This window comes from Colias philodice, chromosome 1, assembly GCF_061535455.1.
Source record: "Colias philodice isolate Cphi_HAF_F1 chromosome 1, ilColPhil1 Martin Lab GWU primary, whole genome shotgun sequence".
Lineage (NCBI taxonomy): Eukaryota > Metazoa > Arthropoda > Insecta > Lepidoptera > Pieridae > Colias > Colias philodice.
This window is the reverse complement of record NC_143086.1, coordinates 4,276,268-4,348,356: the sequence shown is the minus strand read 5'-3', so window position 1 is coordinate 4,348,356 and position 72,089 is coordinate 4,276,268. Positions and strand designations below refer to the sequence as shown.

General features: G+C 33.6%; 1 long non-coding RNA gene across 1 annotated transcript; it reads right to left on the bottom strand.

The window, feature by feature from the left end:
- Positions 1-59,266: 59,266 nt before the first annotated feature.
- On the bottom strand, positions 59,267-59,908 carry LOC149491095 (uncharacterized). The gene is made up of 2 exons (XR_016317110.1): positions 59,832-59,908; positions 59,267-59,705 (listed from the first exon to the last, which is right to left on the bottom strand). It is a non-coding gene; the product is annotated as an uncharacterized LOC149491095 (long non-coding RNA).
- Between the last annotated feature and the right edge of the window lie 12,181 nt (positions 59,909-72,089).

The following is a 72,089-nucleotide window of genomic DNA, read 5'->3' as shown; positions in this document are numbered from 1 at the left end:
ACCTAATAAGTTACATATATGGACAGATTTTTTAAATTTAAACTAAAACAAGTCCTTTTTAACTCCACGATTATATCTGATTCGAGAAGTGCTTTTGCATTATCTCAAACGGTTATATTTGTCTATGTCTCAAACAATTAACTTGAAAAACAGTCAAAGGAACAGTTTGTAAGCTATAAAGTTCATGTCAAATACAATTTAGTATCCTTTTTGTATAGGAATATTTATTCTAAGAATTAATGAAAATACTGTATAACACGATAAAGCCCTACAAGTACCAACTATAGCATAGTATCTCTCTCTAAACAGTATCAAAAAGTTTGATCTTAGCTTTCGTATCTTTAACAGAATTTGCGATAATTATATCTTCTATTATAGGCATTTGTACAAGGGTAAAGGTATTGGGCTATATATATCTGAGTTGTTCTGACGGGTCAGTTCCCTCGGTTGGTTATGCTTTCCTGTTTTATAGATCGAAATAAGTCCCACTTGACTTATATACAATTCAACAAACATCATGTTTTGAAGAATTAGCAGCGATATTAATAAAGAATGAAATCTGAAAGGGGTAAAGGGATATTATTGTTAGATTGAAATAAACTCAAACATTTATTTATTCAATTAGACTTCTTCTACAAGCACTTTTGAATCGACATTTTATAGCAAAAAGTTCAAACGATGAAAAACTTGGAATACAATTCCGTGGTTAACACACTATATAAAACATTCTTTATCAATTATATGTGTCATTATAATATTGTTTCATCCGCACTATGACGTCAACCGGAATAAATTTACAAGTGTTATAGTCAACTCCATTTCAAGGGTACTTAAAAATGTGTCTTAAATCTGTCTTGCCTTATTCAATTCCCGTTCACGTAGTTTACATAAGTTTTAGTTGGTAAGGAAAAATAAACTATACCACCCACGGCGATCAACTTTGATTGCTGTGTAAATTTGGTCCAATTCGTAAAAGTTTGGGAAGTTTTATTATGGGGATTAATAAATGCTAGGAAAAGTTGGTGCAAAATTGTCTTTCAATCGATGGCCTGGGAATTACCATGACCTTAAGCAGTTATATTTCCAGAGTGGGAAAGTGATGGCGCTAGATGACCTATGATATTGTGCTGTCTTAGTTCGACACTGGAAATAATACTGCTTTAAGACATAATGGTACGATGGTTGTTGGTTGAAACTTTTGTGTCCTTGTGAGTGGACGTTTTATGGAGCTATGTCTATTTTGTCAAACAATGGGGCACGCTATGAATATTCAAAAAATATAAACTTGTCGAGCGTATAATTTGCAAATGATTGGTTCCTTGTGGGGCAATCACATACAATTTGGCAATCGCATGTAAATATATATACTGTTCTAAATACTATTTACTCAAACTCAAACTCAAACATTTATTTATTCCATTAGATTTCTTCTAGAAGCACTTTTGAAACGTCATAGGTACATATTTTTAACATTTACCACCGATTCGGAAAGCAGTATTTAATTATAAGATTGTAATTTTCTAATAGTTCCAACAGTTTGTTTATTCTACATAGTTACAAAGTAGTTCGTTTTGTTTATTACAATAATATTTCTATTACTTTACCTCTTGCATTTGTGGTTTATGCTGCAACAAAGTGACTAAGGATTGTTAAGCGATAAAAATGTACAATTCAGAATTCTTCAGTACAATTTCTTTCGCCGTAATTGCATCTCAACTTCCCTATTTTAAAACATTTGTTGAAGTATTCTCATCATCAAGTTATTCGTTTAAGTCTAACACTATAAACGACAACTATTTTTCTATTCTTTTTTATTCATTTTTACACTTGTTAATGCAGTGTTTCAAACAAATAGATAGCAGATAAATTGAGATTATTTATTTCCCATCTTAATAATTAGAATAGAAATTTTTGTACTAATTGTAAGACGGCTCTTTCAAAAAGTTGTTACTGATTTTTCAATAATAACAATAATTATTTTAATAAATCATTTAAATTGACTCTACCCTCTATAAGATTTCAACCAAACCTATGGCGCGGGACAGACACAAGCGGCGCAGCGCGCATCGGGTGCACTGCCGGCGCGCATCGGGTGCGCTATTGGCTATTTCCAAAGTTTTTTCATAGAAAAGCGGCGCAACCGTGGCACAACCGTGGCGTGCCGTCTCGACGCCTTTCAAAATTCTTTCATACAAGATGTAGAAGAAGGACGTGGTGCAAAACAGATTGAAGAGGTGCGCTTATGGCACGCCCGCGCCCGCGTCGCTTGTGTTTGACCCGCGCCTAGTATCATTGATGCGGATTGACTTACTTTCTATATTAAGCCTAATTAATTATTATTGTATGAACGCAAGGATCTTATATCACTTACGTAATTAAAATAAAGTAATGTTACGGTAAATAATGAGTCTATAGAGCTTTTACACTCGACTCGCTTCCTGCCCGTAACCTTGATAGGTCATTGACCTTTACCACCTGTTCAAGCGCTTTAGAAATCTCAAGGTCCCTTGAGCTTAAATTGTGTCGGTATGATTTTAATTAAATTTTATTTTAAATTTACTTCTGCATGGTTCTTTGAACGTCTGATGACGTTTATACCTTACTTCTAAGTTGTTTATTTTCCAAGGATACAAAGCGATCATTATATAAAGTAAAATTTTGAACGTCAATTTTATAGACTGTAATGAACGGAGACTAGGAAGATTTTATTTATCGTGTTAAGAGCCCTTTGTACTGAAAGTTTAGGCATTTTAGGCACTGAGATGGCTCGCGCCCGCGTTGCGCAGGAGCCGGCGCGGCATGAACTCCGGTGACCTATGAAGGCGGGTGATTATGCCACAGTATAAATAAATCAGTAGTTCGATTTTATTTGCTATCGTAGGAATGTTGTTGATATATAAATTTACTACTTATCCTATACCATTAAACGAGCAATATTTGCATATTTATACAGGGTGTCCCAAAAAGTAGTGATATACTGAAGCTGGGAGGTAGAGGACTTAGAGGGCTATCCGAATCACCCCCATGTGTGTTATGCGATTTTTCGTATTTTCGGAGTTATTACATTTTTTTTCAATTTTTCATCTATCGCCGAGTACGATGAGATTTTTATTTATGGTGACGTGAATTATTGCGCTAGATGCTTGTTTTTTTTTGTGTGCTAAGCTGAAAGATAGGCCAATTCAGTATGGTAACATTTACTATCGTTAGATCTTCGAATGGAATAAAAAAAAGAATTAAATGCTATGAAAGATAAAATTACCCAGTATGTTCATAACTTCAAGGGCCCATAAAAAAATAAAATCACATAAAAAAGGTTTTCCATTTGGCTTTTAAAAACTTGCTCTATCGATCAGGTAGCTACCCTAAAAATTTCATTTTATTATTCTGAAGGCTTCAATCGAAAAATTGAAATCTAAATGTGGTAAGTGCAAAATTTTTATTAACATGATGATTATTAAAACCAATAAATAGGTGTTTAAAAATGAATTTTTTTTAAATAGCCCCGCTGTTGCTCAATGCAAGTGCGACATCACCGTAAAAAGTTGTCTTTTTAATGTCTGAATGCTCTTTTATCATTTTTAATGGTTTCTTCTGCTACTATGAATTTCCGGGTTATTTCGTCCAAATTGTGGCAGTCTCTCGTCTTTGTAGTATCCCCACGGAAAAAATTCAATAGGGTTTATGTCCGGAGACCGTGGAGGCCAGGCTAAAGGGCAAAAATACCCTGAAAGATGGATTGGTCGTTGCAGCCTGCGCATGCGCCGGTGACGCCTGCTTTAAAGCCTGGCCTCCACGGTCCCTCGAATAAACCCCATTGATTTTTTTTCAATGAGGATACTAAAAAGACCTCGGCTACTTGAGAGAATGCCCCAATTTGGACAAAATAACCCGGAAATTCATAGTAGCAGAAGAAACCATTAAAAATGATAAAAAAGCATTCAGACAATTAAAAGACAACTTTTTACGGTGATGTCGCACTTGCACTGAGCAACAGCGGGGCTATTTAAAAAAATTCTGGTAATTAAACACCTATTTATTGGTTTTAATGATCATCATGTTAATAAAAATTTTGCACTTACCACATTTAGATTTCAATTTTTCGATTGAAGCCTTCAGAATAATAAAATGAAATTTTTATGGTGGCTACCTGATCGATAGAGCAAGTTTTTAAAAGCCAAATGGAAAACCTTTTTTATGTGATTTTATTTTTTTATGGGCCCTTGAAGTTATGAACATACTGGGTAATTTTATCTTTCTTGGCATTTAATTCTTTTTTTTATTCCATTCGAAGATCTAACGATAGTAAATGTTACCATACTGAATTGGCCTATCTTTCAGCTTAGCACACAAAAAAAAACAAGCATCTAGCGCAATAATTCACGTCACCATAAATAAAAATCTCATCGTACTCGGCGATAGATGAAAAATTGAAAAAAATGTAATAACTCCAAAAATACGAAAAATCGCATAACACACATGGGGGTGATTCGGATAGCCCTCTTGGTCCTCTACCTCCCAGCTTCCGTTCATCACTACTTTTTGGGACACCCTGTATATTTGTTTGTATATATACAGTGTGGAAATTTTCGATGTGCCCTGAATGGAAAGTACTTGAAATACTAGGGATAGCAAATTTTTCTGAAAAGAAACATTCCTTTTTCAAATTTTATTTTATTATTCAAATCGATAGAAACAATATAAAAGATAATTTATTGTTAATTTCTCGTAAAAATTTTTTGGTCTATTTTATACATACATTTAAAGTTTAAAATGAAACTCTCGTTCTGGATACATTAATTTATTTTCTTCTGAAAATATTGGTAATAATAATTTAAAGTAAAACAAATAAAAAAGGCAAAATAATAATTGAATATAAGTATGTAATAAGTAAGTTAGTGTATTCTAAATTTTTGAAAATCTTTGAATGCAGTTCTATTTCTTTTTAAAAATAAAGGAAATTTGCTATCTCCAGTATTTCTAGTACTTTCACCCAGGGCCCATCGAAAATTTCCACACTGTATTTACAAACAAATATATTAATATGCAAATATTGTTCGTTTAATAGTATAGAATAAGAAGTTAATTTATATTTACAACAATAATCCTAGGATAACTAACAAAATCAAACTACTGATTTATTTATACCGTGACATGCTCGCCGTTTTACTCGCCGCTCGGTTCTAATACGCGAACGGCGACTGCAACGTGGTCGGGAGCAAAACTAGCACAGGTCCTCCCTCGATAACGTCCGGCTGGACTCTGGCTGCACTGACGTGGTGCGCGCGAGTCGCATTTTACGTATTATATTTTATATAGAAAAAAATAAGGGCTAAATTAAAAATCTATCCAAAAACTTCCCTGTAAAACCTGATTAGTAAATGAAATGTCAAATTTTCATAAACATAGCGTTCCCCTAATTCTCATAAAACTGATTATGCTTTTAAAATCGATGTTACTTCTGATTTTTTTTTGATCGAGTCAAATGTTTAATATTGTGTTTTTATCCAAAAAAGTCACTAGATCAAACGTTTATCTGTGCTATATATTTTTTAGGATTTTAAATATGATGATTTCTATCCAAAAACCATGATTTAGAAACATACATTTCGGAGCAGGGCCCCTTAATGTATCATTTTTTATGCGTATTGTTTTTTTATTGGAAAGAAAAGTGTTAAATATTGAGTTGTACTGTGTACATTGAAAACATAACTCTAATCGACACGGTCTGTTAAATAACATTTTTTCCCCTTATCAAAATATATTATAAAATATCATATTATTTAAACTCTAATTCTGGCTTTAATGTAGGTAGTGTAAATTTTAAGTTTTACTACCTTTGGGTATAAAACGGTATTTACTTTAATATTTATGTTTAGATGTATATTTCATATGCTTTACGATTTCATCAGAAAATGTGAAATGTGAAATTTGCTGGATTTCCCTGTATATTCAGTAACAAAAATCAGGAATCATTTAGAAAAATATTTTTTCCTCCGTAATCTACTTTTATTTTCTCTTGATTCTTTGCCTGCATAAATGTGGATTGGTTTGTTTTAATTTCCTATAGATATTGAAATATTAACAACTTCAAAAAAAAAGAGACCAGTCAGTTTTAAATAAATTTTGATCCTCTTTATATAACTTGAGATACTATAAAAATTCCTATAATACCTACGAGGAATAAGAAGCAGAATTTTCCTTGATAATTGATGCTTTTAGCGAAGTTATCTTAACAAAATTTTGCCAGTTCATATCCCAATGTTTAAAGGTATCAAAAGAAAAACTTCCAGCTTATTTTAGATGTTCTAAACTTTTCGTATCAATTATCAAAGCAGACTCGATTGTTTAAAAAGCAAAAGTTTTATATTATGTTCAGGATAATTTTACGGTATTAATACGATAGGTAGAATCATATTAGATTTTATATTCTGTATTTTTGTGATTTAGTTATTATTTTTATAAATATATGATAATAAATTGGTTACCCCTTAAATAAAAGAAATCATTTTATCTTATTTAGTAATACAAAAACAAGTATTGGTAGCTATATTTGTTAAAGGTTATTTAAATAAAAAAGTCAATAGGTATAGCGGACACTAGAGTGTGCAAAAATTAACTTCAATCACTTCAATGTACATTGATTACATCGCAATTGTTTCAATCAGTGAAGGACAATTTATATTGAAATGTAACCAATCAACACTTGACCTGCGTTATATGTCTTTACTGTCCTATATCTTCAAAGAAAACTTAAGTCCCTGTAGTGGGAACAAAGGTGCTGATGACAATTCATACTTTTTCAAGTTTTCACTACACTACCTTTCCACCTGCATCTTCGCCTACTTTGTCATGTCAATAAATTAGATACTAAAACCTTCCTCGAGAATCACTCTATCTATTCAAATTAATTGCATCAAAATCTGTTGCGTAGTTTTAAAGATTTAAGCATACGTAGGGACGGAGAGACAGCGACAGTGACTTTGTTTTATACTATGTAGTGATATATTTTAAATTCTTATTACAGTTATAAGTCGCGATAAATTACAACTTGTGTCGATCCGGACTTTACTCGTTAATCAAGGTTATATGAGTAGTGTCTTTGGAATCCTGAGGCAAATGCATTGTTTTGCAATTTTAATATTAGCAATGACTTAATTGATCGTGTTATTACATATACCTTATGTTGCCGTTTATTTATATGATATTATATGCTTAAAATAATAATTACTACATTCCTTACTTTACGCATACCTTATGTAGGTATGTGTAAAGTAAGGAATGTAGGTTAAAAGGTTCTCTAAAGGTTCAGTACACGTGGTTCTTCAAAGCTATTAATAATATTGGCAGATTTATCATCTGACTCCCGTTTAAATCTTTTCAATGTACTTAATTATCGTGTCTATAATTACGTTTGCTAGATATTCGTTGATTTTAGATTTTTTCTTAAGATGGAAGGATATTTTGCGTTGTGATTATAATATTAAAAAAATTGATAACAACTTTTTGTCTCTTTTAAATTTTTTTGACAAGTCGTTATAATATCTGTGAATAATGTATCTGTAATTGCATTAAAAGTAAAATATAACGTACGGAATATAAGAGCAAAGCAAGTAACTACGTATATGTATGTTATAATGTAGGCACACTACGTGCTTACGCTGCAGCAGTGCTTAGCGTCACAAACACGCGTCAAATGAGACTCAGAAGAGACGTATTTTCATTTTAAACTTTGTGTAACTTATATTGTTTAGAAACTAAATATTCAAATATACACATTTAATACACATATTTAAAAGTTCTTTGTTAACTATGTAGATATCTGATTAAGTATAATGTTTACAAAAGATGAATTTTAATATAACAAAGAGTAATATTACCATAATATTTATAGTAAAATACTCGTAAATTCTAAGAGGATTTCCTACATAAATGTGTGAATTTAATACGATTTCTGGCTTTGATCGCCGAAAATGCTGGGAAGAATATAAAAGTATTGTCATAATATTTCTGCTGTCATAAATAGCTTACCCGATGCCCGGTACCTTGTACCGTAGCGTAATATAAATTTTCTCCAAATTTATTTTTTGAGGAATCTTTCGATTGCTATTCAGAAGATTATAAGTCGGATAAATTAACATCATACAAAATTATATAAGTATAGTAAGTTATAAATTCAATAACTAAACACAAACAACTTTTTAGCTATATTATATATTTGTATATTGACTAATTATGATAAAATATTATATATTTTTTTATTTAAAGTTATCAGTTATGTACCTTAATTTTATAATGTTATCTGGATTTTCCCAAACTTATATTGGTTTAATTTCTATTCGTTGCAATTCGAACGAAAAATAACTATAAATTTTACGTTATGGCAGGATTGCTTTTAAAAACTTCAAGCGCTATTTTATGAATAATATAAAATGAAACTCTAAATGATGCCGAGAATGTTCATTTCAACCTTAATTTAAAAGGGAAAAGCACGTCACAAAAGCTTTGTTTAACTAAGAACAAACGGCAGTAACAACTAGTTTTAATGCGATATGAAACACGACTATTAATTTAACAAGGAAATGTGCACTTGCGAAGAGCATTTATGTTGTATTTTATTTATATGAAGTATAGTGGTGTTATAATTTACATTCGAATTAGTTCATAAGTGTGGCTTATTTCTTAAACTAGGTTTCCGTCCGCGGCTTCGCCCGCGCAGTCAATGAAAAACCTGCATAGTTCCCGTTCCCGTGGGATTTCCGGAATTGCGTCATTTTGACCTAATTTAATCTAATGTAAATTAACAATTTTTAATATATTTTCCATGTTTACCCAGTATTTATTACATAAAGCCTACGTCTTATCAAAACGTGAAAGAGCTATTACTTCTTAACCCAATATAAAAAAAGTCAAATTAAATGAATGCTCAAGCGTCTAAAAATGTCGCCGCCTCCAAACGAGTAGCTTCATAGACCAGTCTAATGTCACGAGCATGTCAACTGAATTTGAATGGTCAGGTTGAAGGCCAAGCGAAGTCGGAAACTGAACAGTAAGCGACGCATACGTAATATTATGCAAATGGGATATACGCTCCTATTGACTTCTTAATAATTAGGCAGCTGTAGGAAGTATTTTGTGGTTAGCTATAGTGACCAATTTAGCGTGGGGTATTTTATAATAAATGTAGTGTAGTTAGTTTAATGCTGACTTATGGGTTTTGTGATTGTAATTGAAAGCTTTGCTATCTATCAATGGTCAAGGAATAGTATTAGTGAGAAATAAGAATGTATTTTGTCTACAGAAGTTATATCTTCTTATATATAAAAATGAATCGCAAAATGTGTTGGTAAGCGCATAACTCGAGAACGGCTGAACCGATTTCGATAATTCTTTTTTTATTATATTCCTTGAAGTACGAGGATGGTTTTTACGTAGAGAAAACGTAAATATGTACCACGAGCGAAGCCGGGGCGGACCGCTAGTTTTATATAAATTTGTAAAAGCTCTTTTTCTGGATTTTAATTAATTGTTTGTATAGTACCGAGTTTTATTATAAATAAACTTTCTCAATAGACTAAACAATACTAAAGATGTTCTAGTATAATTAATTCGAAGAATCCAAGTCTGACCATTACTTTTGTATTTTTTCCACTCCTAGAATGTAAGAGCTTTTTCGAAAGAAAAACTTTAATGAATTATTGAAGTATATTATTATTATTACACTGCTAAGATAAGAGCGCGTATACATTTGAAGACCTTATCAAGTGACGAAATGTCCTCTATACAGTACATCGCCCTCAGAGCTTTACGATAAGATTCGTTTTAGGACGAAAATAATATGGAGCTTTTAGTCCCTTGCGGGTTTTATTAGGAACATTTTCAGTACGCATTTAACGTAACACGCAATGTATAGCCCAGTAATATAAGATTCTAACAACCTTTATCGTGAAACATAAACTTTTGGTGAGAATTAAAGTATTCTGTAAATAATACTGTGTGAATTCGTCAAGCATCAACACTTGTATATTTTTTTAGAATAAAAAGAAATTTGTTGAGGTTGAAGTGAAAGCTCTACGCTTTTGAACCAATAATAATTCTCTTGGTAAAAATAATTTATTATAATTTATAATATACTGTAATATTGTAGAAGAAATTAAATTTGAAAACCAAACTAGCGAATTTAAAATTAAAATCACATTTACTTTATATAATTAATCCGAGAAGATTAACAATAATCCCATAATATTTCTACAAAACACCTGAAATCGGATTTTTCAAAGCCACGCATAATCTCTCTACGTGTAGTATAATCTATAGAATCTTAATATAAAATTCCACGCATCAGCCCTAATTAATTTTTACGTTGTCTGACAACAGAGATCCTCCATTATTCAAGTATCAAAGACACTTTTGAAACAAATTAGACGTCGAGAAATTGTTTTAAATTTGTTGGCAAATAAAAGTTCGGAATCGGTTAACCTAAAAGTAATTAATGTTCGGAAACCAAGACTAAGAAGCTACGAGTAACTTCTCAATCAATGATTGGAGTAGGGCTGCTGTTTACTTAAAAACTTAATTAAAATGAATCTTATCCATTTTCTGCTTGTTAACATTGATTTAGTAGGGTTGGTTGTATTTGATACTTGTCCTATTTTAATAATATAAATAAAGTAACTATAAAGAGAAGAGATTGAATATTTCTTTTAAAATTTTAGTAACGAGTTATAACTAGATAAGTAACATAATTTTCTTTAAATGGCAAGTTTTTAAAGTAGAAAATTTAGACAGCTTTGTAAAGGAAATCTTTTCAAAGTCTCTTCGGTCGTGCAAACATCAGTGAATTCTATTACCGAATCCAAACTTATTCATATTATTAATAGGATAGTGGCAACCCTGTATCTTAATCAGACCTGTAGTCTCTTCAAACAAAGCCGTGAACAGTCTTAAATTTATTAAACAGTACTGTCATTACTTTGAACACAGTACGAGTACTCAGCAAGCGTGTTTATTACGCGTCATACTGTATGTTACATATATTGCATTACTGTCATATCTATACTATAATATTATAAAGCTGAAGAGTTTGTTTGTTTGTTTGTTTGTTTGTTTGAACGCGCTAATCTCGGGAACTACTGGTCCGATTTGAAAAATTCTTTCGGTGTTAGATAGCCCATTTATCGAGGAAGGTTATAGCTGGCTATATATCATCACGCTACGACCAACAGGGGTGGAGCCACGGGGGTGAAACCGCGCGGAGCAGCTAGTGTGTAATAAGAACGTATTCGAAATACGCTTTAGAATTTCGCGAAGTTTCAATTGTAACGTTTATGATGCTTGCTTCTAATGTGAAAAACAGTCTTGTATAAAATAGTAGAACGTAGTTACGTATTTTTGTTTTTGAATGAAATGTACCTATTATTACGTCTTCGAAATTTTTTTAACGTTTCATAGAATGTATTAGTAAATTTAAGGCAACAATGCCATTCTAATCAACACAATATTATTCATGAAATTGAGATTAAATTTCTTTTCGAAGCCGAAGCCTCTACATACAGGAAAACAAATTAGTTAGATCCATTCTTGTTACGACTATAAAACAACCACAGGATGGATCATTTTCTATGTCATTAACTTTAATTATCTTGGCTTAATGGTTATGACTTTCCTCTTACAAGTTTCATATAAAGTGGTGTCATTTTTCACTGCCTTATAAAAGTTCAAGAGCTTTTACAAAGACAGTTGTAGAAAAGGAAGACGTTCGAAGAGCAATAGAGCTTCATTAATCGTTTTCATTAGTCTATCGACAGTTTCTTTCCTCATGTTTCGATAAGTTTTCGCTGTGTGTAATGGGAGATAATTGGTTCATTATTTGTCGGCTTGTTAATCTCACCGTAGCGTATCCTATTAGTAGCAAGAAACAAAAATGTATACAGTTAAAAAAAAACTATAAACACGTTTAAACTCATGAAATTATTGTGTTGTAACCTTTTTTTGATAAGTGAGGAATGTTTGAATTAAATCTGCCGTTTAAAGTGGGTCAAAATCGAGTCTAAAGAGTTGGTTACATACAAATATGTCGGCTTCATACAAACATACAGATGAAGCTAATAAACGCTTGTTAATAAATACATTTCTACACATGCAAAATAAGAAATATTGTGTGGAAAATATTGTTCAGAAAAGCGTACAATACGAAATTTGTGGACCGAACATTTTATTTGGCTAGAATAAGTTTGAAATATTCAAAGCTCTTTAAAATTCGCTTTGAGTTCGCTAGCTCTAGTTCTACCCGAAATTTTGTGGGTCATTTGTAACAGGATGGCGCGGGCGATTCTACAGGGGTCTTAGTACGCAATGACAAAAAGAAAAATGATGGTCAGAACGCTGATACCGGATACCTTAAGATACTGTAATATAAAATATTACAGTATCTTAAGATAAAATATTATAGTATCTTCACCGTGTGTGACGCGCTTAATGCATATTTTATTCATTTGAGGTGTATGTCTGAAACAATTTTTGCTCTCTGATTTTTTGCATTTTGTATCATTTTACGTACTTGCAAACTATTCACAATATGTTATGTTATAATTAATGCAAGTCATGAAACATGCTTGCTAAAAAATTTTCAACGCAATGTATGTAGTGAACCTGTATCTAAAATAAAATTATAAAAATATAAACAAATTTCGATTTCGAAAAATATAAACTTATTAGACGGTAAATTATCTTAACAAATCGGCTAGTTATTTTTTTATCTCTACTTACTTATTCTTGCTTTATTGAATAAAGCTGCATATCCACTACAGAGTACTAACACGAAATACAAAGAACATCCAAAAAAGTTAATAAGTTTGCGCTATCACGGCCGTCGTCTCGAGCTAAGGGGCTTAGTGACAAATACACTGGGCGGTGTTAACAGATACTTTTAACCAACTTATAAAAGAGAAAATTCTATTTTATGCCATGTTTTGATGATGATCTTTTTGATGGTGTTAATTCTATTTTAGTAAAATTTTAGTTTGAATGGAAGTTTAGTTTCTCTTCTTTCTTCATTGCCCTGTTTTTTTTCATCACAAGAACCTTTCTTGAGCCTTAAAAAACGTTTAAAAAAAGCCGAGTTTTACGCTAAGCAACATATTTGCCGATTCATTTTTAGTAATAATCCATACGTAGCTTCGTCTGCACCACTATATAAGTCATTATATTAAAAAGAATTTCTTTGTTACAGGACGCATTGCAGCGCCGGACATTTTCAACCGTTACAATCATGAGCAAATATGTTTAAGCGCGGGAAAAACTCACGTTACGTTCGTTTTTTTTTAAAAACGCACGCAAGCACGTGGAAGCGCGTGCCCATGAAGTTATTCGCGAAGTGGGCTAAGAAGAAAAATAAGGACGATTATGATCCAGTCAGTGAAGATGAGCTGGACCTGACGGAGCCGCTACACCCTGACAAAGCGTTTGAGTTTGGGATCACCTTTCATGCAAAGGTAAGACTACGTTCTATTATATTATGATGTTAGGAACGGTTTTTGGTCTTTCCATGGCATCACTTTCTGCAGGTAAGGTTTTTTAAAAGTTAGGTGTAGTCCACTTATAAGTCACAAGTAGCTAGAAGACTAAAAATAAAAGATATTTCTACAGTTATAATTAAATGTTAGTATAATACGAATCTCTTGAACTACCGAAGGCTATTTATTTTTTAATTTTTTATCTTTGTTAGCTATTTATTAAGTATTGGAAGATAACACCTTCCTAAGTTTTGGTGAGGGATCTGTGGAATAAATAATCTTTTCTTATTATTTATTTATTTGTACAAGTTACCTTACAGCTAAACATAGTAAATAGAACAATAATATGATAGATTCTAAAGTACTTAATAATTAGTAGTTCAAAACGAGTGTTCTCGCAATACGATAAAGCGCAAAATACGAAGCAAAATAAAATACTTTGAACTTCCGAATGTATTATTAATCAATCAAAACTTTAGTCGAACCAGAGAATTGTTATTTCCTCGTTTCAATAAATTCTCAATTTACTACCCACTCCTGACTTTTCCTCTTATACCACACAATAAATTATATTGAAACTCTTTATAATTGAACTCAAAGCAAAATATAATAAGGGTAAAAAAGGCTTCTCAAAACACACAGAGGGATGACAAACAACGGTTTTATAGATATATAACATACTTTCAGTTACGGCGTAGTTCTAAAATTCAACTTATAAATCCTTTTAAACATATTTAACTTTTATAGTATTATGCAATTATATGGTTAATTCAAAATAACTGAACATTGTTCAAATGATTTATTTTCTTGTCCTTATCTTATTTAACCCTGAATATAGATGAGTTTTGTCCATTCCCTCTAGGGACAATCTACTCTGAGGAAACAGGATATCTTAAATTCGATAAATTTATAATCAAATTCGGAGATGGCGCGGGCGCCGTAATTTTATAACCTGTTTATTTTATCCTCAACTGCGAACAAAAACATTGCTATAATAAATGTATCTTAGTAAAATTTCCTTCATGTTTAGGCCAAGGAAAGCAAAAATTCTTTTCCATGGTTGATAATATCAAATATCGTCATATGAAAACTTTACGGCTCATTTTAAAGGTTTTGCATTTATAATATTCCGAATGGGATTAGATAATGTTTTTTGTGTGATTGTAATCACATTTTATGTTTTTCAATTGTTATTTGGTATGGTGGATCTATAAATATAATAATTAATTTTAAAATTTAATTGAAAAAAAAAAATGGGCTAAGAGTTCTAACACTCGAAAGGCAAGTTGTGAACGGCAGAGGCTACTTCAGCCGTCGCCACATGTCGACGGCAGTCGGCGGCAGCAGTTAATATGTGGACGGATGCCGTCGACAAGTGGCGACGCTTGCAGTTTTGTGTTGACGGCTAACTGCAAGCGTTTGACGTTTGACGACAGCCATTTTTGCCTGTCGACGGCATCCGTCGACATATTAACTGCTGCCGCCGACGTGCCGCCTACTGCCGTCGACATGTGGCGACGGCTGAAGTAGCCTCTGCCGTTCACAACTTGCCGTTCGTGTGTTAGAACTCTTACGAAGAACTTCTACATGAACGTCACTCACGACCAGCAATGTTGTTTTAAAGCATACTGCTTTGTCCAGTGTTGAAAAATGACAGAGATATGCAGGTCATCTAGCGCCATCACCTTTTCTCATACTGGAAATAATGCTGCTCTAAGACATTGGTAAACCTCAATGATTCGATAAACCAAATATCCAAGTAGGTAATATTGTATTTTCTGTTTTTGTATGCAATAAAGATTATAAATAAATAAATCCAACAAAAACTTCTGTTTTCTCACTAAAATTGCCATTTCGTTCTTGTCAATAAAGGAGGAAGACAATTCCATTATGGTGGCGATAAATTTCGCGACGCTTGATAGCTTTTTGTATTTGATTGTTAGACAGTTATGATAAATGCGCGGCCATTTTGAAGATTATAGAGAATTTGGTACTTCACACTTCATATTTTAGACAATTGACATGAAAGTTTGCTTAATTGAATGCTAATTATTTTATGAAACAAAAACAGATGGAACATTTCATTTACTCTTTTTATATGAGATTCTGTTCAAAATCGAGTGAATATTGAAACGTGGGAACATACATATATAAAAGATTTGACGAATTATAAGCCTTATTTTGGCGGTGAAAAATAAAATCGAAAAAGGCGGGATTTAAACCCACATCCCCATTACTTCCAATTAGATGCATAGAGTAGGAAGAAAAGTGACGATTTATCGAATTTATCACACAAACGAGTTCAAGCTGTGTAGGATTTTCTAAAAATATTAATTTTGTATGCAAAGAAAAGCAAATTTAGCATATAAGAGAAGGCTTATTTTTGAATAAAGAAGTGTTTTAGCCAATCAAATATTGAACGTGGAAATGTACTGAAAAGACCTCATAAAATGACCTCGTAAATTTCCATAGCAAAGGAAATTTTCCTAAATAATATTTTGATTTTATATTTAATCTTGTTAACTTCGAGTAGGTACTTTAACAAATAAATCTTTGAAGAAAATGATGTTTTCTTCAGATTAACGTGTTGTTTACAAAAACCAATGATTGCGTCTGCGTCGCAGGTTCTTCTAACGAAATATGGAAAAATTTTGGAAGATAACGCTTTTTAGCGTGGATAATCTCGGCTTTACAAAATCATTTGCTACGGTTTATTCAGTTGAAATAAAATTTTCCATAAAAATAAGAAGATTCCGAGGCATGATTAAAATTTAATCAGCGACGAAAGAGGTTGAATTCGCCCCGATTTATCGAGATGAAGACGACAAAATACCCTACAGTTTTTAAAATTTTTAGTAAAATACAAAATAGTTTCTTTATGTTGAAAATAATTTGATATGAAATATGTGTTTGAATAAATTACGTAATTAGCACTGTTATTTCATGTTAATAATGCATGAAATCAGATATTTTTATTGGCTATTAATTATATTTAATAACACGAGTTTAATACGATCAAATTAGTACGCTTTAATTATTCTTCGTATTTGTATTTTAATATTTATTACTTAAAAAATAAATATTAAAATACAAATACGAAGTAATTGTAATTGTAAATAACTTCGTTATTGGGAAGCAAAAGTTAATATTTGTGTATAGAACTTTTCATACTAAACACTAAGTCAGATATATGAGTAAAATGTTAGTTTAAGGTTTAAGTTTAGTTAAGTAGGAATGAAAATATACTGAGACTAAACAAAAACTTAGATTAGCTATTAAAAGAATAAGGAACAATTAATAGTTTTTGAACTCTATGTTCCGGCACACAATTGCATCTCTCTATCATTCTCTTAATCCAATAGAAAAACATTTTAAATTTTTATTTTACTAGTATTAAAAAGCAAAATTTGGAGACAAGGACCGACAGTTTTACTTGCTCAATTAATGAATACAAAAAAGACCGGATTTGTAAATACTACACTGGCCTGTAATTTTGCCTGTCAAAGGTGAACTTTTTGCGCCTTCCTAATTATCTCTAACCTAACTACCTTCCTAATTATTCCTAAATATAACATGCTTATATTACCTTTTATGACATAATCTAGCTAGTGAAAAGATTTTTTACATAATTGATAGAAATATTTTTTTTTTTATTTTGTTCAGCGCGTGTACTTGAACAATGGGGCCTCCGATTTTGATCAAAAAGTCTTGCGTTTAAGATTTTTTAAGACTAAATATTTATTTTTCAAATTAGCCTCACGATATTTACATACAACCACATCTGTGAACAAATACATCAAGAAATATGCCCAAGAACCAGACAGTTTCAAGAGTTTTAAGATTACACACGTAGTATAGTGGTGGATTATGACCTAAACCTTCATGGGAAAGGCTTAATGTCTCCCACCAGTGAGATCTTATGACATTTGATATCAAAACTAACATGTATTAAATTAATTGTATCGGATTTTCACTAATTCATATATAATTACATCAACTAATGTAAATATTGGTTCGAATTACTGAAAACAGTGTATAGGTATGGTACATTTTCAATATAAATGAGGTTCAATCAAAAATTATTTACATATTCAATGCATACATATTTCTATGTAAAATATTTATTGATTTACTATATTACCTAATTTGTATTTAAAATGAGCGTTTGATACAATGTACTTTGTATTGGAATCAGTAGTCAAATACAAAATATGACATAATAAATATTATAGGAATGAATAGTTTTATTTTATATTAAAAAAAATGTTAAACATTGTCTTTTTATATTATTATCTTATTTGTATTAAATTATGGATGTTAAATGCATGTACCTAATTACTAAAGTAAAACATTTACAGTTACGAGATATCGTTAGGTTTTTCAATATTCATGATGTAATGATACTATTTTCATTCGTTTTCAATCTGGGAATAGTAAAACATTTGATATTTCAAAATGAATAAAACATGTGACACTCTAAAATCATATTTTGTATTCCGTATTTTCAGCAGCGGATATTAAACATTACACACGTTTTATAAAACGTTTACAGTTATTAGGCGGGCCACACACCAGCGCCACATGCTACATGCATCGAACATTTACGTCGCCACAATCAATGCGCTACAATTCAGCTTGCTACAAATGTATTGTATATGCGCACATCGGAAGCACAGTTGTAGCGTGGCACCGCTTTGAGAATGTCGACATCATCGTCTGATGACGACGATTTCTTGGTGTGGCGCCACAAATAACTAACGTGTTCGATCTTGAATTCGTGTAGCGCGGACAACGTCTCGCCATAAAGTGCGCCCGCTACAAATGTTTCCTCGGTGTGCGTGCTTGCTTACAAATATAATTATGGGGGCGATAAATGTGTCGCGTTTCAAATGTGGCGCCACAATTATCGAGATACAAGTGTATGCCTGGTGTGTGGCCCGCCTAAAAATAAACAGAGTGACAGCAAAATTTAAGATCCACCTTTTTACGTGGTTGTTGGACGCCTTTCTAGAAAGATCTATTCACTTGAACGCACAATGACGCCGCCACAAAAGGCCCATTTTGAGAGCCTTAACAATAACTTTGGACGCACATTCATGTCACTGGCATTCTCGCTCATTCTATTATGAATCTTTTATATTGAAGTTAATTTGAAGGTACACCGTTTAATCAAATTATAAGGATTAAAATATATTGGGCAGAATAATGGACATTGTGTAATAGGTTGTATGTAAAGTTTATAGAATTGATAATATGTGGACTTATACGCGCTAAGACCGCATAAATGTCTAAAAGTTGGTATTTTTGGTGACTGTTTTACTTCAATTACATGTAATATTTGTCAGTCTAATTGCCTTATCAATGCTTTTGTATATTTTTTCATTTGATTTGATAACTTTTTTAAGAGTGGTAGATATGTGTGATGATGTCTCCATAAAAAAAAACATAACCCATAACGTATTGTTTCAAAACATGCCGAGTTTTCGTAAATTTAACCAATTGTTACATTACTAAACCCATGGCTACCATAATTGCCCAATCCACGTATTCGAAAATGAACTTTACCCAATATGCAATAAAGGCGAATAACCAATTCGCATATTTATTTAAGCGTAAGGTCAGGTCCTTTGTCAACAGCCCGTTTTGAATTGGTAGATTTTATGCGTATTTACCTATAGCTTTGACTTGAATGTTTTCAATACAATTCCGGAACTCGATGAGATTTTATCGTAATCTTACGAAAATTCAGACAATTCCATATTGATAAGTTTATTGTACGTGTGGAAAGCTACAGGAAAATTGGATTTTGGATGTGAATATTGTTACAAAGTTTAGTCATAATATTTGCTTTGAAATATATTGAAATAGAGTGGATATAAGTTTTCGGATTACGGGGAAAGAATTTGAGTGTGGAATTTTTTTAAGCTTAAAATATAGTTAATAACAATATGTCACTTAAATAATTTAAAAAACGCTTAATCTTAATGTAATGAACAAAAGAAACGAAATAGCTCTGCTTATATTTTTAAGAGAGCCTTTTTCATGAATTCGTTCCTTTTTCGTTATTATAAAATATGAAACTAATTACAATACCGGCAATTAAAAAAGGTCTATAAAAATGAACCAATAATTTAGACAATAAAAATATTATACATAGAAATAAGAATAACAGAAGAAACAAGTAATTATATATCTATGCATATTGCATATATTTACAAAACACACTGCAGTCCAAATATTTGACAGAGCGAAATTAATATAAAAAAAAAACTTAATTAGAATCGAGTTATGAATATTCAAACGACTCCAAAAATTTCAAAGTGCTTCGCGAGCAGCAAAGGATTCTTAAAGTTTTTTATTACATCATTTCGTTGAGTTGGCGAATTGAGGTTTGGACGATTGGTGAAAATATTGATAGAAAGAAAGGAAGAAAATACATTTATTCTAATGGCATTCCACAAAGATTCTTTTTCTTAGTATTTTGAGTGAAAAAAAGAAAATATTCAATGGCATTGACTCGACATGGGGTCTTTGCAGCATCAAAACATTAATAAGAACATTCGGTGGTATTCTGTGATGCAGAGGCATCCCAACAACGGTTTTCAGAGGACCCTCCATGTCTAAAGGATAATTCACACTACACCGTGTCGCGACCGGGCCCTGGGTACTATCAAACATTATTCTATACTATATTATGTATGAAGTGATTCATACAGGTTTTTAAGGCTTGATTCAACCTACACCGTGCCGGGAACGGAAACAAATGAAAAAATATACAAATACCTATAACCTACACATTTCAACGCCATGCCCCGTCTGAGCCTCCTCCGTGTTCGGCCGAGCCACGTTCATGAAATAACTTGATACAAAACATACAAATAATTAGATCAAGCGGACGGGACACGGCTCGGTCGCGGTACGTTGTAGCGCAAATCAGTCTAATGTCTCAATAGGAATTGATGAATTAATGTTTGGGATTTGGTGATTGCGTTGGATCTGTATCGATCATTTTGTTAAGAGTGACGGATGGGGCAATTTGTTCATCTGCGCGACGTTCGTGACAATCCTTTCTCTGAAATATTGATGTAACTTGTCAAACGTTATGCTTTCTGGTTTTATGTAAATTTCTGAAATCCATACTAATATTATAAATGCGAAAGTAACTCTGTCTGTCTGTCTGTTACTCAATCACGCCTTAACTACTGAACCAATTTGCATGAAATTTGGTATACAGATATTTTGATACCCGAGAAAGGACATAGGATAGGTTTTATCCCGGAAATCCCACGGGAACGGGAACTATGCGGGTTTTTCTTTGACTGCGCGGGCGATGCCGCGGGTAGAAAGCTATTTATTTTATTTATTTATTTAATTATTTATTGCACACACAAAATAAATAGAGACACACAAAGTACAGCTAATAGGAAATAATGTGTACAAACGGTGGGTGTGTACAAAGCTAGTGGTGAAATAAATTAAAATATTTTTTTAATAATACTTATTAATATTAATTTATTACTTATTAACTTTAATTTGTTAAATTAAGAAAAGTGGATTGAATGAATTTAATTGAGTGGTCAATGTTATTGGTACAAAATCAAATTAAATATTGATCGCAAAATTGATAGTTTATAAAAGGATTTAAAATTAAAAATAAATAGCAATTGCAATTAAAACTGGAAGGAAGTGTCCTTTATAATTATCTTTAAGTTTTGCGTAGAATATTAAATTACTGTTGTACCTACAACTACACGTCATTTCGGCGTCATGCCGCGGCATTAGGTTTAACGCTCTGACGCGCGCTATAAGAATTAGTTCTATCTACAAACCCATTAAAATACCTATATCCAAGTATTTTCAACACATCGTGTGATCAACAAAAGTCCACTGTAAAGCGTTAATCACCAGCTAGTCTTTGCTTTCAAAAGCACTTTATAAAGGTCAAGCGATTCAAGTTGTATTGCGATGCGAAATCTCTTCACTAATATGAAGCTTTGTCTTCGGAAATCTATTTCGGCTTTGTTCAATGTCTTTTATTGCATTTAAATTAAATTGCTCCTGGTCCTTTGTTTTCGTTAACGTGCAGTCTTGTAAAAGTCATCTTGAAATTAAAGAGCTTGCTCAATGAATGTGCTTGTACCTGCTTACTCATTTTTATTTAATTTAGTGATAGATTGTTTTCATTTTCATTTTTTTTCTACTCAAAACAAGATAATAAAGAGGCTAATTCATTTGGATTAAGAAAATAAAATATTGTATGCACTGTTATCATTCGTTTTTATAACAAGTGCATTCGCATTTATAACTCGCATTGTTATAACCGCGCTCAAATTTGCCAACTAAATTTTTGTTCAAATATTTAATTTTAAACATTTCATTTGAATAATCATTGCTCAACAGTCCATTTAATTTAAATGAACAATTACAGTATTTATACATCCCAAAATCAAATATTAATGCAGTCAATTTGATGCATTTAGAAACGCCAAAATAACTGTTTGATTATTACAAAGCAAATTCGCGCGTTTGGACACAGAATTTGTCAATTAATTAAAACCACAAGGTGATAACATTTGCATACCTTTATGCACTAGTTTGTGTATTGGCGCAACTGATTGATCTAACAATGGACCCAAATTAGAATCACGACAGCGTATGCACATTGCATCTATACGTTAATGAAGATACTTTATAAAATAATCTAATAAACGTTATATTTTTGGCGTTGTAGCGTTGAATTTCGAAACTGTAAGATTACTATGAAATTGTTGGCATTATACAAATATTTATAAGTAGTTAAGTTTGTTAGTTTGTATTAAATAGAAGTAAATGTTGTGGTGGAAAGTTAAACACAATATAACAACCATTGTCAGTGACTGTCATTTCTAACACCGAAGTTTCGAAATGTTGGCGAATTATTATCTAACAATTAAACTACTAATTGAAAACTTACTTCAATAATTCTGATATCACAAATATCAATCTTAATTTTCTTAGAGCATTTATACCTACCGCGTTACCATAGCAACTAAGAAAACGTTTTCCAAAAATAGCATATATACAAATACTTGACAAATACTAATACTTCAATGCATCAGCCCACATCAATGAAGTTTCCATATCTCAACTGGGCAGAGAATCCATTCAGCCTACATAGTTGATCTAGGCTTACATTAGAGTTGCAAACGTGACCTCGAATACAAGCATAGCTTGCGATCTTTAGTCTCCTATATTCATCTATTGATTGTCCTAGGTTCTTACAAATTACGCACTCTTTAAAAGTTATGTTCTTAAAGCCGTTTTTACTGGTGTTGGTACAACACTATTACAGAAGTTTTTGTTTAATTTGTCTGCATATAAGATTAAAATCAATCTAATAATACATAATATTATATTATCTTAATATATTATATAAATCTCGTGTCACAATGTTTGTCCTCAATGGACTCCTAAACCACCGATTATAATAAAATTCGCACACCATGTGCAGTTCGATCCAACTTGAGAGATATGATAGTTTAAACATGTAGGACCGCTAGCCTTGTTATAGGTATATTATTTTGAGTCAATTCACTGTAGAAAGTAAAATAGCGACACGATTACGTACGATTTTAGATCACCTAAATTCTAAAATGCGTGATTTTATGCACTAATACGTTTTTATGTATATGCTACTTAAGCGCCACTTAAAAATGTTTTAAATTTCCTTTAAGTGCTCGCTAAAAGATATTTTGTACTTGCAATTTTATAACTACGTTCACATGTTTTGTTTTTAATTAAGGCTCAGCGTTTGCTTATCTAATTAAAGCATGCGATACTAGATAGTTATATTTTGATATTTGGCGGTTTTGGAAATTCCAGGGTCTGCAACGTTAATTGTAAAAAGATAAAATTTGCTCGAAAATTTAATTTGCGTTGAACATATTAACCCGTTCATACTTGAAATTCCTTTTAAAATTATGTTGTTAGTCTCGCATTAATATGAAAGTTATGAAAGTTATTTTTGCCTATTTTTATGAGCGGCGGAAAAATTAAAGTTGTGTAAATTTTATTACCTCATAATTCATATTCGCAAGAGAAAAAAGCTTTACTTAGTTAATAATATTATTAAAGTACTGTTATTTCCTTGCCTTCGATGCCTTCATATTTTTTCCTATTACTATTATCATGTAAATTTATATCTATATTTGTGTATTTACTTCGATCGATAAATTCCTTAAACTTAAAACACATAATTAAATTCTGTTTATTTATATTATCAACACAACAAGCTGAGTATTTGCAACTTAAGCTGCGGTATCGGAAAACAATTTAGGTGAATATTTTAGAAGCCATTGTGAACCAGTTGCGTTGAGATTGTATTGGATTAAATTCTTTTCGCTGAAACTGCTGATTGTGGAATAATTTCCTTTTTCGATGTTCTGTCGTTAACCAATATGTTTTCTTTCTGCTATTCACGCATTATTTGCACCTGCCTTAATGTTTTATGTTATACCTTATTGTGTAGTTAAGAAATCTGAAGTAACAAGTACATTTGAAGTGTTGGATCCCGTTTCTATTTATACCATTTACTTTAAAGCATTTTTCGTTGTTAAAAACTGTAATACGTAGTATACTTATCTTATCTTCTTATATATAAAAACCGGCCAAGTGCGAGTCGGGCTCGCGCACAAAGGGTTCCGTAGCAGCAAATATAATAAATTACAGTTAAATCAACCTATCTCAAAAACTATAAGAGATACTTTGATCAAACCAAAAATCGTTGAAAGAGTTAATTAGCATGCATCACCTCTATTTTTTTTAGAATTTTATACCCCGTAGTTATAAAAATAGAGGGGGGGGGACATACTTTTTACGACTTTGAGAGCTGATATCTCAAAAACCGTTCACTTTAAGAAAAATGTTTTTTAGAAAACTTTATATCATTTTAAAAGACCTTTCCATTGATACCCCACACGGGTATGTACATCGAAAAAAAAAATTTCATCCCTCAGTTACATGTATGGGGGGCCCCACCCCCAATTCTTTTTTTTACTATTTAGTGTCATATTTTTGTAGCGGTTCATACAACACATATTCCCATCAAATTTCATCACTGTAGTACTTATAGTTTCCGAGTAAATCGGCTGTGACAGACGGACAGACGGACAGACGGACAGACGGACATGACGAAACTATAAGGGTTCCGTTTTTGCCATTTTGGCTACGGAACCCTAAAAATGAATCGCAAAATGTGTTGGTAAGCGCATAACTCGAGAACGGCTGAACTGATTTCGATAATTCTTTTTTTATTATATTCCTTGAACTACGAGGATGGTTCTTATGTAGAGAAAACGAAAACATGTACCACGGGCGAAGCCGGGGCGGACCGCTAGTAGTATATAAAAATGAATCGCAAAATGTGTTGGTAAGCGCATAACTCGAGAACGGCTGAACCGATTTCGATAATTCTTTTTTTATTATATTCCTTGAAGTACGAGGATGGTTCTTATGTAGAGAAAACGTAAATATTATGTACCACGGGCGAAGCCGGGGCGGACTGCTAGTTGATTAATATAAGTTTAGCTAAATTAATTTGCAGAATTATATAAAATGAAAATACAACTCTATTCCGATCTAGATAAGGTTCAAAAGTGTTATCCCGTTGACATTAATGATCCATAAGGCTTTCGGCTTTACTCTAATAAGGTAACGATATATATTATTAATTCTCTGTTCAGGTAACGAAGTCAACTACAAGATGCATACCCTTTGTAACGTATCATAAGTGCTCTTTAAGCGCGTCACACACGGTGAAGATACTATAATATTTTATCAAATGACCCACAAAATTTCGGGTCATTTGTAACAGGATGGCGGTTCTACAGGGGTCTTAGTACGCAATGACAAAAAGAAAAATGATGGTCAGAACGCTGATACCGGATACCTTAAGATACTGTAATATAAAATACTAGCTTTCCGCCCGCGGCTTCGCCCGCGAAGTCAAAGAAAAACCCGCATAGTTCCCGTTCCCGTGGGATTTCCAGGATAAAACCTATCCTATGTCCCGGGGTAAAAAGTAGCCTATGTCCTTTCTCGGGTATCAAAATATCTCTATACCAAATTTCATGCAAATTGGTTCAGTAGTTAAGGCGTGATTGAGTAACAGACAGACAGACAGAGTTACTTTCGCATTTATAATATTAGTATGGATTACAGTATCTTAAGATAAAATATTATAGTATCTTCACCGTGTGTGACGCGCTTAACGCTGATGTCAATATAAATATTAAATATATTAACAGCGTCAGCTTTCACAGCCTTGTAATATGTTCATGTAAGGCGTGGATCATTCGTCTTGTTAATTGAAGGAATAACTTCCTTATACGAATTAGGCCTCGTAAATGTCATAGATGTGCCTAACTTGGGAACATTTATCTTCGATAGTACCCGGTTTAATTTAACCTCGTGGTATAAATGAAACAGGAAATATGCAATTTGAACTGAGAATCGGAATTTTAATCTTTCATTGAAATGGTATACTTTCAATTAATTTTCGATTATTCGACATGCGCATTCGAACATGCGAGTTTTAAGTTTCTTATTACAATAAAAACATATATGACATATACATATTACCAAATTTATACACCAACATAAGCTTACACGTGGTACAACAGCTATAAGACTATACGGGGCGAAAACTTCAAATTTTGCAAGTCAGTTCCGAGCGCTGGTATCGCAATACAAAATTGTTGTACAATACAAGAACTAAAATAATTTAGCCCGGAGCGCTCGAGCGGTGAAACCAACTGCAAGAGGAATGTTTAAGTCAGTTTGCAACCTAACTGCTCTAGTCCAATTTCATCTGCCAATCACTTATCCATGATTCCATGAATGAAATTTTACCCATTATTTACTAGTCGAATATAGACGTCTTTTCAGACCATCAGACTACGTTGACGGTAATCACGTATTTTCTACCTCAGTGAATAGCCTTCTAAGTCGGTGAAGCTAAAACTCCGATCGTAATATGAATACAATAGATAAGAGAAGCCCTGAAGCTATTGCTGTATCGAATTTGTGAAGATTGAATAAAATTTAGAAGTTATATTTTCAGAAGTTATTTGTCCTTAAGCAAATAGAAATATGACATTACACGCCACGATAACCCTTTGAGCAAATCCTTGTTGAAACTTATAAATAAGGCGTGACATTCACACAGTTACGTTAGGTTTAAAATAAAAATTCCAAGTGCAGATACTTTTAGCATCAGAAAAACGCGTCGGGTAATAAAAAGATAATGTCCCTGTTACGATTATAGCTTAATGTAAAAATGCTTTTCTCTCGCCTCTCGTGTTAGATGGTTTTTATGACTGAATTAGGTCATTTTCCCGTGAGAAAATATTAACAAGATGTTACTAATGTGAGAATAATCAGATCTTTTCATTAGAAACAGCGAGTTAAATACGTACCTAGTCAAAGAAATAGCCGTACTATTTTTAAAACAAAATATGTGAACGTTTTAAGGTTATAAACTGATAATTAATCTGAATCTTCACAGACGACGATCTCTTGGGGAGACCCCAGTGGATATGTTGATATATTGATGTTGTTCTTGTGTAGGTACCATAATAATATTAAAATTATGATATTAGTGTATAGATATAACTTGCGTCAGCGAGAGATTAATCAAAACATATTTATTGAAGTGAAAACTGTAATGGGGATAAAATCTTAAACTCGCGTCAGGACACGTGATCTGATCGAAAAAGCGTAAGACGGATACCATTCCAAAATATCAAACATGCTCAACGTTAATAATCAAGTTTTCACTTTTTATTTATTATTTGTCTTATATATCATCGTTTATCACCCACTTCCATATTCTTTTTCATAAAAATTGAACACATTTCAAAAGTTCAATAAAAATTGACTTTAATAATTTGATCCCGAAAAATGCCCAATGGTTACAATTGGATTAAGACTTAAAACAACCGCAATGAACTTTTATAATGCGCCAAAGTGATTAATACAAGTTTTCCACTTTGTGAATTACAATCAAAGAATTCTTTTGAGTGTGGTCGAATTTTAACTTTGACTTTCTTCAACCGTAATAAAAATAATGTTTGATCCCAGAAAGTTTACTTCAATTTGTATAAAAAAGACTGGCATTTCTGAATATGTAATTAATTAATGAAAGTGTACCTATGGTTCAGAAAAATTACTTTTATAATATAAAATCTTTCTAATATATATTAATACGCTTACTCTTATTGTAAAATAATTGATTAAATTTAGTATCTCTTCAAAGGAAATAAGTATTTTTCCATATTTATTCGTGGCTTCAGAGAGATGGAACTTTGAACATTGCTCTCCTTTGAAATTATGTTGTTGATTTTTTATGTTACATGTAAATATTGTTTTTCTTTCATATAGCAAATAAATATTATTCTTGACATCAATTCTATATCATATATGATATATGTGTAAACATGATACAGAGAAATTATATACAATTAAGTTAAACCTAACGATCGTATTAATATAAAAACGACATTAATTTTAAGAGCTCGTAGAAAAACATTTTTAAAGAGACAACTTCAAAAGTATTCCGCTGGTTTTGCACATTTGCTTTCCTTTGATCGCGAAGGCATTCATCTGTGCATCATCCGTTTTCAAAATAAACTTTATTCGTTAGATTTGTTTGGTAAATACGTTATCTTTTTGAATTATACCTAGCTGTGGCCTTTTTATATGGATTTTCGTGTGCATTTTATCCGAAACTAGCTATCCTCTATTTGTAGAAAACTTACCAAATTATATACTAAAACTTTCCTAAAGAACCACCTCTATATATTAAAAAAACTTCATCAAAATCCGTTGCGTAATTTTATACATTTAAGCATACATACGGATATAGGGACAGATAAAGCGATCGAGCGAGCTTTGTTTACAATTACTCTGTAGTGACAATTAAATAAGAAACAAAAGCATTAAGGTAGAAATATTATTTTTCCAATTAATTATTAATTAATATTGTCCTAGTAGACTAGAGTAGATAATTTTTGAAACAAAAAAAAATCGCAGTCGGATGAAACCCATTAGAAAAGGAGGGGAATATGATGGAAATAAAAGGAAAAATAAATTACGGTCAATCCGAGTTCGGGAAGAGGGAGGGGGGAGCTTTTAAGAGAAAAAAATGGTCTCTCTCGATTTCTGACAAAACTACAAGTCCTACGGAAAAAAGCTCAATCGCAAAGTTGTAGGTAATTAAAAGTTCTACAACCTTTGTATTTACAATTTTTTCACATAACCTCAAAATTTAGGTGAAAAATTCAAAAAACCAAGTGTTTGGTTTTTTATTTTTATCTACTTCAAAATTTATTTTTTTTCTACGAAATTTGGTGGAAACTTACTTTATTATGTCTCAAATACACTGTAATTTATTTGATTGAAAATATTTATTTTTCCGCCTTATTTTGAATTAATACCAAAAAACAACCTACTTTTCAATCGAAAAGTCACCCGTCAAAATATCAGCTTTTTTTAAAAACTTGGGAAGCCTTTTATTCACTGAAATCTGTACTTTCATATGGTGTAAAAAAAATAAACATTACTATAGTAAATGTTCTCAGGAAATGCATACAAACAGTGTGAAAATGAGCTTTTACTAAATCAAGCATCCCCCCTCCCTCTTCCCGAACTCGGATTGACCGTAATTTATTTTTCCTTTTATTTTCATCATATTCCCCTCCTTTTCTAATGGGTTTCATCCGACTGCGATTTTTTTTATCTTTTTATTATTTTTAAAGGCTTCTACCCCAGTCTATAGGTACACTATGTGGGCGGTTGTGTAGGTGTTGTTTTACCGAAGGCGTGTGGGATTAGAAGTAAACAACAATACAAAATGTAACATGTTTTTCTACCAATTAATAATGTAATCATGAACGCCCCTCACATCCCTATTACGTTGGAACGTCAGTCATAACATGGGGATTTATTGAGAAAAATATGCCCTTTTATAGAATTGATATTGGACAATTTTCTGTACACGGATCGAAACGGATATCCTCCTACAGAAACGTATATTCACACGGAATACTGATAATAACCCTGGGAACGTACTGATGTATAAGCGTCTTTGCCCCGGGGCTTTACAGTGCATCGTTTTCAATACTTTTCAGTTTAAAATTTGGAATATGCCAGCTTAACGGTTGATTGTAGACGCCTGTGGAATATCGGTATTCCACTAATTAGAACGTGCCTGAGGCTTTTGATATAGGTCAAACTCATAACTGCGTGTCGTATTCAGTATGTAAACTATGTGATATATTCTAAGGCTGTGTTGTGAACTACAGGGGCTTGGCCTGGTATCTTTCATAAGGAATTAATGTAGACTTGACATCTGATTTTCAGACAGCAATTCAAAACATATTATTATACTAATGTTATTAAGCTATTAAGCTACCTACTTTTATAATGTAAAGGTAGGGTAATGTAATAATTTTAACGATATTCGGGACATTTATTTCTTATTCATTTTTGATAATTTTCCACATGATTTTTTTTTATTGGTAATAGGGAAGCGCTTGACCACAATCTCGCCTGATGATAAGCTGAGATGTGGTCTAAGATGGAACGCGCTTCCCTAGAAGGTACCTATTCACTCTACGCTTGAAGACCCCCATATAGTACTCGTCTGGAAATGAATAGAATTCATAATTTAGTCAATTTATTACTTGAATTCATTGAAATATAAATGCAATACTAGGAACAAACTGTATAGCTGCCGAACCTGTAAATTGTATAATTGTATAATTCTCAATACTTTTCAATTTTCATGTAAGATAATAAAATTGAATTGTTTTGTTCCAAATCAAATTCTCTTTGTGATATTTAATAGTTTTAGTTTATATATCAATGAAGCGAGTTATTTATTTATCGAGTTAAATTTTAGTTTTGTTTGGAGAGAACAATCCTTTTGATATTTGAATATTATTATTTATTAGCTTTTGTATATGAATATTGTTTCCAGTCAACTTATTCAATAATAATTACTTCATAATCTATGTTTACAATATATACAAATATTTACAAATTTTTGCTTGAAAGAGCGGATGTTAATTAGAAATTGTATTAATTACAAACTTATTTCAGATTTTAAACAATCAATACAGTTCAAATTCTGGATTTTATGAGAAAAATAATTTAGCAGTGGATCTTAATTAATGGAAAGTATGTAGGAAAATAAACCCCAAGACAATGATTAATATTATGATTGCTAATTAAATTTGAAATTTTGTTTTGGAAATAATATAATCATTACTATTTATTGTACTGTGTCACAAAAATGGAAAACGATAAAATGATTCTCGTATAAAGAAATAAATCTGATGGAATTGGCGCGTAAAGAAATTCCAAATTAATGAATTTTTGTAAAAAGTAGCACTTCGAAATTACGAATCCATTACAATAATAAAAATTAATTACGGAAAGCGTTTAGGTTACATTTTACGAGAGAAGAATTTATTTGAAATTTGAATTACGCGGAAACGGCTAATAGGCTGGTTCACACAGAGCAAGCAGCCTCGCGAACCAATTGCTGCGCGAAGCAGCTTGGTCAGTGTGGACGTGGCTCAACCTAGGAAGAATGGTGCTATTCCATAAATTATGTGCGAGAATGTGTAGTGAGGAATATGTTAGTAAGTAACCAATAGTATAGCTTCAAACGCTAAATACTTCAAACTTAATGAAGCGATATAACTGGTTATTTACAAACACATTCCTCGCTACACATGCACTCGCACATTGAAGCACCCGAAAGCGCACTTGCCTTCATTTTTCAAGCCTTGTCTAAACTGACCGAGCCGCTAGCGAGCAAGCAATTGCTTCGCGAGGCTGCTCGCTCTGTGTAGACCCGCCTAATTACAAAATACAGTAATTCAGAACATTAACATTGTAACACTTATAATTAAATTAAGCTGTATGGTTGCAGATTGCTAATCTCCGTGGTCAAAGGGATGAGGGGAAAAATAAACAAATGTACAAACTTCCCTCTGTTCCCAGTTAGTTAGATTGGATAAAGTTGGAGTGTTGGTAAAACCGCCATTTCTAAGCCAAATATTTGAGGATGTGAGTGAAAACAATTAAAGAGTATTAGTCTTTATGAAGAGGTTGTTAAAATAGCTTAGTGGTTTTATGTATGTTATTAATTTTAAGAACATTTATATATACCGTGCTGTGATTTATCATGTCATGTCGATTTTTATAGCGGAATGACAGTCGAGCTATAGACAAAATACTAAATAGCTATTGAAATAATATAATATGTGAAATTTTATAGATTGTAGATAGGATACAAATCAACATTATACAGCGAAGAAATGCTTATAACAAAAGAGCGTGTGTGCCGGGCACACGTGTCAGAAGTAAAACTTCTTTGGCAAGATTCAAAGATACTAAAATCGTCGCCTTACTCTATGACGTGACGGTATTGCCATGACGCGACCTTTTACTCTCAACACGCCTAAAAAAGTTTCACTTCATACCTCCTTATATTATTATTTGATAAATTTTATATATGCAGTCCTGAGGGTATTTTCTTTCGCATACCTTTAATACTCAAACATTATATTGTACATAGGTGCGCTTTTAGCAAATTGTAAACTATGCTTTCTGACACCAAATAATATTTCAAAGTACCTGGTACATTTTTAAATCTCTTTGGCTCATAAGTTACATTTAAATGTAATAAAGTTTATGTTAGTGCTCTTTACTTCAGTGTACATTTTCTCAGTATAACATTTTAATGTATTAGGTTTTACAGAAGTGATTCTAGGTAGTTTTAAATCAAATCTGTTTCGTAGTAACTGTGTGCTTATTTTAAAAGTAGATCGTAGTAATATATATATTTTTTAAAGTTAAACATATTTTTTGAGCAACCTATTTATTTATGTATATTTTTTATTGAGTAAATGTAATATACCAGGGCCTACATTTTGATATTTTGTTTATAATACATATTTCTTCGTACATTTAAAGTGTATGCAGTGCAGTGTTGCGTTTATCATGTTAATCGCGAAGGCTTGTAAACTCGATTACTTTGCATTCTGTGGAACGACCCTTGCTGCACCTGCCCCGTTCGATGCTATGATAAAAACAATGAAATAATTGTTTTTAATTCTTCAACTTAACTTATTTTACTAAAAATTAATCGTACCATTAAATGAAATTTATATTTATTTAAATAGTTTCAGTTAAACTCTCTACATGCCTATAATGTAATTTAAACTTCTTCAAAGATGATACAAAGTGTATGTGACTATTGATAAAGGTTAGATGTAAACTCGTTTGGTATTTCGTCTGTAACTGAAGAAAAGTGAGGACACAATATAAATTGAGTTAAGCCATCTCTTTCTAACACAATCTCTCTGAAATATAGGCAGGGCTCTAAGTTTCTGTAGGTTTATATGTCAAAATGATGAATAAGTTCGGTATCCGGAGAAAGTTCCCTAAGAAACTCGTAAGGTCGATAAAAATAAAGGTACTTTGACTGATTGAGTTGAATCCTTGTGTTATAGTCATGTCGATATGGTGAAGTCAAAATTCTGAATATATGGCATGAAAATACTATAAATTGAGTAACTCCATCGGTTTGGGAATATCGGTTAAAAAGCTAGTGAAAAGCTAAATTCAGTGCTGTAAGTGTAGCATTTTTATATGTCATGATTTGAGCCTTTTACTTCCACACCATTATCTCATCCAAATCTCAATGGTTTTATTTTTATAATTCTCACATCATGCCACTATAACAATAAAAAATCAAGGATCTAATATATTATTTTCATTGTTGTAATACAAAAAAGTCTGTGTTAATCTTAATTGAGTAATTATTTTACATCAAAGACGAAGATTTGTCTAATGAATGAGTTTCCTACTAAGGTTATAAAACAAAGGCGAGCTTTTCTAATTAAATGAAACACAACAGTGTATGTTTATACAGTAATGAAAAGAAATGTATCTGGCTTAAGTAAAAATACACTTAACAAATGTTAGTATGGCAACTGCCTCTTTTATTTACTTCTATACATAATGTACATAAAAGAACTGAACATACTACTCATACTTATATTATACTAGCGACCCGCCCCGGCTTCGCACGGGTGCAATGCTGATACTAAATACACTACAGAAAAACTGTGAACGTTGTTTGTACCTATATAAAAACATAGCGGCCCGGCCGGCCGGTACCGCCGCAAACGCTACGTACCGCAATTTTTAAATCTGTAATATCTTCGAAAATATTCACTTAAATCATACGGTGTAAAGGGCCATATAGGTCTATATTAAATGAACAATGTATTCAAGGTATTTAATTGGTTAAGGATTAATGCTGTATTGGTGAAAATCGCTTCGAAAATTAGCTATTATTTGTCGTAAAAAGTAAATGACAAAAAAATGTTATTGTGGGTTATCCATAAGAGATAGACATATACCATCGCGGACTTTTCTGTAGACCTTTTCAATGTGTATAATACTTAGTACATTATTTTGATAAAACTCGTAGGGTTCAGCCTGCGTTTGCAATATAAGCGGAAAAAATGTAATTTTTTACGACATCACATTAGAAACCTCAAAAATAACAGTACTTCTCCACTATTTAATAGATGTTATTATATATATAAACCTTCCTCTTGAATCACTCTATCTATTAAAAAAAACCGCATCAAAATCCGTTGCGTAGTTTCAAAGATTTAAGCGTACAAAGGGACATAGGGACATAGGGACATAGGGACAGGGAAAGCGACTTTGTTTTATACTATGTAGTGATGATGAAGATCATACTATACTTATACATACTTATATGTATTGTAAATCCTATATTGTTATTAATCAATATAATAGCCGTTAGATTCTGATATGAATTTATAACGTTAAATTAACATTTATGACGCCTTTGTTCAATTTCCAAACATATTTACAACACCAATAGTTTCAAAGTGTACTAATTTTCATAATATCGTTTTTTGTATAATGTACATTTTAATACTTATTGAAGTTGACGCAACCCATTTTAAGCGTTTCAACTTTTAAACTGAATCTAATAGGTATTGAAATGAAAACCTTAATTTTTATGAATATCGAATCTGAAAAAACCATAACTTTTATGAATTTCAAATCCAGAGCATATGAAACATATTTACCTAACTAACTAAAACACGATATAACTAAAATTTTCATTTCACTTATTCATTCACATAAAGGTACTTGTAAAACAAATACCTTAATTCTATTCACCTCAATGTAGAACCTTTCATGCCCGCAAGAGCCAGCGAATATGTTTTGCTTAGCTGACCGTATACATACAGTTATTATTTCATTACCCTTTATTTTATGTGTAAAGTCATATTCAGTAGAGCAATAAGGTAAAGAAAAGGTTTCTCATCTATTTTTGAAGTGAAAACTTCTTTAGCGGCGTTGAGCACCTTTTCTGTAATGGGTATAAAATCTTAAACTCGGGTCAGGACACGTGACCTGATCGAAAAAGCGTAAGACGGATGGAGAGTAGACAGCTATCCCCTCTCTACTACGCGCGTTTTCACTTCTGCCGGCACTCCCGGAGTGCAACCCGTCTTTTTTTGTTATTTTGATTGATGTAGAAATAACATAAGTTTTATTAGCTGATATAAAAGGACTTCTGCTTGTACACTATTCCTCAGAATCCACTTTAAATATGTCTTCAATAACGCTATGTATTTAAGAATTCTTATTATCTAATGCACATGGATTAACAATGTTTCATGGAATAGAAAATTGACATTACATGTTTAAATTGAAATCTGAAAGAGTTACGAGATTTTCCTCTGCAAAGGTAAAAGTAACAAACAATTTCCGCTCCAATGAACACATAAAAGTATTCTCCTAGATATAAAATCTCGATGTACGTGTATTTACTGTAATGTATATGCATTTTTCCTAGAAACCCCGTCTAGATAAATTAGTCCTAAAAGCTTTCCCTATAAGCCTTTAAAACCATTTCCATGAATATTTCCATGAAACAAAAGAATTATGTTTCTATACTGAATTGTCAATTTATTAAAGCGATGAGATATGATGTATGGATTATATTATTGTTCAATCCATAAAATAAATTTATTAAAATCGGATTTATTACTTACTCAGCTAGATTGACCACTCACGTAGATTTTATAATATAATTTACAGGAGATTTTTATGAAAATGTATAGTGCGGGATTAGAGAAAAAAATTAATTGATTTGTTATTACTTAATTGAAAAGAAAGAAAAAATTGTAGGCAAAATAAGTGAAGTTGAGATTAAGATTAGATAGATTCACTCTAGATAATAATTATGAGATTTTTTAATAAAAGATTAGATAATTCATATTAAAAAAGCCAAAGTGCATTTACTTATTACTATTAACTAGCTTCCGCCCGCGACTCCGTCCGCGCGGATATCGGTCTTCGCGTGGATGGTTTATTTCTCCATTTTGAGTAACTCTGACAGTGACATCTTATAAAATATCTATTGGACCCAAATACGGCTAGTTACTATCAATACCAATCGCTTAGGAATCGCAATATTACCAAATGTGGAAAAAATGATATCATTACATTATTAAAAATGATATAATTACGTTACAATTAATATCCTATGAAACGCATGGGAAATATGCGCTCAACCGTATTAAAAGTACTATTATGGACATCCTCAACACCTGCATTGGACATAGTTTTCCCATTACTATGTTAACAGTAGTCATTATAAATGACGCGGATTGTTTCAAGGAAGCTAATAGGTTCAGACTATCCACGCCATCCACTGTGAAATCTCGCATTTCCTATACATATCCTACGGCTTTCTCTAATTCCCTTTGTTAGTTCTCACCCATTCCTATACTGTAATAGACTTTGGAGTTAGGATTTTTAAAGCGTAGTGTATCTGTATTGGATTTTATGCGAGTATAGATAATAGTGGGAGACGAGATCTTAATATGGGTTTTATGGGTTATCCATTATATAACTTTAATATTAAATTAATAAACAGTTTTAAATCCTTGTTTGTTTCGTGTATTCTGTATTTTATGTTCTCTTATAATTGTCGTGACAAGTTTTAAGTGCGCTGTATTACAATATGGATATTGTAATACTGTGGCTGTACCTATATTGACGGCTAAGCATTTTCCTTACTAATTGGGGTCACGAGAATGACACTGCAAAGAAAATTGCCGACGTCGTTTTAGCATATTGCTAGCAAATGCATATAATATTAGTATATTCGATCTTCCAGAACTTTCTTATTCTAAATTCCTTTATATTTTAAAAGGCACAAAGACGTACATAAATAAGATAATATATTGGGCAAAGAGTGTTAGATACATATCACATACATACGAAGAATGAGAACATATTTACATTCGAGGACATTGTGAAAGGAAATACATAGAACATACAAAGAACCACATGTAGCTATTCGTTACAATTATTATTGTGACATGTAGAACATTCTTTACGATATTACCTGTTTTACCTTTAGCTTTTAAGTTTACGAATTGATACGGCAATCTCGAAAAATATGTAGTTGATATTAGGACATTATTAAAGTGGACTTGAAGAAGGTTTGTTGTTACTTTTTTAATTAATCAAAAATTAAAATACATCTCCATTCGAAAAGTAACATACGTACCTAATTAACATTTTATGTAACAGAAAGTGTGCGTCTTTACTACTGCGAGAGTGCGAATTTTACCAATCTTAAGATTGGTAAAATTCATATTCAGAGGCCTATAAAATATTATAACTGAAAATTGAATTAAATACACGTAGGGACAAAAAATTCGTTTCAGCGGGAGACATTATTCGATGCCATGAATCAATAAGCAAAATAGATGTAAATTGCAATTAGCTGACAGATGGACATCGACTCGAAATCATGCGTGCAAATTGCATGAAACTTTTTAAATATTTATACATTGAGTATTTGTGTATACAGTATATATGCGAATTTGAGCATTATGTTCTTACCATATTCTAGATTTTTATTGAATGTTTTATTGCTTCGTAAAAGGAAGGCGATTTGATCATCTGGTCGAATTGAGTTACTCCTATTATGAAATTCACTTTATAAAGTGAATGAATCTATGATAGGCTTACGTCACTTACCTATTCGTTATAGAAGTATCATAGAACTTGCCTTTTCTTTTCAAACTAAAATTTTAAATGCCATCTAACTCACTTAACTTAGACACTATATACAAAGTTTCTTACATCTTTATTAAACTAAAATCTTCACTTAATTCTAATAACTGTTCAAATAACGCGACCTATCTCACTATTTATTATCCCAAGTTCTTGTGTACATAGCTTTACACACCCATTAATTACGGCCGCAGGTGTGTCTGCACCATTAATTATCTTCTCAGTCAGATATATTTTATTTCCATTTTGTTAATTTATGAATACAAGTGTATATCCTTCTTAATAAACATTCTAGTGAAGATCTACAAGGTAAACATTTTTTATGGAGATTAGTTTCCTACCCCGGCTTTACATTGAGTAAGATATAGGGTGGCAGAGAAATCTCTTTTCTGGTCAACACTATAATATGTTAAATGTATTAAAAAATCTCTTTACATTGAAACATCGTTAAAACAACAAAGCATTCTAATATAAAAGTATGGTTTTTCAAGATCACGCTTCGTTAATATTAAATCTAAAGAACATCTTACCAAAATCAATTTAAAACTTGATTACGTACTTTAACGGAACATCGTTTCTGTTTTTAATTTTTCTGACGAAATGTGAAATAAAGTTTTTATAAGTACGCCATGAAAAAATAACACTAATAAAATTACCACGTAAAATAATTATTATCATTTTTTAAAATATCAGGAAACAAAATATTATTTAAAAGTGATATTGCAATTACGAAGCACACTTGTAATCTTTCGGTACCCTTTGAATGCGTGCGGTTAAGCGGTACTAAAAGAACTTTTAAAAGTTTAATTTTGTAAAATATTTTTTTGTGAAAAAGGTCTCTCTCCGGGTGTATTGTAAACAGAAGTTTTTTATTTTAGCACATTGTCTGTGTGATTACGTAAATGTTTTAATGAATTAAAAGTTTAATAAAAGACTTGTAATCAGTTAATTATTATAGAGGATATTACTATTAATTCTTTTATACCTATGTATTTGTCGCTTGTATTCCAAGTTTAGTAGCGTTGTTAATATAACATGAAGGATATAAATAAAAGTAAAGATGTATTTTCGGTGAGTTCATCTGTAATGCTATATTTAGTACAAGAAATAATTCTCGGAACATGGTTTATTCTTTTTTTTCATTTGATGTTATGAATATTATTATTCTTAGCATATATAAAAAAAAACAATTGAATATCAAAAATTTCTACGTGGGAGCAATATTTATTTTTAATCAACACCACATATCTACAAATATCAAAACAACTCAACTTACTTTCTCAGAACGTATTCGTAAAAAAAAGCTATTAAATAGTGGGTACCTTCTTAAGCTCAGAATTACGGCTACTATCTTTAGACTAAATTGATGTTTGATAAATTGATTATTTATTTTTATTTTCACCAGAATTAAACACGTAAAACATACTTTCATACCAAATGTCATGACCAAAAGCGAGCATATTCTTCTTATAGCTTGGATAAAAGTTTTTACAAAATATTCTCAATGCTTATTGCGAATAATTAGCCATCAGAAGCAGCCAAGAGCGAAGTAACTAAAGTTTCTTGGTTCCACGAATTGTGAGCTGAAACGAAATTAAAAACGTATTTCAATAAAATTATATTAAAAAGTCGAACTACGTATATCAGAATATCCACCATTGTTTTGTTTGAAGTAATAAAAGTAATAAAATATGCGGCGCATTGTTGAATAAATTAGTTGAATTGGCGTTAATTAAAACTTTAATAAAGCCTAGTCTTTTAGGGCCGATTTTTCAATGCTTGGATAAACTTATTCGTCGAATAATGTATAAAACTACCATTTTAAAAACGTATTCTTATTGCCCGTATTTGACAGTTTACGTGACATTTTAATATTATTGTGTTATACTTTATTGGACGGATAAGTTTTATCCAAGCATTGAAAAATCGCCCCTTAATACAATCCACCATAAAACCATTTAGAAATGATTATGCTCAATCTAAAAATATCAATCTAAAATGGATAGATTAGAAAAAAATATCAATTTAACGCTCATCTTTACCACAAACGTACCAGGGTCTCATGAGCAACGTGGAGTATTTACTAAAGGTTCTGCGAATCGTGAATCTTTAGCACGAAGGGTATTGAATGCCACGCATTTTTAAATGCCAGTGTATCGCTTTGCATTACAATCACTTGATGCGCTGTACAGATTGTTTCGCACTTGTAAATGCAGCTATAGAACAAAGACTCAAGAAAATGGATCGTTTTATTACAAACAACAAATTGTTTTGCATTTGTGTAATGGAAAGGTCAGAATTATATAAAACGAGGCGTTTTCAAATAATTTTGTCAATGATTTAATAAAGAACTAATTTTGATGCTTTGTTGAGAATCTCTTACCACTCAACATACATACAGTTTAAGCACTCTAGGCAATATATTCTCGTATAGAAAAAGTGATAAAATATTTTTATAACGTATAATACTAAGTGCAAAGTCGAGACCACTAGTTCACAAGGAATTTTAAAAGACGATCCTTGAAGTTGCGAGCATGTACGATATGCAATTTGTTGCCTTTCTATTTGCTATATTATCTTCATATGAACATAGCTTTTTATAAATTATACAAGCTATACAAGAGAATATAGCAGGGAATAATTAATAATGAAGGTAAAACGTAAACCCTCATAGGAGGCCCGTGTCCTAGCAGTGGGAACGTATATGGGCTGATGATTATGATGATGATGAAGGTAAAACTAAATTGCTGGTTTCGATGGGTGGTAATACTTAGTAGTATAGTATTATTTTATCTGTGACTAGCTTTCCGCCCGCGGCTTTGCCCGCTTTGTCTAAAAGCTAATAAATTATATATCAAAACCTTCCTCTTGAATCACGTAGTTTTAAAGATCTAAGCATTCATACATACAGACAGACGAGGGAAGTGACTAAACTTTGCTTTATACTATGTAGTGATACCTACTTACATTGAAATAATTAATGTCTTTACAATGTTCCTATAAAAATACAGACATAACGGGCTTCTAAACGATTAGTTCAGCTTTCCAACTATGGAAGAGTGACCAGTGTTGACATATCTGTCCAAGTTGATGTTGATTGTAATTATAGTAAAAAAAATTCTGGTTTGAAATATCTTTCTATTTTCGAATATTTAGCCTATAATATTGGCCAATATGAAGAGTCAGGAAATTCACAAGCGAAGACAAGAGAACAAGAAAATTATTCATGTACGTGCGAACTTGAGATATCAGAGTTGAGGAATTTTAATATTAAGTCATACCTACTACTGTTTTAGGTGCAAATTTGCATAGTAACCTGGTCGCATATGTAAAACCACGCTTTATGGAGATTTTCTCGTCTTTTATTTTATTTGGACGTCTTGATGCGAAATTTTATTTCACGAAATCAAACCAAGTTCAGAGGTTATGTTCATTCGAGATTTTGAACTTAAGCAGCTAAGCAGACTCTGAAATAATCCTTATTCGTTATTTGCATTTACATAGTAGGATAAATATATTTAAGTACATACATATTATATCATACTAAACTGTGGCTTAAAAATGTATCGTCCGTAACATAGCAGCCAGTCAGACAAAATCTATACTAATATTATAAAGAGGAAAAGTTTGTAATTATGTAAGTATGTATGTATGTATGTATGTATGGTTTTCACGCATAAACTATTGGACCGATTTCAAAAATTCTTTCTCCATTAGAAAGCTGCATCTTCACTGAGCAACATAGGCTATATTGCATTTTCAAAAAAAATAGAGATCCTTACCAAAAATGCAATAATGTAACCCAAGGTGTAAAAAATTCCTTAATAAAAATGCTGTCATCGCTTGCGCTGCAATTGAAGATTAAACATTGAAGATATTGAAGATAGAACAAAAAAATGTTCTACGGTATTATAGAATGGATCAATATCTACAAGAAAGTCCGCGATACCATATGTCCATCTTCAGTAGTTATGTTACTACAACAACTTTTTTACGTTTTCAAAGTAAATAGAAGTGCTGTCAGTAATCAAACCATGTTATCCATACACATATATTAATCCTTATCCCATTAAATGATGTTATATTATAGACTGTTTCAATACCAGCAAAATACTTTTTAAATTTAAAAAATTGGATATTCCATTCAAAAGATAGGTATAACGAATTTTTAAAAGTGTCAATCTACAGAAAATAGTAGGTATACTGTTTAATACAATGAGCAGGCGTAGTGCGGGACGGGGTGAAGGTGATTTTCATGTGATTAAAAATTAAACCTATAGTCCGACCTATAGTAGACTTATCACTGTCACGATATCGCTATCTATGCGGGTGAAACCGCAGGGCATTGCTAGTATAATATAAAAGGGGAGTTGTGAACTTTAATCCTAAAAAGCTCGATATTTCTCATCCAATTTATGACCTAAAATTTGCTCTCGAATTGGCCATTTACAGAAATCAATCGAAATTTAGAGCAATTAAGTAAATGGAAATAGAAAATACGTTCAATACTTCGCAACGTATCCAGTAAAGATTTTACTAGAATATTCTAGAACCAAATTGCCTCTAACCCTCATTTTAAGGGTAATGTTATCTTCATATATGCAGCTGAAAATATATAGGATTCCTGGTGTGGGTGTTATAATCCTCGTCAAAGATTGCTTAGTCACCGTCCTAACTCAAATATATCTTTTATTATTCAGCCTTTAATGTTATTTTGCAAAATGTCTTTATTCGCCTGTAACACTTGTATGGGATAGTATGACATGTCCTATAATCGAAAAACATTAATTGATTTTAATTTTTTTGATATGAAATTTGCCTTACATTGGCTCTAGTGGATTTCAGACGCGAAGTATTCATTGAGGTGCTTGACCGAGAGTTTTACGATTCATATTATTTTATAGTCTGTAAACTATATTTTATTTTGGAAATCAACATTTTATGAACTTACTAGATTACCGCCCGCGGCTTCGCCCGCATTTTCAAAGGAAAACCCGCATAGTTCCCGTTCCCGTGGGATTTCCGGGATAAAACCTATCCTATATGTTAATCCGAGTTACCCTCTATATGTGTGCTAAATTTCATTGTAATCGGTTCAGTAGTTTTTACGTGAAAGAGTAACAAACATCCATACATCCATACATCCATACATCCATACATCCATACAAACTTTCGCCTTTATAATAGTATTAAGATAAGATTAAGATGATATAGAATTTCTTAAAACAAAAGAGATTACAGTTTTTCTTAACAATTTAGAATCTTAATTGCAAAATAATAATATTATTATGCTGCATATAATAATGTAATGATAATCGCAAATAATATTGTAATATTATACTATTTCTTCCCTGTTCCCTGAATCTATAAGATCGTATAACCTCCATGCGAGAATGACTTATATTAAAAGTCATTTCATGTTCCTTAATGTGAAAACGTACTTCCGTGTTGGCTTTTTACGTTATATTTTTGCGTGTAATCAGATTGTAGATTACCGGCTTCTATCCGTTACTTGAGACACATTAAAAAGTTAGATTATTTCATTAAGGTATTTGGTAATGTTTTATTATGCCATAGTCGGTTGCTATTGAATATATACTTAAGTTAATATTACCTAAGAAATTGTTTGTTAACATGTATGTTTGTTACTCTTTCACGCTAAAACAGCTTATCGGATATGCATGAAATTTGATACAGAGATAGCTGATAATAGTCTAGATTACCTGAATTAACATGGGCAATAGTGTCAGCATGCTCTTAGCGAAAACAAACATTTTTACGAGGTTTTTAACACATTAGCAATATATTGAAAACAAGTTCAATCACAATCTCATCGAATAAAGGCATTTTTTAAAGTAATTTTTAATTTTCTAATAAAACACATTTATTTTACAAGAATTTCCCCATAAATTGTTTCTGAGATGAACACGAACTGGCAATACTGACTTCTAAATTTACATTTCACTAAAGCTACATAAAATTTGACTTTGATCAAACAAGTATCTAACAGAGTTATGTACAGTTTTCAGAATTTATAATGTTTCCTTGGCTTTAACTTTCAACTTTCCCAGTATTTTTTACCGTGTCTTTAGATTACAAAAACATTGAATCTTTATAACTGAATGGTTTGGCTTTGTGTATAAATTTTTAGAGAAAAAAAATCAAACTTAATCAATGTAGTTTTTAACGAGGAAATGCTTCTTATTTTTTTCTTTCTTAAAATAATAACATCATGAAACCAGGTAACTACCATAATTAGAGAGTAGAGACACGTGCATTTTTACATCTAACTAATACATATATTTAGGAAATAGACGTGATATTGGTTTATGTAATTGCATAGATATTAGTACATTCTAGAACTTGCGTTATTCTCTCAAGTTACGGCATTGTTAACACATGTTTACACATCCCACAATAGGTACAATTTCAATTAATCTAATTCGAAGCAGATGTCGAACTAATTCTAATAGCACCTCCAGACTCACGCGAGAAGTCTCGGCGAGAAGTCTCGCCAAGACTTTTCGCCGAGAACAAGAAAGTATTCACATTCTCAAATGTTCTCATTAGTCATCTCGCTCCCAACCGATATGGACGACGCTGCGGAGACGGCAGCAGGATTGACTTTATGTGCCACTAGCTTTCCGCCCGCGGCTTCGCCCGCGTTTTCAAAGAAAAACCCGTTCCCGTAGGATTTCCGGGATAAAACCTATCCTATGTCCTTTCTCGGGTATCAAAATATCTCTATACCAAATTTCATGCAAATTGGTTTAATAGTTAAGGCGTGATTGAGTAACAGACAGACAGACAGAGTTACTTTCGCATTTATAATATTAGTATGGATTGCATACTTTCATTATGTTTTAGCCAAAAATAAAACAAAAAAAAGGATTAGGATAATTATATATTATAGATAAGGATAATTCGTTGGTCCACATGGTTGACGCGTAAGATAATATATTTTAAAGACAAAATTAACAATACGTGTACGTCACTCTCTGACGGCGCCTTGGTTACAACTGAGACAAAACGAGAATGTAGTACTGTTCTCGGTTCACGCCCGAGAAACCCTTTGAAGCGGGCAAGAAAACCGACAACGAACGGAGAACAGGCGAGAACGAGAACGAGAAGGCGAGAAACTGGTGAGACTTTAAATTAAAAAGTAAAACGCGGGAAGGCCCTACGGGCTGACTTTTCAATCCTTACTGATTTTTCAATCCGTGGTTATTTATTGTCGAACATCGTATTAAACAACCGATTTAAAAAATTGCTTGTTGCCTGTGTTAATTGCCTGTTATTAACATTTAATATTATTATGTAATACTTCATTGGGCGGATAAGTTTTAACGAAGCGTTGAAAATTCGCCCTAACCATAGTAAATCCAATTACTTAGGTGAATAACAAAATGGAAATTTCACAGAATAGTTTTGAGATAATAACGAATTCTGAGAATTGAGCCTTTTCTCCAACCTTTCCTTACTCCTAAATAATGGCAATTTATATAAATCAGTTCACAAATGTATTTTAAAACTATATTTACTGAAATTTCCACATACGTTCACTGTAACAGCATTGCCGCATTGAATATTCCGTTTATTTAGAGCTATTTAGATTCAAGCGGATTCCTTTTTGCAATCTCCTGTCATTTCCGTTATTATGCCAAGTGGCAATATTTGATTGACGAATTTATTTTGAGTTTAGTTTTAACGTTATATCAATATCGCTCGGTTTAAAACGAAGTTTGAAATTCTTGTATATAACTGTATATTGCTGATATTTTCTGTTTGGAATAACCACAGGCTTATGCAAGATTTTTGTGGTTGGATTTGGGTGTATATTACAGCTTCACGTGTAAATTATAAGATTGATTACCTCTCAAGTATTGTTACGAACACACCCTTTAGAATGTTGGTCAAGGATCCGATCAGATGGCCCAGAAGATTGATAACCTCTCGGGAATAGTGTCATTAGATAGATAGGAAATCTGCCCTATACCCTGGTTCTACCCTATAATCTGGTTGAAATACAAAAAAAAATCTGGTAAGTAATGCAGAAGCATGAAGTTTAGGTTCTTCTTAAGAGATCTTCTTAATTAAATATAGTCTTATACCATAATAAATTGATGTTATTATACATTGTATAAATTTACTTAAAAAAAGAGCGTGTGTGCCGAGCAGACGTGTCAGGAGTGAAACTTCTTTGTCAAAGATACCAAAAGTCGTCTTACTTCATGACGTGACCGTATCGCCATGACGAAATAAAGTAGTTTCTCTTGAAAACCTACGTAACATTTATAAATAGAAATTTCATTATTCAAAAGTTATTTCAAACATGTATTTAGTTCACATCGTTATTTACATTATAGATGTCGGCAACCCTTTATCAACTTGTCACTTCAATACAGCCCCCTATTAGGACCTGGACCCTTGTGGAAACATCCCGTTATTCGTTTAATATTTAATTCAGTTACCAGACTTTACTATGTTCGTATAAATTGAGTCATTTTGATTTCAACGGAAATTCTACCCATCTTGTAGCAAATGAGCTTGTTTTGTAGCCTGAATCGTGGAATTTGTAGTTACTTTTAGAATTGCTCGTCAATTCACTGTTACTATTGCCTATTTAGTAGAGCGTAGATGTTTTTGATTTGAATTAAAATTGATGACGATTAAATCAATATATTGGTATTTGGTATATCGTTAATAAATTCTCAATATAGAAGTTACTATATTATAACCAAGATTTGATTCGATTGTATTTTCCAAATCGTATTTTTCGAAACTCTTTATGTACATTTGAATCAATTGACTAAAATACCTTAACGTTGGTCGAATTATTGTTTTAATTTTAATTAAACCGGGGAGACAAGAAATAATTATTATAATACACATGCAAAGAACCAATCGTGTAAATGCTTATTCTGAAGTCGAAGACTAATCGACGAATTAGTAGTTTATAGAAAATTTCCAACACAACTAAATAGAAATTTAGTTCCCATTTATAAAAGTTGTATTGGTCTAGAAACTTTCCAATTGTAGCAATTAGTTTGAGGGATAAGCGGTTTATGGGATAACGATCAATTTGTTTTAAAATTGAAGACTGAGTCTATCAAAACCATTTACAAAATGCAATGGAATTAAAAACTTTATAAACAATTTTTCACTTTTTATGTGAACTTTGAAGAAATTTTCATTTAATACGAATGTTAGTTATTGTCTATAAAAAGTGTTTCTAATTTTAGGCACGCCTCTTTATCTATCATTGTTACACAAAATTGTTTAATAACGTTTGAAATAGATACCTAAGAGCTTCCTAAGAGTTTATTGATAATTATTTTATCCCATTTTCAATTACCCATTAAACAGAAGCAAGAATAAGTTCTCTTCAATTATTTTAATAGAATATTATTTTAAACACCGAAGCTTTGTTCTTAAACTATACAAGGAATATTATAATAATTAAAGATAGCCCTATTAAAACACGCCAGATAATTTTATACCAAAATAATATACCCGTGTCCCAAATATGAGGTTAGGAAAATATTTTCGGATGGAAAATAATATATTTCTATTAACGTAATGACTCTTTTATTAAAGTACCAAAGAAAGTTCCTTTATTTTATATGAAAGAATGTATGAGCAATCGAATTGATTGTATTAAATTGTTCTCGTTCACTCAATTCTCTTTTTGGTTCTTTCTTATGAATTAACCACAAGCGTTAGGTTTTTATAAATCAGAATAGAATTCCGCCCGGGGCATCGCCCGCTTTGTCTAAAACCTAATAAATTATAATATACTAAAACGTTCCTCAATAATGATGGATCCATCAAAAAGAAATACACCAAAATTCGTTGCGTAGATAGAGTTACCGTTAGCGCTTAAAATATCCTAAGCATACCTACAGATAAACAGACAGCGGAAAGATACTTTGTTTTATACTATGTATTGATTCGAAATGTGTATTACAAAATCGGACGTGTGAAGGAACCTTATTATTCCGTAACTTTTACGTCACAAGGCAAGATAAGCAACTAAGCAAGGGGCATTTGTTAAAACTTTCATTCTAATGCTTACAAAGTTTCGGGAGGGAAAAACAAATGTTTTGCGTCAAAGTTAAGTGGGGCATTTGACAAAGCGTCGTCTGGGCTTGTTCCAACATAAACGGATTACGAGGGAGGCCTTTGTTGCCGTTTAAGTGACTACCGACTACGTGCCTAATGGCCATCAGACTCAATCGTGATCTCCGCGTTTTAAACAACGTTAACACCTTTAAATTTAGATATGTTAATGGATTCGTAGAAAATATTCAAATTTACAGCTATAAGCCCTATGCGAATGTTTGATGAGCTTTGCTAAATCTCTTGAAGCATAAAAATTATAGCTGTCAATTGTTAAAATTAATGAGAAAAAACTTGTTATATCTGTTTTTGCTTTGGTAAAAAAATGACAATAGAAAGCAAGGTATGTATAACACGATTTCATCCCGTATATAAGACGAGATGAAGCGATACATAACAATACATATCTCAAGTAAATACATAAAGCTATCAGCAGTTCAAATAGTGTTTCTTGCGCTTTGAAAAATATGATACCAAATTGTTTAAAATTTTACGCGAAATGAAAGTCTCTTTTCGAGTATTCTTAGGATTTAATATTAGATTTATATATGTGGCTTGGGTCATGCGCAGGTCGAGGCTATATATTTCGTTCTTTTCTCGTAAGTTAAAAGTTTCCAATATATTCTGGCTAGAGCAAATACAATTTATTACTTCATTTGCGGTAGAAAATCAGGTAACTGAAGCAAGTAGTAACGAAAATAAATTGTTCCTCATTTCCATATTTTCCAATTGTTGTTTAAACGATTTTGAGTTTTAAGTTCTTATTAAGGATTTTTTCAATACTGCATACAATAATCATATTTTTATTTGTTCACAGGTAATAATACAATGTTTGTAAATTTGTAATATTTACGGATTTACCGCTGTTTAAAGGTTGGATGTACCTATAAACCATATTTTAGCAATGCGATGAACAGATTTTACTTTTTAGTAACATGCACAAAAATATATTAAAACTCTTAATATATTTTTCGGTCTGGGTTAAGTTTTGTTCATTATTATCATTATATATAGGTATGTATGTATAGAGATACAAACCCACTAGTTGATTGGCAACTGCAGTTGAAATTTAATTCAATTGAAACTTTAATTTACTATTTTAGGATAGTCTCTTAAAATATATGTACCGACTATTTTATGAATATCTGTTTTTAAGAAAACGTTTAACATATACATATAGATCTACTAGTGGTCCGCCCCGGCTTCGCCCGTGGTACCTACATGTTTAAACTATCCTATCTCTCAAGTTCGATCGAACTGCACATGGTGTGCGAATTTTATTATAATCGGTTAAGTGGTTTAGGAGTCCATTGAGGACAAACATTGTGACACGAGATTTATATCATCATCATCATCATCATCAGCCCATATACGTTCCCACTGCTGGGACACGGGCCTCCTATGAGGGTACAGGCCATAATCCACCACGCTGGCCAAGTGCGTGTTGGCGGATATATGGCGAGATTTATATATATTAAGATAAATATCACTTTCAATATAAATATGTAAACGATAAATATTTAACAAAATTTTCCATAATATTGATGAATACTCCTACTCATTGATACACCTTTCTTACTGAAATGACAATGTAAAGAAAACATGTTTCCTGTTAAATGAGGTATAGTTGAGATATACAGCTATTGCAAGGTGACTCCAATAGAATGTATATAACTACAAAATTCTCGTATGGAAACGGAGACAGACGAGTCACCTGAGCACTGCTATCAACTTTTCCGTAAAAGAGCCCTATTGAATTTATCTTGAACTTTAAATATTAAATTATATTTATGTGTGTGATAGTATTATTATGATTTTATATTTTATACATTATTTCAAATATTTAACTTTGTGTCCTTTGCATTGCGATGATCATTATTTTGTGTTTTTGCAGTAGCAATATTATTTCAACCGGACCATAGCGAATGTTTCTTTTTGTTTTAGGTCAAAATGTATGCAATAGTTCATTTATAACTTAAAGTTTACATTAACAGATTCTACTTTTTAGTTTATCTATAGGTATTTTATCTTTATAACTAGCTTTCCGCCCGCGGCTTCGCCCGCTTTATCTAAAACCTAATAAATTATATACTAAAACCTTCCTCTGAAATCACTCTATCTATTAAGAAAAACCACATCAATGCGTAGTTTTAAAGATTTAAGCATACAAAGGGATATAGGGACAGAGAAAGCGACTTTGTTTTATACTATGTAGTGATAATGCTAGATATCAGATCTACGTACATATATGTAGTACAATATTAGATCTTACATCATGTAATTAACGTTTCTGCTGTAGCATAATTGATAATTATTTAATTTACATTACAACTCCAGGATAATTGTAAGACATGGTTCGAAATATAATATTACTGTTAATTAAGGTGACTAAACGTATGTTAGATATCATAATGGTTCATAGATAACAATTACTCAATTATCTTTAATAATAATTAATAGATATTTGAAATGGTAAATTAATACAATTTTTTTAATTGATCTTTTTTCTACCGACCTTCAGCGGCAATATTTCAAAACTAAAGATACTTTTGATAGCTTTGATGTTCCATACATTAGCACTTGATCCAATTAATTACTATCATGAATGTAATAATACACATTTGACATTTTATTGACATACCTAATATATGTCAAACCAAACCACCACTTATAACATAGCCAATCAGTTGCAGCTGCATTGCTCTGTAATAAGTAGTTCGATTGAATTGCGTGATAGATAGGTTAAACGTGCTGAGCCCTCCACACAATGGGCAGCGTTGGCCCAACAAATGATGGACGACGTTGGCGATGATACGGGGTTATTCATAAACTACCATGACTGCCGATCATGTACATTTAGGCTAAGACACTATCGTGATTGCCTCTACTTGCCATCCATGCCCATCGTGTGGAGGCCCCATGCAGTAAGACCGATTGAAGTTAACCCAACCAATTTCAATATGTAGGTACCTCAGCGTTGTTCGAAGTAATGTAAAAGCATTGTTATCAAAGCTGACATCCTTTATTTATAGGATCATTGGTATTCAGTCGACACAGTCGGTGGTTACCCGGGAAAGGCGTTGTAAATCAAATTGTAAATAAATTCAACGTTAATTATAACAAATGTTCGCCGTTTATACCGTCTGCTTAGGGTACCTACTTAGTGGGTGGTATGTTTGTGGAGATATAAATTTGCATGTACGATAGGTACGTATCGTACTTTAAATTGATCATCTCAATAGGAATTTTGTAATAGTCCAGTAATAAACTGGTAGAGTTGGTGACAAACACATGTATTAGGATTCAACATTTTGTCTCAATGCTGCTATATTTTGTATACTTTCAAATTTTGTAATGTTACACCTCCAAACTTACGTTTTAAATAAAGAGGGCTATTAAGTATAAACTTAACCATAACTTCCTTGTTACAACTATTATAGCGTGTGCGTTCCATCGAGAGGTCCTGGGTCAATCCCCGTTTCGGTCTGATCAGACGCAGAAGGTTGATCATCTTGTACGTTTTGAAAATCGATTCGATTCTATTCCTTTGACATTATTCCAATAAAAATATACTGGAATTTGTTATCAAAATGCATTTGTAAGTACATATTACGCTTATTGGAGAGTTGTTTATTCAAGGGTAGGTATAATGTTTTTATATAATAATAAGGCGGTATATTTTTTAAAACGTCTTGATTTATAAATTTGTTAAGCTTTCCTAGTAAATCGCTGCCCCAGCAGACGTATTATTACCTCTCTTTCATCTTTTCGTAAGAACCTTCCTTGTGCCTTAACGAAAACGTCAAAACTATAGAATAGAGAGAAGAGAAGATATACCTAATTACGTACGTATTTTTTACCTAAGGTGGATTACCTTGATCTACATATTCTTCACAATTGACCACTAGAATGGAATAAGCATACATATTTCGGGGCAGGAACCTGAGTCTTTCGTTATACCGTAGCGATGTCTTAGACCGCTCGACCACCCACGATCTGACCGCGACAAAAAAATTAAGTCGTATATTTACTGTCGTAAATTAGTCATAAATTAAGTCGTACTGTACTGTATAACTAGTTATTTCACATTTCTTAGGACAAAAGAATAATTTTGAAACATTTCCCTTTCAAAAACTATAAAATGACTACGAAGGACTATTAATAAAGGCCATAGCAATTGTAATAATAACGACATTATAACTTATAATGTGTATTAATGTTAAATAGCAGTCCTTTGTGATCTATACAGGCACAGGGTATTAAACGTCAATAGATAGAAGGCATTCACAGAACCCAAGTGTATTCGGACCCCGAATGAATTATTCATTCAGCGGAGTATCTTTAAATCGCCTTACATTACCCATTCATCGGGAACCGATCTTATTCGCAAAGAGCGTTAATATGTTCATGTTTATAAGGTGATAGGTTTCCAATCGTTGACAAATAGACACAGTTTAAAAGGTATTAACGATCCATATATGTGTACTCGCGTCAAAGGTTCGATTTCAATTTCAATTAGTGTTTCACGGTGTAGGAATATTCACACGGAAAATTTTGTTTTAGAACGAAACGGATATGATAATCGCTGTTTTCTTTATGAAACTTCGGTAATAATAGTTTATAAAGGATAAATAATTAGGGTTATCATTTATGAGCATTTAACACGCAAATAAACACAACAAATATGACGTAATAAATTAACCTTATCTAAATGAACGAAATCTTCTGTAAGAGACTGCTACTCTAGACGTTATGATTATTCCTTGAATTAATTACATACGTTGTTATATTTTTATATTGAATTCGAATGTGATAATAAAATTGATTCCTATAAGAAAATGTGTGAGGCTGTAGCTTATCCTTTATAGAATCTTGCGTTAGATCAAACATTATTTGACATCAAGTGACGCCTCTGTGTGTTCTGTAATATAATATTAATACTTCGTTAGCTCAAGAAATCTGTTTATACCTGTACAGGTGTTAAGAACCTCCTAGCTTGGCTTAATAATTTGGAACGAGAAAGTCTTTAGTAGTACCGTAGGTACTAGGTAGTAGATACTATATAGGGAAAATTTTAATAATATTGCATAGGATTTAATTTAAGGTGTCTTTAATTACGCCAAATTAGATGATATATAGGTATGAAAATGAACGAAAATATAAATAATTTGGAAAATCCAAAAGTGCACGCCTCATAATTTTTTTTTAATAAATATAAATATTTATTAATTATTATTTTTGTTTATTTAATAACAATTAAACCACATCGAATCAGACCCTGAAAAATGAAAGGGTTCTATTCCTGAGCATACTCAAGCGTAAGAGAAAAAAAAAGACTCGATTAGTAAAGTATTTCGGTCGCTATCGTGTTAACAAGAAAAAGGATCCGCACATACAGACACACGGACGTCCAAGACCGAACTTTTTTAAACTGTTTTTTAACTAGTTTAAATAACAAAAATGACATCAAAAATATCATGAACGTTAAAAATGGTGTTTTTTCTTAATATGTGTGTGTATGTATTATCTTACAAGTGCAATGTATGATACATAAAGACATTTTAAGTTTGAAAAATCAGATGTTTTGCGCGAAGTGACAGTAGTACCCACCTCAACGCTTCGCTTATGAGGCGTGCAAAAAGCTACCCAACACAAAAACTATAAAAGAAAATAAAATAGGTTTCTTTAATTAAGTCTACATCTAATTTTAAATTCTGTCTTTTTCTTTTGTTTACAATTGCATAAAATTTAAAACTAAAACTTAGAAATCCCAGTCAATATTACAATTGGTACCATTTTTATTACGATTAAGTTAGTATCTAACATTATTGCAAATGAGTAGGCTAAGGCAGCACATCAGATTTGTTTTGTTAAGGGTCGATTTTTCAATGCTTGGTTAAAACTTATCCGTCCAATAAAGTATTACACGATAATATTAAAATGTCACGTAAACTGACAAATACGGACAATTAGAATACGTTTTTAAAATGGTTGTTTTATACATTATTCGACGAATAAGTTTTAACCAAGGATTGAAAAATCAGTCCTTAATGTTATTTTTCGCCTCCACTTTAGTAGCTACTATAGTTTTACATCTTTCACCATTCATGATCAAAACGCATCATATACCAAGGCTATACAATTATACATAACTATACACAATTATAACTGAAATTTGAATAGCCAAGCAATTATGTATGTCTGTTACCTGGTAGCTAGGTAAAGCAATTATGCCCGATTCCTGGAACATACATTAAGAATCTAGTTCGCAGCAGTTATGCACTTGACAAGTTTCAACTGTTTCGTTTGTCCTCTGTGCGGATAAGTACATACGTGAACTAATTATTCCATACTAGCTTTCAACTGCGGCTTCACTTGGTTGAAGGTAATTCGCATGGGATCCAGATGTCTCAGCGGGGTACAGACAAACAAATAAATATACAAACATACATTTGCATTCAGTCTTAGTAAGGATTCTATTCGTCGCCTTCGCGACTTGTTCACCGTCCAGTCGGGAGGGCGAACGAAGAGTGGTGGGAATGCTCCCCTTATACGAGGAATAAAGCTGCTCAGTGACATGCTAGCTCACAGCAATGAAAGCGATATATTTTGTATAAGTTTGTATAAATTTAGAAATATGATATTGTTATTTCTTAGTTATGAAAAGTGATGTAATTTGTTGAGTAACTGCCTTGTAATGTTTTGGGTATACATACATACCTGTAAATTACTTGTGATGAAAATTAAATAAATAAATAAATAAATAAATAAGGATTATAAATGGAAAAGCGTGTTTGTTTTTCAAGCGACTTTAAAAAAGGAGGAAGGAGGTTCTTAGGTCGACTGCCCTTTTTTTGGTTTTTTATCTCAGAGCTTTCGAATTTTGCCAATACTTTTTTTTTATTTGATAGCTTGTGTCTCTTATGTGGCCCATTTAAATTTAGTTTAGTTCTGATAACTTGAAGGTAGTTCAATTCCTTGTTAAAAAGCATTATTTGTCGTTCATATCACAACGGAGCGATCTCATGATGATTTTGTGTTTGAAGATAGCAAGAAAACTAGACAGTGAAATAGGCTATTGCCAAGGGAATTTTCTTTAAGCCGCGGGTGGGAGGCTAGTTAATTATAAACTTAAATATTAATTATATAGCACCCGCGTCTTTAATGTATGCTCTGTAGAGGTCAGGACCAACCCTCTTAGTTATGTCCTTAAATATATTATCTTTACCTTTGTGTTATTATGTAGGTAAGTGTATTATTTCTAGAACATTAAATTATAGTTCTATAAGTACCTAAGTACCCATTTCATTTCAGTTTAATATTTATGCCCGAAGAAGTTGACATAGTTTTAATATTTGTGAGAAATTGTCAATCTCTTTATTTCTATTAAACTAAATAAATAAGATTACGACGACGACGACGACGAATAAGTTTAAATATCAAAAAAATTTACTCGTAAACAGAATATTACTTTAATTAAACAATGTTTTCTGAATAATGCTTATTAATAAGTTCATAGTTATAAAACCCGAATTTCCAATAAAGAATATGATGAAATTTTATTCAGAGAATACACACAGTTTCGAAAAATTTCAACAATATTGTTATTAAATACTTATCCTGTCGTTGTGACATCCTCACACAATGTTTACACGAATAATAATAAAAATGAAAAGCGTATTGAAAATATATACAATTTTCCGTATTTTCACTGTTTTAATTATATTTATAAATACGTAATAATAATATTGCATGTTCGTAAACTAGGTAAACAGTAACAACTCATTTATACTTATTAAAATTATTAATGCATTCTCATACATATGTAACATCATTAAATTTAATCCAATTACATATAAATTATTATTCATTTTCGTAAAATACTCTACATCAGCAACGATAACTGTATTTTTCAGTTTTTTATTTATCATTTATCACTATTTTGCAATTGTACATTTTTTACGAATTGATTTTAATCAGATCATGTTTAATACGCTTTGCCTTAATATATTTTATTGGTACAGAATCACTACATAGTATTAAACAAAGTCACTTTCTCTGTCCCTATGTCCCTATGTATGCTTAAATCTTTAAAACTACGCAATGGATTTTGATGCGGTTTTTTTTTAATAGATAGAGTGATTCAAGAGGAAGGTTTTAGTATATAATTTATTATGTTTTAGACAAAGCGGGCGAAGCCGCGGGCGGAAAGCTAGTATAATTATATTTCCATTTATATCGATTATTCTTAATTTACACATAGCAGTAAAATTTTAATATCGTCGCTATTCTAATATCTAATATTCTAATATTCTAATATTCTAATATTCTAATATATATTATAAAGGCGAAAGTTTGTAAGGATGTATGGATGTATGGATGTATGGATGTATGGATGTATGGATGTTTGTTACTCTTTCACGTAAAAACTACTGAACCGATTACAATGAAATTTAGCACACATATAGAGGGTAACTTGGATTAACACATAGGATAGTTTTTATCCCGGAAATCCCACGGGAACAGGAACTATGCGGGTTTTCCTTTGCAAACGCGGGCGAAGCCGCGGGCGGAAATCTAGTCTCCAATAAAATTGCCAAATAGCTTAAAATTTCCTTTACACTACAAATTCTAAATAAAGATTTTACCTTGTTACCTGCAGACTAAAGATATTATACAGGAAGGCTAAATCCTACAATTTACGGGTAAATTGAAGTGCAATGCTGTCAAACCATCTCATGCAGACAACGCCTGGAGTGACGCTTGTTATAATCTGATGTATGTGGAAAATGCTTTACGAGCTCGTGAAAATTATATTAAACGGACGAAGTGGATTTAATAGTTTGGTGGTATTCGTTTTACAATTTATACTTTGATACCTCTTGATAGTTAGTTTAGATTTTTTAAGGAAGCACACAATTCACTTGTTCCACTTTTATTAAGTTTTAGCGAAATAAAATAACCTAAACTACAAACAAGTATAATTTTAACCTAGCTGTGGCTTGAATTTGGTATTATACTGCAAAAGTCTTCCTTCAATATCTAAGATCAGGTTATTTACATAATTGAAATCTTAAATATAATAATATATAAATATAATAGAATATTTTAATAACATCAATTAATGCCATTAAAAATAAAAGCCTCGATAAATTAGAATTAAACTGCACCATAAAATTGTTACTGAATATTGACTTATATCCTTTTCTATGTAAGTCTTTTGTTCTTCAAATGGTAGCTAACAGTTCGTATGTTGAACGCAGTCTTTGTTATAAGCATGTTATGCGCAACTCTAACGTTGAGTTCACTCGCTACGGATTCATTTTGCGGTCTGTTTGAGCGTGGCTTTTGTTAAACGCTTTCAAACTTTTCATATTACGCCCGTGATATTATGTTAAAAACTGTCAGCTTATATCTATCTGATAAAATATCCTCATTAGACTCTTCACTCTATTTAGTTGAGTGGCGATGATATTGGAATACAGTTTTTTTAAATGTTTAGAGTGTCAAATCACTGAGTGGATATGTCCTTTTTGTACCGTAAAATTATTTTTAATTATTTTATTTTTATAATAGGTCTGTGTGATATGTTATACGTACAAATAAATGTATATTTTTAATGTAAAAATGTCTAGTATCCAAGTATTGTATTTAGGTGTCATTTGTTTATATTCTTTTGATAAAATATTATATAGAGGGCCGATTTTTCAATGCTTGGATAAAACTTATCCGTCCAATAAAGTATTACACGATAATATTAAAATGTCACGTAAACTGTCAAATACGGGCAATTAGAATACGTTTTTAAAATGGCAGTTTTATACATTATTCGACGAATAAATTTTATCCAAGTATTGAAAAATCGGCTCTTACTATTATAGAATATATCGTGACATAATATCCGATTATGATAATACGGCTAAACCTCAACCACAAGTGTCGAGTCTAATTTATAATTGCGAATAATACATTCGTTCCCAATTATTGAAAGCTTCATTACAGAGATTTTGGTTGGAATCCGTGAAATATTAAATTACAGGAGTTTATTGGCGCTATATGTCACAGCTAATAATATAAGCATTTCGAAAGCCAAAATGTTAGCACAAATACGAATACTCACAGGTTTTTACTCACTGCGTAAAGAGGGTTATGTTTTTCGAGTGTACGTGTGTATATTTCTTTGGCATGTCTAACAGCCCATACCGCTTGACGGATTTTGATTTATGAGGTTTCGTTGCAATCAGCAGAACGTTGGTTACATAAATTAGTAGTCGGGGTTTTTTTCTATCAAAACATAATTTCATAGAAATAAGCATGTTGATAACATCACCACTACTTTTAGCGGTGCAGAGAAGGAAAATATCATATAATGACATATTCAGCAAACCCGCACTTAGCCATCGGGGTGGATTATGGCCTGAACCAACATAGAAGGCCCGCGTCCCAGAGAGGGATCACAATATATGAGCTGATCATGATTATAAGTAATTCTTGATGTTTAAAATTGTAATCGCAAATTTATTTTTGGCTCATGTCTGATCGCTTTAACCATTGTGATAGCTGTCGACCTTGACCTTCCACTTGCCGTTATTAGGCTGAGACGTTGCGAATATTTTAAACTTCCTAAAAAAGCTGGCCTATAAAATAAATATTTTTTTGTTGTAAGGAATTAGAGTTGTCTGTCCGATAGCCATTATTTTGAAGTGCTTTTAAGCAGAGAGCATTGAAATGGAACTAGTTTAAAACACATTTTGATGTATCTTGTGTGTATCTTTTAATTTACTAATTACTAAAATTATGAAAAATATCTTGTCAGTTTTTCTCTTAATAAACAGAACAGACTTTCCGAAGAGTCGGTGCACAACCACTAATGTATTTAATAAAGCAAAATCAATTTAACACATTAACCCGCCAGCACTCGCGCCTCAAGAAATTACATTACGCACTCGCGTGTAGAGCTTTTTGCTCACGTTTATGAATGTCAATAAATGCATGTTTTACCAAAAAATATGAATAAAAAAATATTTTATTCAATAAAATACACATTATTTATTCTACAAAATATATATTCAAAGAGTTAACAATATTAATCTTTTTTATTTTAATTAACAATCATAGAAACTAAATTGCCAGTCTTGTAAGGCAGTCTTACGGAAAAAATAAGACAAAAAAAAATTTTCAAAAAAAAACTTTACTAAATATCAATAACTAATCTTCGTCGTATACGCGAGCTTTACACATATCACATACTGTACGACTATGCTCGGTACATAAAAATTTATGGCAGTAAATGCAGCTCTTTTTGGTCTTGCGATTTTTGCGTCTTGGGCAAACCGCGCCGATACCAGTTGGTTTTTCTTCTTCTGGTAACTCAGATTCTGGTAAAAAAACGTTTCAACACTTGCTGAAGAGGATATGAAATATTTTGGAAGGTGCTTCTTCTTTGGATATGTGGCTGTGTTAGTTGAAAAGCTAGTTGTTTCAAGTAGTCTCTGCGCGTGATGATTATACCCGTATTTTCTTTGTAAATGATTTGACTGTTGATTCCGGCTATGTTTAGGATCGTGAAAAATAATCTCAGCGGCCATCTACATGCCACTCTTGCCACAGAATACTCTTCTTTTAGTCGATCCACAACATCAACACCTCCTTTCGTTTTATTATAAAAGGTGATCATTTCTGGTTTCGCGGTAGTTCCAGTTGTTGGATCGATTCGGTCGTCGTTATGAAGTGTACTTATCATAAGAACATTTTTTTATTCTTTTTGTTTGGTACGTAAGGCACCAGAACCTTGCTCTTATGAAAACCAAAGATACTACTAGGTTTTGGTCTAAAATAAAATAAAATTTGTTCATCCCTTCGATCACGATCCATCTATAATAGAAATTCATAATAGATTACTATTTCAGTAATGTAAAATCATAATATTACATAAAAGTAGCAGTAAAACAGTCGCTAAGATGAAAAAAAATAAAGTCATGAGTAAAAAAAAGTACTTGCGTCGATACCCGCGCGATGAGCAAAACGCCGCCTGATGGTACACGGCGCAACAAACCACCTCGTCCAAGTGACTGGCGAACACTTTCGAGTAGTGAACTGCATACAGGGGTGGGGGACGGAACAAAACTCAGCTACCAAATGAACGATGTACGTACGAATAATTTTGACAAAATGGCGGGTGTTTTAAATTTACTGTGAGCAAAATGCTCATAGCGCGAGTGCTCGCGGGTTAAAACCTTATCAAGGTTAAATAATCAGAAATAAATGATTCGTCTTCATTGATGTGAAGGCCAATCATTAATAAAACTTCAAAATACACATAAACATTACATTACTTTATGATAATACTAGCTGACCCGGCAAACATTGTTTGCCTTACCCTTATCACTTAAGGGCATAAAACAGTTTACGACCTATTCTAAGACTAATCGAATGTACACAGAAAACTTCATAAAAACTTGTTAGTTGTCATTCTCCCCAGCAACTTCGTGTGACACGAGAATACAGATGAAAATATAAAATATAGATTCTACTCAATAGAATTGCATGGGTAGTCTTAGATTGTTTGACTACTTCTTTATCTACAGCTAGCTGCGCTTCGCGGTTTCACTCACGTGGTTTCGCTCCTGTTATGGCTATCTAACACCGAAATAATTTTTCAAATCGGACCAGTAGTTTCTGAGATTAGCGCGTGCAAACAAACAAACAAAATCTTCAGCTTTATAATATTAAGTATAGATTCGAGTTCTAAATTAATATTTATGTCGAAATCCACCACGTCCTTCTTATACATTTTGTATGAAAGAATTTTGGACAGGCGTCGAGACGGCACGCCACGGTTGTGCCAAGGTTGCGCCAAGGTTGCGCCTTTCCAAAATTATTTCATACAAAATGCCAATAGCGCACCCGATGCACGCCGGCAGCGCGCCCGCGGCGCGCCCGCGGCGCGCTCCCAGCGCGCCCGCGGCGCGCCGCGCCGCTTGTATATGTCCCGCGCCTAACACTCAACACGTCTACTAGCTCTGCCCTCGTACCATGACGTCTTAAAGCAGTCGAAAAGTGACAACGCTATATACGTCCTATAGCGTCATCACTTTCCCACACTGGAAATAATACTGCTATAAGACATCGTGGTAACCCCACTGCAGACACAGCCTTGAAAGGGCACGCAATTTATTTTTGATGCCTTGTAATATTCAATATTTATTTTAATACAATCGGTTTCATGCACATTTAGTAATTTCATTTTTATTTCAATTATGGTAAGATTACATGCACTTTTAATCATTAATAATAATATTTAATTAAATAATACAAATATAATTTGATTCATTTTAATTTTCGACATCGGTAACTTTATTATCAGTTTGCCTTTTGGCATAGGCCTCCCCTAGGCTTTTCCATCTATCTCTATTTGTGGCTACTCTTTGCCATGTAGTTCCAGCTACCTTCCTAATATCATCAATAAAATAAATATGAAAGGCATTGTAATATATTGAAAATTATTTATTACAAGAGAGTATGTATAATGTAATGTATTAACTATGTATAATGTAATGTAATGATGTTATCAGTAATAAAGGCTATTTTTATTTTTATTTTATTTATTTTATTTTAATATTCAATATCCTTATATTGAACGACCTTGCTCACGAAAATGCATCGCCTTGCGGTAATACCTATATCGTGAACTTATTTTGCCTTTTCTGTATAAGCTTTCTTTTTTTTCTTTCTTTCTTTCTTTTTTGTTTGAGGTTGTACGATTTTGTTCGTATTCAGTAAGTTTATTTTTGACTAGCTGCGCTCCGCGGTTTCACCCGCGTGGCTCCGCTTCTGTTGGTCTTAGCGTGATGATATATAGGCTTCCTCGATAAATGGGCTATCCAACAAGGAAAAAATTTTTCAAATCGAACCTGTAGTTCTTAACAAAAAAAGCCGCTACCGGAGATAAAGTATGTATTTGTTACGGCTAAAGGTAGGTGAGAACATAAACTTAAGATTAGCCGGCTAAACTTAGGTTTATTTTCGACGAGGTGTTAATGTTAGTTTGTTCTATCTTTAGCCGGCTAAACTTAAGTGTAACCGCAGGCCCGTGGCTAAAAATGTCGGGGTGGGTAGATTTGGTTACTATAATACATGCAAGGAACAGGGCGAGTGTTTTCTGGCACTTCGCCGGCTGCTGCCGCAGCACGCTCGCTGCGCTCGCTCGGCTCGTGCGGGTCTTAAGAGTTCTAACCTAACCTAACCTAGCCACCAGCTTTCTGCCCTGAGTCGGGGTGGGTAGATTTGGTTACTATAATACATGTAAGGAACAGGGCGAGTGTTTTCTGGCACTGTGCGGGCCCCTCAAGCCCTCCACCGGCCCGGCGCTAACCAAATCTACCCACCCCGACATTTTTAGCCACGGGCCTGCGGTTACACTTAAGTTTAGCCGGCTAAAGATAGAACAAACTAACATTAACACCTCGTCGAAAATAAACCTAAGTTTAGCCGGCTAATCTTAAGTTTATGTTCTCACCTACCTTTAGCCGTGACATATTAACCACGTTCCAAGTTAAAAGTAAGAAATCTAAGGAGAAAATCTTTTTCTAACGTGATGCCAAATAAAGGTACACAGTACGTTTGTGAATTACGTTTGCCAAATTTAATTTCTCTTGCCGAAATTTCCTTGAGACGAAATGTTTTTATACCCTCGGTATGTTATCGGCATGAATGGAATTTGGGAGCCATAAAACGGTAAATATTATTTTACGGGATGGCCATTTGAAGGCAGTTAATTTTGTTTTACGAGAATCTCTGGAATAAGATTTTTGTTATAAAAATAGTGGACGAAGAAGAGCTATAAATTATTGTATGGCATTGTACGTATAATCATTTAACGTGAAATTCTCGGTCCATTGGATAAATACGAAATGAAGCGCGGGGTAAGAAATATGGGTTTTTAAAGCGATTAAGATTATTATATTTAACTTGAGGATTTAAAATGTAGGTACCTATACATACAAACGAAACATCATCACAATTATCTTGATACACAATAACCTAGTTCTATTTATTTTTCTACACTATAAGCACCTGTAAAATAGCATTTAAAAGTACGAAAAGTTTTAACCTAATGCATGCAGTTGTACAAATTAGACATTTTAAAGCTCGAATTGTCCTCGCTTTCATTATAAACAGATTTCAACCCACCCATTCCGTAGTTACAAGTTTCAACGTACATCTAAGTGATGAATTAGTGTAAGGAAGTTTAAACTAGTTATTGCGAACTTTAACTAAATAATGTAATGCATGTTATTGGTTAAATTTACACACGTGCCGTTAGTCATTGTTTGTGAACACTGTTGGTGTACTGCGGTTTTGTACAAGTCATGTATCATAATATGAGACTCGAATACTGTAGCGTTGTATGTTGGTGTAATTGTAAGATTCTAAATAATAATACTATTCCAAAGCTTTTTGGCAGTTTTAAGCCTAGTCATTGGTAATGAATGTTACGGGGTAGAGTCACGGACAGACATTTACTAATTTATGTATTTCATACGTAGAATACGGTTACTTAGATAATATCTACATACATACGGGTTTATCATACTACAAGACTTCATAATTCTGTAAAGACTTAAATATAAACATGCGAAAATTGACAGTTTTCTAATAGGCGTTTAATCCGGTCTGTTGCCAAAACTTCGAAAGATTGGACCCAAAATAGAGAACATTCCAAAATAGTATTAGAACGAATTAAACTGTATTAAACTTAGAATTGAGACACAAACCAATTCATTTGTAATCTTCTATACTGACGTTGTATGACGTAACGTGGGTTAGTGTATCGGCAATACTGGGCCTGAGTGGAATGTAATTTAACCCTATTCAGGCTTCAAATGGGCCCTAGGGTTGCCGCACGTGTATTTTAGTATTAGCATAAATCTCGAGGTCAGACCAGGGTGCAACATCTTTTAAATTAAAAAAGGAACTATTATAAAATTCAATATTTTAACAAACTATTATAACTACAATAAAACGAGAAGAAGAATAAGAACTTCAATATAACTTAAGAGTTATTACTTTTGAATACTACAATGTAATGTGGTGTGGTGCTGCATTTTGATGGCCAAAATATTTTATAAATTAAGTGCAAATACTGCAAAATATAACTGTTGCTTGCTTCTGTTCAAATATTAAAACTGATATATCGGCTGAGGTAAAAAAAATAACTACAATTTATTATGTTTCTCCAATAAGGTACATTTAATTGCTACACATAGCACAGCTAAATACCCATTATCCGTTCATATTTACGACACAACGTTGGAAATGAAATATAAATTTCATCTAGAATTTTCCGCACCATTTATTTCACTGGCAGCCCTAGCGGAAAACAATATCACACATTGTAAAGATTTAGTCTTTGATACACGTGTCCTTTCCTAGAGGCGTTATCACGTATAATAATATCATGTATGAAATAACACTCAAAGTTTCATGTTTATATGCCTAACCTGAATTTAGTGCTGGGGAAAATATATCTATGGCTTTATTTGTATATGCGATCATTGACGTGACAACGTCTTATAATTCGATAGCGCCGGCTGCACGCACGAAAAAACATGACTCATGCGGCGTTACCTCGCTCTGAGGCGTTCCATGTAAGGCTTGAAGTGCAAGCGAGAGCGCGGAACGAGCGACAAAGAAGCGCAATCGGACGTTGTCACGTTCAACTATCGTCAGTAAACCGACTTTACAGACAACCAATTTTTATATATTATTGTTTAATTTGGTTAAGAGCTTTTGACTGACAGTTGTAGCACCACTATATTGGTTTTATGGAATCAATAGATACTAATCTATTGAGTTACTTTTTATGCACAGTATAAATTGTCTTAAATGCATAATTTCATCCTATACGAAATTAAAGAAGAGTTTTAAGAATCAATTTTATCGTCTCTTAAATAGGTACACAATCAACTCATTTTATAACTGAGTTTTATTTATTAAATACATACTTACTAATAATTGTGTCTATAGAATAATTTTAAATTATAGTAACCCGCAAGTATGTTTAAAATTTAAACACAGACATGCATGCGCTGCGAATTTGCTCAGAGACATGGCTAAGGCGTTTCCCTGAATTTAGAATCGTCTTACTTCGGCTTACATTGGTTTCCGTAAGGAATTTCCAAGCAACATAGACTATCATTATTATATTCTACTAGATTTCCGCCCGCGGCTTCGCCCGCGTTTTCAAAGAAAAACTCGCATAGTTCCCGTTCCCGTGGGATTTCCGGGATAAAACCTATCCTATGTGTTATTCCAAGTTACTCTATATGTGTGCTAAATTTCATTGTAATCGGTTCAGTCGGTCAGTTTTTACGTGAAAGAGTAACAAACATCCATACATCCATACATCCATACAAACTTTCGCATTTATAATATTAGTAGGATTGAAAAGCTAATTTAATTGCCAGAGATTTACTAGATTAAAAAAAAATAGTATTCATTTTTACAACTTACATAATATTTGCAATCGCCTAATTGAAAACAATTTATTTTATTGAAATTTCCAGTACTATATAAATAATTCTATGAAGAGTTCCGTTCACGCAGTGCTCGCAAGCGGTCGCGTACTTAATTATTATTCAAAAGTTCATGTACGCAAATATAACCTTTAAATCAGTGATAACTGTGAATAAAGTGGCGTGAAACTTTACAAGTCGAGAAGTTCTTCGCGTGTAAACTGATTTTTACGCAAATCAGTCCTGACATTCCGCCCGTTGGATCGGACGAGAAGTAGACGCTGCCGCAACACCGCGCCAGGGATATTGCAAGACCAGTAGCCCCAATCGGAGCCACTGTTAAATGACAATATTTATTATTTGTGCAGTTACTAGGGCAATTAGTTTTTATTAATAGTTTTATCGCCTTATTCTGGGAGCATAGGAACATCCGTTATTTATCACCACACAGACTATTTATATTATTTTATTTACATATTGTGTTATCTATATATGTGTATATATTGTAATATTTTATTTTTTGTCTAGCGTACACTGACTATATATATACATTGTATTACACAATATCTTTTAATAAGTAAGGACAGGGTTTCCCCTATTGGGGCAACTGTTAGGTTAGGCTAGGTTAGTAATTACACTGTTGACAAATAATTATTATTTTTTTTTAACACTAATATTATTTTATACAGCTGTCTCCCTATTGGAGCAACTGTCTAGATTAGGTTGTTTGGACAAGTAATTATTATATAATTATTTTATACAGCTGTCTCACTATTGGAGCAACTGTCTAGAGTAGGTTGTTTTGACAAGTAATTCTTATATTATTATTATATACAGCTGTCTCCCTATTGGAGCAACTGTTTAGATTAGGTTTTTTATTTATTTATTATTATTATTATCATTTTTTTTTATACTGTTGACAGATAATTATTATTATTATTTTTTTTTTTTTAACACTAATATTATTTTATACAGCTGTCTCCCTATTGGAGCAACTGTTTAGATTAGGTTGTTTTTGACAAATAATTATTTAATTATTATTTTATTCAGTTGTGTCCCTATTGGAACAACTGTCTAGATTAGGTTGCCTTGACAAACAATTATTAACGATGTTCCACACACCCCAAAAACGTACGAGTGACACCTTGACAATTGACGTGAGCAGGGCTCCAACAAAAGCTGAGGCATCCGTAGTGCGGAAAAGTATTGACAAACTGGAGGCTCTGAACACTACTGTTTCGCCCCCCATCCGGGAGCCTCCAGTTCTTAAAAAGAAAGTAGTCGTAAGTAAGAAACAAGCCGAAGACAAGGAGGGAAGCCCACCTCCAACGGCATCCATTTATTTGATAGAGGGTAAAGCCTGTCTATTAAAAGCGAAAAGTCATATAAGGGACTCCCGAAATCTCAAAGCGGAAAGAAAAGAGGGAGTCATCGCAGCGCTAGACAGACTCTACCAGTTAATTAAAGAATTAGATATAGAGCTCACCAGTGCCAGGGCTGGGAGCGGCGGAGGGCAAGGGAGGGACCCTTTACACCCCCCCTATCCGTCCGACGCTCCGACGATTACTGACCAAGCACTGATGAGACACATGAAAGAAAATAACAAATTGCATGAAAGCATGAAAGAGAGTATGAAAGAAATGACAAAAAGGATAGAAGAGATGAGTGGAAGTATGAAAGAGAGTGAGGTGAGAATGGAAAGGCTAAGCTCGTTGTTGGAGGGCAACATGACTGTCGCCAAAACGACAAGTTACGCAGCCGTTGCTTCGAGAGGAGTCGCTGAGAGATTCCCCGAAACAAGGGCTTTGCATTCTGTTATGGTGTCCTCCAAGGACGAACAGGAAACGGGAGAAGATGTATTAGAGAAGATTAGAAAGACTGTGGATGCAAAAGATGGATGGGTAAAAGTGGAAAGAGTAAGAAAGGTGAAGAATAGAAAAGTAGTCGTCGGCTGTGTGAGCGAAGAAGAAAGAGATAAGGTGAAAGAGAGATTGGGAAAGAATGAGGGACTAGTTGTGGAAGAAGTGAAAAACAAGAGCCCCCTTCTGGTCTTCAGGGATGTGATGAAATGTGACACTGGTGACTTCATCACTGCGCTAAAGAACCAAAACGCAGGCATACTTGAGGGCTTGAGGGGGGAAGAGCGAAAAGTTGAAGTAGCGTATGTGATGAAAGCTAGGAACCCCCTCCAAAACCACGTGGTGATAAGAGCGAACCCACAGGTATGGAGGAGATGGATGAATGAAGGATACGCCCACATAGGGTTGGGCAGAGTGAGAGTAATGGACCAAAGTCCACTGGTGCAGTGCTCCCGCTGCCTTGGGTATGGGCATACCAAGAGGATGTGTAGGGAAGAAAAGGAACGATGCAGCCACTGCGCCGGTCCTCATATGAGGACTGAATGCGATAAGTGGCTGCGGGGAGAAGCGCCACAGTGCATTAACTGCACTAAAGCCAAGAAAAGTAGCGCTGAGCACAGCGCCTTTGATCGTGAATGTTTTGAACGAAAGAGGTGGGATGCTCTGGCCAGGTCAGCGGTAGCGTATTGCTAAGGTTGTTCAAGGTGAGTACTTCCAGTACCAAATATTACAGGCCAACCTCCAGCGGAGTCAAATCGCCACTAAAGAGCTATTGCTCGAGGCCACCAAGCGTAAGGCTTGCGCAGCGTTACTACAAGAGCCCTACGTAGGTGGGGCTCGGAGTATGGGGACATACAATGGAGTGAGGATCTTTCAGTGCGATGGGGAAGGAGGTGGAGTAGTTAAGGCGTCTGTAGTGGTACTCGATGACTCACTGGACGTCGAACTACATGCACGCCTTAGCAACAACAATATTGTTGTGGCCACCCTCAGAACCAAAGCCTGGGAGATGATTGTAGTGTCCTTCTACTTCGAACCTGACAAGCCAATAGGGCCCTACCTGGACCATCTTATGCGGATAGGAAGAGAGTTGGGTTCCAATAAGATGGTCCTGGGAGGCGACGCGAACGCAAAGAGCCCGTGGTGGGGTGGCGACAAGGAAGACCAGCGAGGTAGGGATATGTCTGCTGTACTGGAAGCAATGGGTATGCACATACTCAACACCGGGGACATCCCAACATTCGACACCGTGAGAGGGGGGAAAAGATTCTCCAGCTACGTGGATGTGACAGCGTGCTCCGACGATCTGCTGAACCGAGTGGGCAACTGGAGAGTAGAGGAGGGTCTCACGAGCTCGGACCACAACGGCATATCATTCGGCATCAGACAACAGAAATCCACAGGCACGAACATAGTACGAACTACACGCATATTTAACACACGCAAGGCAAACTGGACTCAGTTTCATGAGAAACTGACTCAGCTGATGTCGGACAGACAATTGACTACACACGACATAGACACAATACACAGCACACAACAAATAGACGAGGCAATAGACAGTTACACACAAGCAATCACACAGACATGCAGAAACACTATGCCGACCAAAAAACACACACAAAAATTCAATTTGTCGTGGTGGAATGATGAGCTCGCGCAGATGAAAAAGGAAGTTGCCACGAGGAGACGCAGGATCCGAAACGCAGCACTTGTTCGCAGAAACCGCGTTGTTGGATTGTATCTTGAACAAAAGGAGAAGTATGAAAAGGCTGTGAAAGATGCGCAATGCGAGAGCTGGAAGGAGTTTTGCCGGAAACAGGATAGAGAGGGGGTCTGGGAGGGCATCTACAGAGTGCTGAACAGAGCCACTAGGAGAGAGGAAGATCTGTCTCTTACGAGGGGCGGTGAAACCCTCGACGCCCGAAGCTCTGCAGAACTGTTGGCGGAGACTTTCTACCCCGTGGACTTGGAGAGTGGTGAAAGTGAGGAACATCGTCTGACGCGCCGGCGGGCGGAGTCCTTGGACACCGAACCGCCGATGGGTCCGGACGATCCTCCTTTCATCATGGAGGAGTTGAAGGGAGCCGTTAGGTCCTTCAATCCCAAGAAGGCCCCCGGGGCGGATGGCCTCACGGCCGACATCTGCAAGCACGCTGTAGATTGTAACCCGGAGTGGTTCCTTGCGCTGTTGAACAGGTGCCTCACTGTCGCCTACTTCCCCAAACAGTGGAAGTGGGCGACTGTGGTGGTCCTGAGAAAGCCGGGCAGGGAATCATACCGGGTACCGAAAGCCTATCGACCGATTGGTCTCTTACCTGTTCTCGGCAAAATCTTCGAAAAGATGTTGGTCGCCCGACTCAGGTTCTACTTGCTGCCCAAAATAAGCCCCCACCAGTATGGTTTCATGCCACAGAGGAGCACCGAAGACGCCCTCTATAGACTAGTGAACCATATCAGAGATAAGAGGGAGGAGAAGAAGGTTTCTGTTGTGGTTTCGCTGGACATAGAGGGAGCTTTCGACAGCGCCTGGTGGCCAGCCATAAAGGTGCGGTTGGCCGAAGTTGGGTGTCCGGTGAACATGAGGCGGGTGATTAGCAGCTACCTGAGTGAAAGGGGAGTGAACGTAAGGTATGCAGGTGTGGAAGTAAGTAGGGAGACCAACAAGGGGTGCGTACAGGGGTCCATAGGTGGACCACTCCTGTGGGACCTCTTGCTGGATCCCCTGCTGTGGATGTTAGAGGAGATGGAAGTGTTCTGTCAGGCGTTTGCCGACGACATAGTGTTAGTGTTCGATGGAGATACGGGTTTAGAAGTAGAGGTCAAGGCAAACCGCATATTAGCAAAAATTGACGAATGGGGTGTCAGAAACAAGCTGAAATTCGCGCCACACAAGACATGTGCCCTGCTCTCGACACGAAAACTAAAATATGACAAGCCACGACTTACAATGGGGAGTGTGGACATCCAATATTACGATAATATTAAGATACTGGGCCTAATTATTGATGGCGGCTTGACATTCAACGACCATGTCGGGAGCGTTTGTAAGAAGGCAATCGCCCGCTACAAGCTGTTAGCGAGAGCAGCCAGAGTAAGTTGGGGGCTTAACCCCCAAGTAGTTAAGACCATATATATCGCCGTTATAGAACCGACTATCTTGTATGCATCAGCAGCGTGGGCGCCCACAGCGGAAAGGATGGGGGTCCGAAAGAGGCTCAACACCGTTCAACGAGGTTTTGCCCAGAAGATCTGCAAAGCATATCGGACTGTCTCTCTGAACTCTGCGTTGCTGTTGGCTGGGATACTCCCTCTTGATCTCAGAATACTCGAAGCTTCGAGGCTTTATGAGATCAAGAGGGGCGTGTCGCACCCGGCGGTGATGAGGGACAGGGAGGTGGAACGAATGGCACCCGCGATTGAGGACCCACATCCGGCAGAGCAGGTAGAGCTGGGGTTCGTCTTGGTAGATGAGGGCACCTATGCCGACGTGGTTGACAGCCACGTCCATAGGATCTATACGGACGGCAGCAAGATTGAGGGTCGAGTCGGAGCCGCCCTTTCTGTATGGGAAGGTGCGATCGAGACAAAGGCCATCAAGCTTGCGTTGTCGCCGTATTGTACCGTCTATCAGGCTGAGCTCCTTGCGCTCAAAAGAGCAGTAGATATAGCCTGCAAGAGTGGAGCGGCAAAGGTCGGTGTCCTCAGCGACTCCAGATCGGCGCTCCAGGCGGTCACCCTGAGTTCCCCTCATCCCCTGGCTGTGCAAACACGGGCGGCCCTCCGAAAAGCTGCATCGCAGAGGCGGGAGGTCTCCCTGTTTTGGATCAAGGCGCACGCAGGGCTGAAGGGGAACGAACGGGCAGACGAGTTAGCCAAGGGGGCCGCTCTGGGGTTGAGGAGGAAACCGGATTACGATCTGTGTCCTGTTTCATTCGTCAAACGTATCTTGAGACAGGATACGATTGGCGAATGGGATAGGAGATACGAAGTAGGAGGAACGGCCGGAGTCACGAAGCTCTTTTTCCCAAGCGCTGCTGCTGCATACAAAGTAGTCGGAAAAATAGACATCACACACCACATCACACAAGTACTGACTGGTCACGGCGGATTCGCCTTCTACTTGAACAGATTCAAGCTGAAGGAGAATCCGTCGTGTCTATGTCAGCCCGGAGTAGAGGAGACGGTTCCTCACCTGTTACTCGAGTGCCCTATTTTTGCAAGCAATAGATATGCTATTGAACAAAAATTAGGCATGGCGATGACGGGTGAGAATCTACCTTCCGCCCTGGGGGATAAGTTTAGGGATACTTTCTTTAAATATTGTAAATATATTGTAGAAGTAGTCAATAAGCGAAATAATGGGGTGTGATGTGATTCTGTGATATTAGGGATAGTTTCAATTGTTGTAGAATTTATTTTATTTATTTTATTTACCAGTATTTTAATATTTAATTTTGTATTTGTAATATTTTTATTTTGTAATAATTCTATTTTTAATTTATTATGTGGATATAAATTGTGATTGTAAATAAATAAAAAAATGAAAATAACGTCTCTGGACAATATTCCAGAGGTGGCGCGAACACCCTGTGATGGCGGGTGCCTTTTAAAAAAAAAAAAAAAAAAAAAAAAAATAATTCTATGACTCTATAAATATATGGACTTGATATTTTTGGTTTTATGGCATTCAAATGCTTTATAAATAAATATTTATAAATATCAATTATAAATAAATAAATATTTATAAATTTATATTTATAAATATCAATTTCAACAAAAAAGGTCGTGCTCCATCGTTACAATATTGTATTCACTGAAAAGTGTTTCATATTGGTTGAGATGGTTGTTAATCATCTCAATAGATGGCGCACGGTGTGTCC